Source organism: Xenopus tropicalis, chromosome 2, assembly GCF_000004195.4.
Source record: "Xenopus tropicalis strain Nigerian chromosome 2, UCB_Xtro_10.0, whole genome shotgun sequence".
NCBI classification, from domain to species: Eukaryota; Metazoa; Chordata; class Amphibia; order Anura; family Pipidae; genus Xenopus; species Xenopus tropicalis.
In genome coordinates, this window is record NC_030678.2 from 54,443,777 (window position 1) to 54,510,542 (window position 66,766).

At 38.6% G+C, this 66,766-nt stretch overlaps 1 protein-coding gene across 5 annotated transcripts; it reads right to left on the minus strand.

Moving 5' to 3' along the window:
* Positions 1–5,440: 5,440 nt before the first annotated feature.
* hipk1 (homeodomain interacting protein kinase 1) lies at positions 5,441–57,168 on the minus strand. Of its 5 annotated transcripts, none has more exons than XM_012964479.3 (16): positions 56,570–57,168; positions 42,959–44,036; positions 40,072–40,195; positions 37,704–37,823; positions 35,730–35,816; positions 35,310–35,494; positions 34,450–34,612; positions 33,883–34,105; positions 33,334–33,458; positions 28,110–28,244; positions 20,482–20,624; positions 18,260–18,445; positions 17,785–17,997; positions 16,136–16,380; positions 15,585–15,718; positions 5,441–13,504 (listed from the first exon to the last, which is right to left on the minus strand). In XM_012964479.3, the coding sequence occupies exons 2-16, from the start codon at positions 44,032–44,034 to the stop codon at positions 13,007–13,009; spliced, it is 3,657 nt and encodes a 1,218-aa protein (XP_012819933.1). In that variant the 5' UTR covers positions 44,035–44,036; positions 56,570–57,168; the 3' UTR covers positions 5,441–13,006.
* Between the last annotated feature and the right edge of the window lie 9,598 nt (positions 57,169–66,766).

Genomic DNA, 66,766 nt, shown 5'->3' on the forward strand with positions numbered 1-66,766 from the left:
TTTGTCACATTACAGCCACAAACATGAATCAATGTTATTGGAATTCCACGTGAAAGACCAATACAAAGTGGTGTACACATGAGAAGTGGAACGAAAATCATACATGATTCCATAGGCGGATTTTCCATAAGGCTAGGGTAGGCTAAGCCTCCCCAAACAAAAAAACCCACCTTACTCCGTTTCTGCACTGTCCTGGAAATGAGTTCCTCAAGCCTGTTTTGCTGTGCTCCGATTGGATCTTTCTTCTTCTGGATTCTCCAATCAGAGCACAGCTTCCTTGACAGACAGTAAAATTGACCAATCAGAGCACAGATGCACACAGGGATCGGGAAACAGTGCAGAAATGAAGACTGAAAAGAAGAATCTGCAGCTGTAACTTTACCTAAGAACCAACTCGCAACTTTTGCTGCAGTTTTCATCCCACAGGTACTATACACAGGCACTATACACAGGTACTATACCCAGGTACTATACACAGGCATTATACACAGGTACTATACAGTTCTAAAGAATCACTAGCTGACATTAAATTGTTTTTTGCCTGACCTGACATCTATAATAATTTATAATCTATCCCCTACCCTAACAGATGGAGGGTAAGTTAACTCTTTCCCTCTGAAAAAGCTCATTGTGTGTTTATATATTTGTTGTTGGTTTTTGCACTTACTATTTTTTTTTTATTTTTGTCATTGTTTTGTTCATTTATAGTAAGTTACAGTGGGGCCAATGCTGTGTATCAGTGCCAGTGTTATAGTGCCAGGGCCTGAATATCTGCCATCAGTACCCACTGTGTTTCACTGTATATAATGTGCTGGGTTTGTAAATACGGACTGCGTCTCACTGTATATAATGGGGAGTCAGTACCCACTGCCTTTCTTGCTATAAAACTAACATTAACACATCTAAAGGGGTGGTTCACTTTTATGTTAACCTTTAGTATGTTATAAAATGGCCTATTCCTAGCAACTTTGCAAGTGGTCCTCCTAATTAATTTTTTTTGAATAATTTGCCTCTGTTCTGCCTCTTTCCAGATTTCAAATGGGGGCCAAAAATATTGCTCTGTGAGGCTACAATTTTATTATTATTATAATTTTGTATTACTTATTTTTCCAAGTAGGCCCCTTAACTATTCATATTCCCATCTCTTGTTTAAACCACTACCTGGTTGCTAGGGTAAATAAGACCCTAGCAACCAGATAGCTGCTGAAATACCAAATGGAGAGCTGCTGAACAAAAAGCTAAATAACTGAAAAACCATTAAAAATAAAAGTGAATTTGAATGCGAACTACCCCTTTAAGCTAACTGATCACAAACACAAATGTTTGCAGATCCCCTAACAGAAGTGCACGTATGAATACTTTTACATCCTAAGCATTTTAGGGTAAAAAAAAAAAAAAGCACCCCCACCCGCACTTTTGTACAGTATCCCTGGGAGTCAGTGGGAACGGCAAGAGGTAGTTGGGAGGTTAATTTTTTACACCAGCAGCGAATCCACTAAGTGTCACATTAGCTATAGGTCAGTCTGTGTATGGGCCATCTTTAGCCTCCCCAAACAAAAAAGTCACCCTCCGCCTATGCATGATTCCAAACATTTTTTACAAATAAATAACTGCAAAGTGGGCGTAATTATTCAGCCCCCTTTGGTCTGAGTGCAGTCAGTTGCCCATAGACATTGCCTGATGAGTGCAAATGACTAAATAGAGTGCACCTGTGTGTAATCTAATGTCAGTACAAATACAGCTGCTCTGTGACGGCCTCAGAGGTTGTCTAAGAGAATATTGGGAGCAACAACACCATGAAGTCCAAAGAACACACCAGACAGGTCAGGGATAAACTTATTGAGAAATTTAAAGCAGGCTTAGGCTACAAAAAGATTTCCAAAGCCTTGAACCTCCCACAGAGCACTGTTCAAGCGATCATTTAGAAATGGAAGGAGTATGGCACAACTGTAAACCTACCAAGACAAGGCCGTCCACCTAAACTCACAGGCCGAACAAGGAGAGCGCTGATCAGAAATGCAGCCAAGAGGCCCATGGTGACTCTGGACGAGCTGCAGAGATCTACAGCTCAGGTGGGGGAATCTGTCCATAGGACAACTATTAGTCGTGCACTGCACAAAGTTGGCCTTTATGGAAGAGTGGCAAGAAGAAAGCCATTGTTAAAAGAAAACCATAAGAAGTCCCGTTTGCAGTTTGCCACAAGCCATGTGGGGGACACAGCAAACATGTGGAAGAAGGTGCTCTGGTCAGATGAGACCAAAATGGAACTTTTTGGCCAAAATGCAAAACGCTATGTGTGGCGGAAAACTAACACTGCACATCACTCTGAACACACCATCCCCACTGTCAAATATGGTGGTGGCAGCATCATGCTCTGGGGGTGCTTCTCTTCAGCAGGGACAGGGAAGCTGGTCAGAGTTGATGGGAAGATGGATGGAGCCAAATACAGGGCAATCTTGGAAGAAAACCTCTTGGAGTCTGCAAAAGACTTGAGACTGGGGCGGAGGTTTACCTTCCAGCAGGACAACGACCCTAAACATAAAGCCAGGGCAACAATGGAATGGTTTAAAACAAAACATATCCATGTGTTAGAATGGCCCAGTCAAAGTCCGGATCTAAATCCAATCGAGAATCTGTGGCAAGATCTGAAAACTGCTGTTCACAAATGCTGTCCATCTAATCTGACTGAGCTGGAGCTGTTTTGCAAAGAAGAATGGGCAAGGATTTCAGTCTGTAGATGTGCAAAGCTGGTAGAGACATACCCTAAAAGACTGGCAGCTGTAATTGCAGTAAAAGGTGGTTCTACAAAGTATTGACTCAGGGGGCTGAATAATTACGCACACCCCACTTTGCAGTTATTTATTTGTAAAAAATGTTTGGAATCATGTATGATTTTCATTCCACTTCTCACGTGTACACCACTTTGTATTGGTCTTTCACGTGGAATTCCAATAAAATTGATTCATGTTTGTGGCTGTAATGTGACAAAATGTGGAAAAGTTCAAGGGGGCCGAATACTTTAGCAAGCCACTGTAAATATAGTGTTCTGGGTGAAACTAATGTGGCAAATCTATTGGCAGTAAAATGCCAAAATGACTTTCCTTCTCTTTTAAAGTCTCTGGAGATAGACTTGTAATCTTCAGATTGGCCATGCTTTCTTACAAGTTTCTGTCTCACCTCCTCAGACAGTTCTGTGCCTTTCTTTCCTCTCCATGTTCAGTGTGGCACACAGACAGTTGGAGCTGGGTGTATGTGTGCTTCTTATATTAAAGGCACCTGCTTCTCATCACGTGAGCTCACTTTTAACTTATAAGGAGAATCACCTGCTTGAAATTGATTTCTGTATTACATAATTATAAGAAATATGTATATGCACACCATAGCATTGTTATTTTCAGCTGCAAGAAATTGCAGGCAAACGTGCCAATTTTTTTTGCACCTTACCTGTTTTGTACTGGCAGGCATAGGCTCCTACTGCTGGTACAGAAAATCAATGACAACCCCCTCTGATTCAAGCAAAGGAGACTTTTATGTCTGTTCACATATAGATATGTGTCAACCATGTCTGCATAATGAGTATATGAATTGTAATTTTTATTCTTGCCAAGTTTTTGGCACAATTATATCTGTTTTGTGCTGAAACACGTAGGTTTCTACTGCTAGCAGAGAGAGTTGTAATCAATGACAACCCCCTTATATCAGTTCTGCAACCCCATATAGACATAGGTAAACCATGACCATTTAATGATTATTTGAATTGTAATTTTTATTCTTGCATTCTCGTTCACTATAGCTTCACAGTTTGGAAATACAAAGACATATCTTGCCAATTTTGAATGTCAGATGGTTTACTTTCAGAAAATATCTAATTTTGTGGGTTCATCTCACCATTATTATGGGACTTACAACACAAAAACAAGCAGGGTGTTTGCTGGCAATGTACTGAAATGCCAGGGTGCACGCACCATAACTTGCTCACTTTTTTTCCCCTGACTTTTAAGTCTGTGCCTGTACCATAGCAGGGTGGGCCTATGGGAAGCCTCTACCCCTCATTGGGGGTTGGCCTATGGGAAGCCGTACCCCCCTACTAACACTGTAGTTACCAGTTTTTTTCTGAGTTGGAAGCATTGTAGCATTTGTGCCGAGTTTGTAGTAGTTAGTAGGTTAGAGTTTGCAGTAGCTGAAGGGACAGCTTTGGCAATAACTATGCACTATTTTCATTCTGAGGTTTCTACATGTAACATTTTGTAATGCAATGCATATTAGCCATCACGCTATTCATAAGATTCCTCAACATTTATATTTAGGATGTTTTACATTAGTAATTAATAGAATGTAGAAAATAAAATGCAAGCCTCTGCAATTTTCTGAAAAATCCACCAAAACAATTCTGGATTCATAAGAATGTGTGTTCCTAATATGTACAGATCAAAAGGCAAAAATTAGGGGAAAGGGTGCACTAAACTGATTCAGAGTTGTCCAGTGTGGAGCTACATGGAGAGGCATTTTGCCATAAAAAAAAAAGCAAATGTCTGCATCTTCATGCCGACATCCGGTCCATGTAGCGCCACACAGGCTGATGCCGGGCCAGTCAATAATCAATTTCGCATCTAGGAAAAGGGTGTGCCCTTGCCCTAAGCTGCAGCTTTTGTTAAGCTTTTAGATAAGGAGCAGCTCATTATACAGAGGGGCTCATCTGTGGACTAGTAATTTGTTTTACTGACTCTGCACAGCCAGAATGTGCTAAACTGGCTTTCTTGTTAAAGGATCAGTATCGATTTTGCTTAAAAAGAAATACAATAAATAGCTATTGAGTTAAAAATGCATGTTGCAAACTTTTAATTAAAAAAAAAAAAAAATCCAACTTTTCCTATGTTTTAGCAATTATAAATCACTGTTTGGAAATTGTGGTTGTTTCACTGAACTTCCTTCCTCCACTCCTATATAAACAGGGCAATTTGTTCAAAGTTCCTTATCGGGCTTTGAACAAACCCCTCCTTTCCCTAAGCTCCATTCTTTAAACTGCTACTTCTCAGTGCACTGGCAATTAGTTTTATCAGCTTCTCCACTGCTCGTCAGAACCAGGAAGTGACAAGAAGTGCTTAAGTAAAACTGGTTATATTTTCTTCTTTAGTAGCAGAAATAACAGAAACCATAGATATTTCTTAATAAAATAGGCATTATGTATGTTCAGCACAAGCCCTGTTCACTGAGCTCATTTTGAAAAGTGGTATACACGGCCCCATCAAGTGCAACAAATACAAACTATTATTTAATCAAATGTAATCAAATTATTTAATCAAAACAATAGGGATAATGTTCAGCAAGTCATTTTCATTGAACTCCTGTTGAAAAAGCAAGATTTTAGTAAGCAAGTAAGGTCAACAAGTTTTTATTTAAAGATGAAATAAAAATGAAGGCATACTGAAGACAACCGGAAAAGTAAAGAAAATTACCCCTCTTTATTGATGCATTTCAATTAATCTACATTTTGCCATATGATGTAGAAAATACATAAAATACAAGCTACTTTGTAAAACCAAAGACAAACATTGAATTCAAAGATATTCTAGGTTTTCACAATGGACCCTTTTCCATATAGTTAGTCATTTTAAAGTCTACCTTTTTTTTGTTGTTTTGTTTGATTTTGTGTCATCCCCTCCCTCCCCCATAACACCAGCAATACAAACACAGATCAGTTATTCCCAGAAACGTTATATAGCTGCTTGGAGGAGGGAAAAAAGGAAATAAAAGCACAGCTAGAAAAATGGGCATTGGTAAAAATTTCACACAGCAACTAGCATATCAAATATATTAAAACAAAAAATCATTGCAGTTATCAATGGAACATAACACTAACATTACATACTAACGCACTGCTACATGTAGTGATAAACATTAAGCCAAAATTAATATGGAGAAAGGTGGTCACCTGCTGTATAAAGGTAAGCAACAATGGACACATGCAGTGCAAGGTTACCGTGGGATTAAGACAATATTTTTTATTATTAATATAAACAACAATTACAAACCAGGGGGAATTTTTTTTGTTTTATTTATTTATTTTTTTTACAAATCCACCTGTATTTGCGCCTTCAAACGTACTAGCAAGATTGTTACACTGCTTAAATCATGCTGGTTTCAAGAGAGATTAAACAAGAGTATTCCACAGTAGGCTTGGAGTTACATAGTGCCAACTCATCTAAGAAGATATTACTGGTACAAGGTTTTTTGTTTTGACGGAGTAATTATTGCTTGCATTATGACACTGATTTGAGCACATTTAACGGGACAGCAAAAACGATTACCAGTAAGCAAGCGAAAGGCCATTAAGTTAATATGGATCATAATACTTTACCTTCAGTTAAAACCAAATAAACAAATATATAAATCATAGAGTAACATAGGCACGTACTTGTCTTCTGAACAGTTAGATCAGGAAGAAAGGCTCACAAATACAGTCTACATATTGACGGAGAATAATCTATGTATAGGTATGTACACTGCAAAGAATAAAATAGGGGAAATACGTAAAATGAAAAAAAAAAAAAAAAAAGATATGAAAATAAAAGTATGTACAGCTTGTCCTCTCTCAGACATGCCAAGACAGGCCACACAACCCGGCTGTCTCAGCTCCCCAACATTTTCCATATGGAGTTCATGTCATCTGCCTTCTAATGATTAAAGTTACCACAATTATATGTTGCCGAGTCCCAGAGAAGGAGGCTTAGATCCAAGATATAGGATAATTAATTAGCTCACACACTACAGCAGCAAAAACTCCCGCCCCCCCCCCCCCCCAAAAAAAAAATATATATTATACATTTTCCCTCATAGTGGGAACTATAAGTTTACTTATCATATTACTTATTTTTAGCAATGAAATAGCAACATTGAAATGGTGATAACTTCAATTATGGCCAGTTAGCCATCCTTAAAATGTAACAAAACATTATCACATCTAAGCAAATAAAAACTGGCTGATATAGGACAAGCATCCCTGTTATCCCCAAATAGCCAAAACATCAAAAAATTGAACCCCTGCCGTTTCACTTCAAGCCTCTTCTTATAGCTTTCACTATGAATGCTACTTCATGCCTGGAACAATGGGAATAGCCGTCTAGTATAAGAATTCATTCGGACATCTGCACTCAAGGTAAAGCCTAAAGATGGCCATAGCCAACAAATCAAATGACAAATATTTGTCCAATTTTTGTCGTCCAATTTTGTCATTCAAGTGGTAAGCCAAATCAAGCTGTTTCTGCTGTGGCTTACCAATTCAGGAACAGCCTGACCACCATTCAGCTTTCAGACAATAAATTGAACCATGGGGGGAGGATATATATACAACATCCATGGCTCAATGCTGTTCTAGGCTAAGGGCAAGGGCACTCTGGTTGGATAGTCAGCTTCCTGATAAGCACAGACAGACAATTTGCTCCTACACTTCTAGTTGTGCCTGCTTCTAGAAGCATTGAATCTGCCCTGGTGAAGGCACACACAGCCGATATCCACCACAAATGCAAGGTACAGCTAGAAGGTTTATTTATTTTTAAGAGCGCAGGGGCCGATCGTCAGCCTGCGCTTATAAACAGGTTGACAACCCACCCCATGTGCCCTTGCCCCAAAGAGGTTTTTTAGCTTGCCCAACCAATATCTGAGCTAGCTGACTGCTGAGGTAGGGCATTGTTTTAGGCCCTGGTATCCATTATTACAGGTTACTCTGGCCATGGGCATTTTGTTTTGTTTTGTTTTTTTAAAACAATGTAACTATAGATGAAACTCCATTCCAAAAATAGAAGTTCTGCTCTTGTGCGTCTTAGAAAGGTATATTTTACCCTTACTCTCTGTGACACACAAACCCTGGCTTGCACCATGGGGTTATATCATGACCCCCTTGAGGGCAATTTGAGGGCTGTACACTTGCGTAGCTTCCATTACTAGACCAGCATTCCACCTACTCCACAATTACAGTACCTCTTAAAAAAAAGTTTCTTGGATATTTATATTTTATCTAATCTTAGGTCTGAATATTTAATGCAATGTGGTCCAAGATTCTGTGGGAGACCAATGACCTGCTATTTCACTTCTTTGGGGGCAAGATTACTGTTATGAGGCAGTTCTGTCAATGCTTGGGGCCAGCCATAGAAATCCGTGGGGTTCACATTACACAGCCCTGCTCCAATGTTATAGAAAAAAACAAAATACATTATTATAGCTTGTGTAAAAGTGAAACTACATTTAAAAGGGTTAATTATGTAATTATCCAAGAATTCCTTCAACAAAAGTATCTTACGATTGTTTCACAATTATAACACCATCTTAAATAAAATGCAGCTGAAGGCTTTTATCACATTGGGTAGTAGCTACTACTTCTTATCACTTAAAATGTGTTTCAAGTAGTAGTTAACATTGTCCTTAAAGCTTGGGGATCAGGACACCTTACAATAAAAACAGATACAGGATGAGAAGCATATTGAAATATCACTACAAACTGAAAAAAACATACAGTAGGCATTCTCTAATATAGGGAAACCGTTTTAAAAAGCTTGTTTTTGATGGACACCAACATTCTTCTATCATGGTGTCCAGTGCACATGAAGCAGGGTGAACCTGGTTCATGACAGTTAAAGCACTATGCCTTGGGGTGTAAGATTTTACATGACACTTTTAAAAAGGCACAGAAAAAATGAATTAGTTTCCCTTAAAACACAGCTTAAAGGCAAACAAGCTTAATGAGGCAACAACTTGATATGGTATTACAGCAGAAATGTACTATGTATGGAATTCCTTACTTTTTCCTTCTATAACGTACAAGCTTTAGTACATGTAACTGGGTGGGGACCTAACCAAGGTGGCAGTTTAGGACTGAAGCGGTTAAACAAACAGCAAAGGGAAACAAGTGACTTGCAAAGTATCATGCACTGACTTGTATTAGACAGCTGATAAGGAGAATTACAAAAGCCCTGTTGGACAATTTACATAAAGTTGACAGACAGCTAAGCAGACTCAGAGGAAATATTCCATAGTTCTGCGTGACACTGGATCATTATCCTGTGATGGAACCCACCATGCTGCTTCCCTGTACAACAAAGCTAAACTCTCTTTGGTATAAACATCCTAAGACATTACAAATACTCACAGGGAATGTTTAGATTTCAACAAATAAAGACAGGCAAGGGGAATTGCACATTTATGAAGCCTGTAGATATTCAATATGTGTTTAACAAAACATTTTATGGAAAAAGGATAGAAGCAAAAAAACACATTAAAAGGAATAAAGATTTCTATATATTTTTATATATATATATAAAAAAAAAAGCAATATGGCAACTCCATAATAGCCCAACAGCATTGTTATTTACGTTTTCTTTTACATCTAGGTTTTAGGGAATTGCTTATATTAAAGGGGCTTGCTAGCCCTATTATAAGGCAAGCGTACTGTAAACTAATCACTACATTAGCATTTAAGGCACTACATTAAGTGAAACATACATGAACAATCACCATACATACCTGTGCAAAACAAATCAGAAATATTCAGTTTACTCACATTAAAAAATGTGAGTACATATCAGACTCTTTATATTTATATTCATATATATTTATATTTATCAGTGCTACAGTGATAAGTCCTAAAAACTTATTTTGACAAACATTCCCACAATTCGTTTTGGTTTAAAAACAAATCAAAAGGGGAAATAAAACCTAAGAACACACACTAATAATCATCCACCTTTTTAAAATAATAATAAAAAAAAAAAGCTGACAGCACATACAAAGATTCAAGTATCAACACTAACAGTTTGATTACAAAGATGCATTTCAGTATGGTCCTTCTGATGCTATTTGGAGTGGCCAGCAAAGCATTATGGGCCACTGTGGATCTGAAAGCATTGTTTTCATGTACACTCATTCAAACCTTGTGTAAAATATTAAAACACCACAATTACAAAACCTATAGAATAACTTGAAATTCTATAAGAAAATTTAAAATTCTGTTTTTTTTTTTGCATGTTCTCTGTAAATGGATAAAATGTGACAAGCTTTTCCATGCAGATGTGAGTGCTCAATGTTATATATACACATAGCAGATGTGACTCCACCAACAGAGAAAGGTGTGTGCTCTAGAGAAGACTTTATTCCATGTGGGTCTCCTTACCAGGTGCCAAGGTATTTGTACCCTAAATAGCCTATATAATGTATATTAAGGTTTTGTGCTAGGGAAATATGCAAATGAATAGCTGTAATAACTAGTATTATTTATAGTGATGTGTTTGTTTACAACAAAGTCAAAGCTAAGGTTACAGTTTCCAGAGGCGATGGGAACTGTGGTACAGAAATAAAAAGATTGGGTAGGTAAGTCATTCATGGTTTACCGTTCCTTTTCTAGAAAACCTGTCCTTATTAAAGGACCATTACCTGCAAGAGCTGGGACTTTAACGTTAATATGGATTTCTTGCATATTAAGTACCCCACCCAATTAGCTTGCAAGAATTGCAAGGGACATGAGGCAGAAGCACTACCCTCAGACTTATGGTGGGCTGACCATACACGGGCTAATAAAAGCTGGCAACAGGCCAAGTAAGCAACTTATCTGCTTGTGTGGGGCCCTTAGACTGCCTACCCAACCTCGCCCCTTCAGCCTACATCCCATCAATGTGATTTGATCACATGACCCTCCAGCCAAACGATCGGATCAACCTGATAGCACCCACATCAAGCGGTCAAGGGGCAAGTCCCCAAACGAGCAGATTTTTCAGTGTATGGCCACCTTAAGACTTACTAACAATTACTAAGCCACACCGCATGCAAAAATGCAACATAAGGAAGGAAACAATAGGTGCACTGTTTAGATCTTAAGCAGAGCCAAGGTGCACCACAAACAGTTGTACTGACTGTTTGAGTGGGGAGATTTGCCTGTATTGTCTCCAGAACAGTGGCAACAAGATCAAAGACTGCCACATGAAAGCATTTATTTGTCATTCTAAACACACTGCATCTGACATGGTTTTCTTATCCTCAAATTAAATGTGTTCCACTGCTCTTCGCTGCAGAAACACATGGAAAATACAGCTGCAGGAGCAACTCTGTATGCCCAACAGCAATTAAGGGGGTAGGTTAGCTTCCAAACACTTGTTTACCGTTCTGGATGTTGAAAGCAACTGAAATAATGTATTTTTTCAACTATTTACTATTTAACTCAGAAAGCTGAAAGTTGTGGACATTCTTCAAATGCTGTTGAGAACTGTATCATCTAATGTTTTCAAAGAACGGTAAACTTTAATTAAACTCAGGGAGCGTGGTAAGAACAGTATCACCTAGGGTTGGAGACCAACATCGCCAGTGATGTTGCGCATATCAACCATATCAGCAATTACGTTTGAACGGTCACCTACAAACTGTAAAACAAAAGCAAAGAGCTGAATGGTTGCCAAGGGCAACATCACCTCTGATGTCTGTTTCCAGTGTTATTAAATATGCCAGCATCCCCATCCCCTTACTGAGTTGCTCCTGAGAAAGGGTGGAAAATAAAACACTTTTTAGGCTACAGGCACACGATGCAGATTATCTTATTTTCTTTGCCTGCGGTTTGGGCATCAGCTTGTTTTCAGCTATACTTAGTGGATTTTGGAGAAAAAAATGCATAAGAACAAGTAAGAAAACGCTGTATACTGCCCTAAACAAAGTATAAATGCACCACATTTAAATAGTGTAATATTAAGCAGGCTAAATATGGAGAAAATGTCTCACAATTAACCCTAGTCTATTTGTATATGATAAGAGATCACATAAAAAGGATGATGAGAGACTCTCAAGAAGTCAAATCAGTAGTTAGTAAATATAAAAATTCCTTTATGAGGACATGAAAGGATGGCCTAACATGTTTTGTGCCTGTTGGGACTCAGCAGGGATGAAACGCTTAAGGACATCTTTTTTTGTCTTAATAAGTGAACTGTTATTTTTACTAACTACTGCATTCAATTTTAAGCAAAAATGTGGAGTGGAGCTACATGAAGGAGTGGAGAGCAAATTCACTTTTCTCCACCTTAATACAAAACACATCAGAATTGTGTGCCCTTAGCCTAACTGGACAAGCCGGTATTTCTGGGGTACTGTTTGAGAACAACTGATATTAAAAACTTCAGTAGCAGCGGGTTAATTGTATGACTGTACTAATGCACAGATCTGCACCATTTCATCATATAGAGAACTGAAATAAGCAACCCTTACAAAGGATCTGTTTAAATTTAGCATATCTCATACCCTGTTAAGATTTTTTTTCCAAATGATCCACAATACTAGACTTGTTTGGTTCTATATATGTAAAGAGAAACAAATATGATAAAGAAAATGTCCAAAGAAGGGATATAAATCTGATATATTTGCCAACACAAAACACAGCTAAGGAATCACTGAAAAAGTAAAAGCCAGTATCTTGCTTGTGTTGATAATGCAATGCAGATATGTCAAAAATGATAAATCCTTTAAACTGGGAAAACAAGGAATGTAGTTCAAAAGCTTAAAAATTGGGAAAATGTTAAAAAAAATGATTAAAATTGTTAAACATTTTTAAAATTACCAGATATAAGTGAGTGAAAGAAACTGTTAATGACTCAAACCAATAAATGAAAATACCTGAAATACTATTAAACTAGAGGACTGACTTTCCCACTACTAAGCAGAAATGTGTTAAAATACTACATACAATTAAAAAAAAAAGAAAAAAAGAAAAGACAAAATAGTTCTTACAGGGTACAGCTAATCATCTGCAGGAAAACAGGACCCTAAATCAATCCAGTCCCAAACTATGATTTAGCAATGAAAGAGAATGCTCTAAAGTCCAAGATACATGAAACCACAGAAAATTTTTAACACTGAACAAAGCTTATGTGACTACTACAATGCAGTCAATAGAAATTGAGAGAAGCCCCTTAAATCAGGCTTGCTCCATAGGAATTCTGCCAGGTAACAGTCAATCCTGGAAAAGCCTGCAGATCATGGACTATAGATAGGAGTACTGGTTGATGTTGGTTGGACTAAGAGGATATCCAGTGTATATTGCAGAACCCCTGGAGGCACCAATATAAGACTGAGCCGCAAATTGGTGAGGGTATTGTGCAGAAGCCACGTTGGCAGAGGTCAGCAGGCTGGGCCCAACACTGACAGGGACTTGGTGGACCAGAGTGCTAGGGTGAGTAGCAAACGTTGTATGCCTTGAGGAACCCTGAGGGGAGAACAGATGAGCTATTGATGTAGTTGACCCCAGAGATGCAGCAGTGGTAGGGGCATAGGTGTACATGTGAGGCTGGCTTGTCAGATGGCTGGTGGCTGTTGCAGCTGCTGCAAGATGAGGGTGCACAGTGGAATGTAAGGGGCTGCTGTGCTGGAAGGTGAATGGTGCCTGAGATATTGAAGGGAGAGGAGCCACATAAGCCTGTTGTCTTCGAGAACCTGGGTTCATGCTTCTCTCCTGGGTTCCCATCATGGCTGACTGCTGGTTCTGAAATAAAGTATGCTCATGTAATTTTTATAATTTTAAAATAATATACAAGCAGAGTATTCATATTTTCACAAACTCAAAAGACTGGATCACCCTTGTTTTAGCTCAACATGGAGGTTGATCAGGTAAATATCCAGTAACTGGGAACTTTTAAGTAACCTGGACAAGGGACTGAATATTTAAGAGGCCAGTATCTAATATAGCTTCTATTTATAAAGATGTGTACACCAGTGGTTTTAGAATACACCTCACCACCAAACTAAGTGCTGCACTGCATAAAATCATATATGTATAAAGCAGTGTAATGAGTGTGTAGCTGAATGCAAAATTCAGGTGTAAAAAGCTGTATAAAGAGTGTAAATTTGCACTGTTTTTTAGACAAAAATGTTCCCTCTACCTGAACTTGCGACAGTTACATTAACGGGTTATAGAGGGTTGAGGTGGTGTGAAAAATTATTAGCAATTTCTGCCTGCTAATACAGGGCTAAGGCCCTATATGTATATTAATAATTGTAATTCCTCCGTCTATCCTTTGCAAACATTTCTTGGTAACAATGGTCTTTATAGAAAAGAATAAATAAAGCCTTAAAAAGAATGTCTAGAAATGCTGTGTTTTTAGGGATGCACTGAATCCACTTATTTGGGGATCCAGCTGAACCCCAATCCTTTGTGAAAGATCTGGCCAAATACCAAACCAATCTGAATTTAATTTGCATATGCAAATTAGCCCACTGAAGGGCTAAAGAACCACGTGGCGAAAATGTTCGACTTCTGTGTTTATGGGACAAAAAGTCGCGCTAAAAAAAGGCCAAATCTTGGCCGAATCCTTGATTCTGTGCATCCCTATTTTAAACACTTAGGGGCTGATTTACTAATCCACAAACGGTCCGAAGGCGTGCGAATGCGTTTTTTTCGTAATGATCGGTATTTTGCGATTTTTTGCGGAAATTGTTGCAACTTTTTTGTAGCCATTACGAATGTTTCGCAAAATTTTGCGACTTTTTCGTAGCGCTACGACTTGCGAGAAAAGTTGCGACTTTTTCGCAGCTTTTGCGCAGAGTACGAAAGTTTCGAATTCATTCAAGCTTCAGTATGGTGACTTTTCTTGGGCCAGGTTGGAGCTGCAGAGTGCCATTGAGTCCTATGGGAGACTTTCCTTGGGGCAGGTTGGAGCTGCAGAGTGCCATTGAGTCCTATGGGAGACTTCCAAAATCATGCTATGTCTGAAAGTTTCACCTGCCGCTTACGAGCGCTCAATACGAAAAAGTCGTACGAACAAGATACGAGCAAATCGTAACGGCCACAAAAAAGTCGTGACAATTTACGAAAAGTCGGAACGGCGACGAAAAAATCGCAAAAAATAAGAAAAAGTCGCAAAATCTTTGTTTTCCAATCGGAATTTTTCGGATTCGTGGGTTAGTAAATGTGCCCCTAAGCCTATAGGTTCAGCAGTGTACTGTAACGACCAATGCCTTTTAAGTAGTTGGGGTTGTTATTTTCAAAACTAAACACCCGTTTCCAAGGCTCTCCAATAAAAAAAACCAAAAAAAAAAAACCAACAAAACTCTTGCCTGCACTTTCTCCCAGCTTTAAAGTTGTCCAAAGCAGATGCCTGATCTTATTTTTTAGTATTAATTGCCAGTGAAACTGCAGAATTTCAGAGTAATTGGGTTACGTTTTCAAAAAACAATACACTTTAGCACAAAGTGAGGTTACATCTGTCATAAAAGCTGCTGATACAGCGCTGATTACCACCACTGGTGCAGAATACACAGCTTTTTATGCTGCCATGCAACAGAAATCTAAATGACAAACCTGAATGTAATGTAAATAGTGGCCATGTATGGGCTCTGAATGTGAAGCTATTAGGGGAATCCTGCAGAGGTACCGATCTCTTCACCATTAATGTGCTGTTGTGACCTTGGGATGCTAAAGATGCCAAAATTTAGAGCTTTATTTTTTGTTGAGGCTATCACATCAAGAAGGTGAGGTAGGAGTTAAATGACTACCAGCCTAAGGGTGGTGTTTTTTTGGTATTTTTGATATTTAAAAAAAAGCACAAGTATTTGAACATAATTACCTGGCTGAGGTTGAGCGGCTGTACTCCATTCAGCATGCGATGTGAGCGACACCCCGTTTGTGTGATGCAGCTGCTTGATTGTCCGTTTGTAGCAGTACAACTTTTAGTTATCTTGGCAGCACCGCTTAGAACACCTGTAAGGGAGCAGGGGAAAAAAATTCAAGCACATCTCATTGGTAACAAGAGACACAGCATTCTAAGAATAAAATTAGTTTCCTGAAAATAGATTTTATTTGTGCTTCTACATACAATAAGTTGCATTTTGCAAAAAGCAAATAAAACAGCACATATAAGTAACAGGGAAAGTTAAAGACTATTTTGTGCTTACTTTTTATATGCAGTGAAAATGTAATAAATATAAAGCACTAAAACATTAGTTGAATGTGAATAGCAATGGCCAAATTAAGAATTTAAATATGTTCCATGGACGAGGAGAGGTTTGGTAAAAGCAACTGTAAACTGAATAGGGGGAAAAATCATTAAAAAGAAGCTCCTTAAAACATAATATATTTGACTGAAATTTCTAATCAAACTGGATTAGAAAGAATTACCTGTTAGCTGGGTATCCAATGGGCAGTCATTCATTTGACTTTTCAGTGGTGGGACAATGATTGTACGCGAGTTCAAACTCTGGCTGTGAGCTGTTCGGCTATTTGACATATCAAAAACCCCAGTCACTCCATTAACTGAAGTGTGGCGATCTGCCAGGTAAGGGCTGCTCACAGACGAATCAGAATCAGGAGAGTCATTTACTGTGACATAGCTGATAACATTGGATCGCAGCTTCATTCCAGAGCTGAAAAAATAAAATTACCGTATTTACTTTATATATGTACATTGCCAAGATCCACAATAATCCACCTAGGCTAAAGCTCATATTAGTATGTTTTCTTCCACAGCAGAAGATCTATTTTTTTTTTTTTTTTTTTTTTAATCGGACAATTGGAGGCGGTTTTGTAGGCATTTCAGCATAATGTTACACTGCACTGCCAGAAATTCTGAACCTCTTCTATTGCTGCTGTGTAGCCATATTAGCAGGAATTTCAGCTGAAACTGGGCTAAAGGGCAGACATTCGCTAATCAGAAAGCTGTGTAGGATACAATGGTTTTAGTTCTTCCAGTCAATCGCAAGTCCAGGCTCTGTACAAAACTAAACTGAAAAACCTCTAAATTTTAAGGGTACAACAGGTGCTTTCAAACACTTTGACTAACATGTTAAAGTAGCCAAAAAAAGTGGTGGCAAAACATTCGAAAAGACTTGCATCTGACTTGCATGTAAAAGTTGACTAAATTAGAGTACTGCTTCATTTTTAAAACAAACCCTCTTCAACAGATGTATCCTTAGGGCAGGGACACAGGGGTGGATGATCCACTTTGCTTCTCTTGTGCTTTGTATGCAGGCTGAGAAAAGCAGCTTCTAAGTATAGCATTAACTCCAAAGACAAGTATAAGTGTTAGCCTGTGTTCAGCAGATTCTGGGCTAAAAAACACAAATGTATGAATTTTCGGGCCAGAATTAGCTCCGTTTAGCTGAACACAGGCTGACGCTGTGCCAGTCTGTGAAGCTACATGGAGGAGTGGATAGGAGCAGATCAGCTTTTCTCAGCCAGCATATAGAACACAGGGTGGAAAAAAGCTGATCATATGTACCATGTGCCCCTAGCCTTAACCTAGTTGATTTTTAGGTTATACTGATAATTCCGCATAACAAAGGTTGAGGAAAAAAAATAAAAAGTAAAGTAAAGTACAGTTTTTGAAATAAAAGCCCATTCTTACATTTAAAACTCTAATTGCAGAAAATGCAAATCACAGCAATTTCTTGCTCTGACTTTACCCACAAAAAATTGTGGCTTCAAAAGCCATGAATGACTTTACCCATGTCATGTTCCTTATCTGCACATCTGCATTGATATACATGTAAACACTTATTTCTATATTCTCATTTATGTACTTGATATGATTTTAAACATTAGAATGAATGATGAATAAATACAGGAAAATTATAGAAAGCAACTAAAATATGCTTACAGATAAGAGCATTATTTTTTAAATTCATTTTTTATGTACAATCCCTACATATGAAAATACATATGCAATTCTGTGTAAAAGTTTCAGCAGTGGCAAGGAACAAGTGTTGTTGCAAAACACTTCTGAAGAAAATTTCAAGCTGCCATTAAGTTATTCTTATAGGAATACTTACTTTGTTGGTTTATACTTGCTATCTTCCTCTTCATCGGTATCGCTTCGGATGGTTATAACACTCACTGGAGGGCTGGGTGTATCTGGAATAACAATAGGCTGACGTTGTTCTTGGAGTGGGAGAAGTGGGTTGTATGACGAAGACGCCTGAAGTGGGCTGCTTCCAACCAGTGAATAAACTTGTGATGGAATAACATCCAAGGACGAGAGAGCCCTACAATAATAAAACCAAACAAGTACTATCACAACCTACTCCCAAACCAAAAGAATGAACCCTGTACACATACACTGAATGAACACTGCAAGTAATTACTGCCTGAACCATAAGTGCAATAGCACACTTCAGATGCCTACCATTCAAGGCAATGTCAAGGCTTTTACTGCCCATATGCTGAGCTTAAAAATATCAGTGGGCCTAGAAAAAAAGTACAAAATATAGAAACAGCCAGAAAGGCAAATTTATACTAAACCCTTACTTTGAACTGCTTTGGGATGCCTGTTGCTTGTTTTTCTTTGTTGATGTGTTGCTATTCTGTTGCTGACGAACTACATGAGCCACTCCAACATTCAAAGGCTGGGCTGCTGCCAAAGTCACATGGTTGGCCAATAAAGAAGGTTGCTGCATCAGTGTGCTATACTGGTTCCCATGGGAATGTGCATTTCTGCTTGAAATAAGTGGAGGGAAAAACGCTCAGGATTGAACAAGCAATTCACTGTACATACAGTTGTTATCAGGTTTATCAGGTTTTTTCCCCCCTTTCCTCATTATATTATTTCTGGTTCTCCCCCGGAAATGATGCAAGGATGTGGGAAAATGTGGGATTGCTGTTTGGTGATTTCTATTGCACACCTTTAAGTTTGTCACCTCAAAATGCAGGCAGTTATACATATTTAGATGACAATGGTACAGGAACACTATACAGGTATGGGGTCTGTTATCCAGAATGCTTGTGACCTGGGAGTACAAGGTTCTGTTTAATTTTTACTAAGAAAAAGGAAATCATTTTTAAAAATCTGAATTATTAGATTAAAATGGAGTCCATGGGAGATGGCCTTTCCGTGGGTTTCTGGATAAGGGATCCAATACCTGTACTTTAGACAGTTACAGTTTTCCACAATAGAAACTTACAGGAGTCAGTTCCACTCATTTTGTTGACACAAACCATAAATTTACACTATTAGCAATTAAAGACAACACATTGAATTTTAAAACATTGAAAAATGTTTGTTTTCTGAAAAATATATGCTCATTTTGAATTTGATGGCAGCAATACATTTCAAGGAAGGAAGGAAAGGGGTCAAAAAAGACTTGTATAATTTGTGTAATGCTATAAAGGGCATCTTGGTCCCTCTAAAGTAAAGATGGGGAGGGGTACACTACTGTGTGAAACACTTTATGAGTAAATATATTGCAAAGAATTAGGGGATTTTAAAATCTACAGTAAACTATCTTTAAAAGATTCAGATAATCCAGAGAAGGGACAAAGCCATAAGCAAAGATTGCATGGCCACAAGCATAAGGCCTTCAGATAGCACTACATTAAAAACACACAATTCTGTAGTGGAAAACACTGTATGGGTTCAGGAATTCTTCCAAAAACACATTTTATCACTGAATAAACAAATGCAAGTTAAAACTCAACCATGTAAAAAAGAAACTATATATAAACATGATCCAGGAACACTGTCTCATCTTGGCCCAAGCTCATTTAAGATGGACTGAGGCAAAGTTTAAGATTGAGGTGAAGTGTCCTGTGGTCTGGGCCTGAGGTTAAATAAAAAATGTGAAAATTATTTTTGGAAATCATGGTCACCACGTCCAAGGGCAGCTTGCACATCTGGGAAGGCACCATTTACCATTTATGCTTATTTTGGAGTAACATGCTATCATCCATTACGCTTTTTCAGGGAAGGCCCTGCTTATTTTAGCAAAGCAACATCAAACAGCATTCTGCTCGTATTACAACAGTTCATTATTAAGAGTATGTATGCTAAACTGGCCTGCCTACAGCCTGGACCTATTGAAAATATTTGATGCATTACAAAAGGAAAAATAGGACAAAGGAGACCCAGACCCAGACTGTTAAGCAGCTAAAATTCAGGCAAGAATGGGGCAACATTTAAATTTCAAAACTACAGCAATCTGTCTCCTCGGTTACCAAATAGCTATAGAATGTTGTTAAATAAGAGGTGACACTGTCAACTCTGCACTGCTGGCATCAAATTTTTTTTAGAAAACAAAATTTCTCAGTTTCAATATTTGAAATGGTGTCTTTGTACCCTTTGCAATTAAATATGGAGTTTAAACAATTAGCAAATCATCCCATGTTCTTTACATTTTCTACATTATCCCTGCTTTTTTTTGAAAATTAGGTTGTGTAAGACTATGGGAATGTAAAGCATGCATTAATGAGGTCTGAGGTCTTTACATATTAATTCCATTAAGAAAACACTAACAAAGTACAACAAAAAGGCAGCACTAAGTCAAACTAAGCAGATAATCTATACATTTTCAAAAAACAAACATCAATGAAAATCTTAAAAATATAGATGGGAATATTCCAATTATCTTCTTGTGTTTTATTAAACTAATCAATCTATAGGTTAATTTTGCAAACTCTGCATTAGCTTCTAGACTTCAAATTAAGAACTTCCCTGTGTAAAAATAAAAATAAAATTTATGTCAGCAACACTGTACCTCCAATCAGTAAGCTGCTGGTTATTCCCAATAGTCTCTGGAATCATGGCGGTTGGCTGAACAGAATTGTGGAGCGCTACACCAGGAAGCTGCTGCCAAGTAGATGGCAGCAATATCTGCTGCGTTCCGCCAGGCCATGCCTGCTGAAAGATAATTGGGAGGGGAAGACACAAAGAGACTTTTTCTTAACCAAGATTAGGGAAAAAAATATTTTTGCCAGAAAGCATCTGTGGACCGTTGTCTTGCAGAGATAACTTTATAATATATAGAATGAATGTAATAAAAAAACAAAAAACAAAACTATACTTAAAAAAAAAAAAAGTTACATTTTGCTACTGTTTAGGAATAGGATGTATAGCGCTGCAGATAGGTCTATTTTTTTCGTAAATCAAGCTTAAAACACTTGTTTATGTTTTAGGATTTGCACAGTTCTGTTAGCAACAGAAACATGCACAAAGAAAGACAAAGGATTATAAAGCATTTATATATATATATATATATATATATATATATATATATATATATAAATAATAATAATAATCATAATAATAATCATAATAAAACCTCTGAACATTTTTGCATCTCTGCGACTCTTGTTTGGAAATCCTGTGTGTGCCGTCACTTCACGCCTGTATGATTATTTCCTGCACAGGCACCCAGGTATAAATAAGATTTTGCATTTGTAACATTTTGGGGATGTTAAGTGCAGAATAAAGCTCTGAAATTCAAGATTCAAATTTCAGAATTTAGGATTCTTGCAAGAGGCGAGAATGCTCATCATGCTCACTGGGAGGTAAAAAGTGAATCAAATGCATGCAATGTTTAATTACAGATTAAGGCAGTGCTTGCTCAGTAGACCTGAATGACATACTTACAGAGAAGCGTGTTTCCTAATTAGGTGACTGGATTCTAGTTTTCCTCAGAGCCCATTTAGAAGGGCTACAGTAATAGTACAAAAAGATCTAAATATAAAATGCATGCTTGTTTATTTATTTATTCAGTAAATGACCAGGGGCTGGCAATTACGTGAGAAGTGAAATATTGCCAAGTGAGCTATTTCTAGATGAACTGGACACATTTATACAAGTCAGATACATTTCTGCCAAACGTAAATATTTCTTGCTTGCAATAGGGCTACTTATGATGTACACTGGGATTTGTGCAAGGGTTTTTTTTTGTATGTGATGTCCATTGGAATAAAAGTACTGTTGTTAATATCAAACTATGCAAATATGCAACATGCCTCAAAGTAACATTGCCATGAACCAGAGCTTTTGATATATTTCAGACATTTTGCATTAAAGGGGTTGTATAAAAGTTGCTTAAAAGCAATTAAAGATGCAAGAAAATGTACCAGTGAGTTCATTATATTGGAATCAAACATGGGAATAAATGGCAGACCTGTTCAGTGATAGGAAACCGTGGTTAATGCTTTCAGCTCCAGTAACAAAGAGGGAGCCAGATTTACACAGATCAGCTGGGATTCTCATTGGAGGATTTTTTTTGCATTTTAAAGCAGTCGCTGGCAATGGAGATTTGGGGAAAAATTCTGTGCAATATTGCTTTAGGGCTCTGGCACACGAAGGAGTTTAGTCGCCTGCAACAAATCTTCCTTGTTGCGGGCGACTAAACTCCCTGATATGACATCCCACCGGAGAAAATGTCAATCACCGGTGGGATGGCATACGTGGCGGCACGATCGTCGAAGTTGCCTCTCGAGGCAAAAAAGTAGCTGCTACTAGTAGCTCTGTGTGTCTTTAACCTTAAGAATATAACCATGATGTTCCTGGACTACAGCTCCAAGCATGCCTCACCCTCCGTTATATGTTACATCATTCTGGGATCTGTAGTCCAGCAACAACTGAATGAAGTTTGGTTGATCAGTAGAGTGCAGTAGCATTTATAACCCCTTTAAAACAAATGATGACTGGCTTATACCAGTATCACTAGAGGCAAAAAAAAGCCATGACAACAGCCACTCGAAATTGGGCTACTGGGCACATTTACATAGCAAACATGTATAACACATTGGCTTTGTTTCTTACAATCAAAAGATAAAATGGGGTTTACATAAAATTAGTGTTACCAGTCCTTTAAGGTGCCTGAACATAGGCAATGGCTGTCTAGAGGCATGTGCATAGGCCCAAATTAATTAATATTTTAAGTGCTGCTCCATGCATGTGACCTGTGGTTAATGGCCCTCTTTGGGCCTCCATGTGATCCCATCACTGAGCTTAAAAGTTAGATCTAATTTGATCTAATAGGTACTCATTTGGTATCTATGTCAACATAGCAGGCCTTATGTATGATTAGCTTTAGCCCTTAAAAATATATAAAGTCCAATTCTGCCATCAAAATTACCCTAATTATGTACAGGTATGGGACCCGATATCCAGAATGCTTGGGACCAGGGGTTTTCCGGATAACAGGTCTTTCTGTAATTTGGACCTACTTCTAATAAAATTATTTATTTAAACAGTAATTAAACCAAATAGGATTGTTTTGGCTCCAATAAGGATAAATTACATCTTACTTGGGATCAAGTACAAGGCACTGTTTGATACCTACAGAGAAAAAGGAAATCATTTTTTAAAAATGTGAATTATTTGATTAAAATGAAGTCTATGGGATATGGCCTTTCCGTAATTCTGAACTTTCTGGATAATGGATTTCCGGATAAGGGGTCAGACACGTATAAAATGATTGCTTAGAAACAGTCTAAAGACCAGTTTAAAAATATAGAGCATACCAAGCTATTTTATTACCAAAGCAAAAATTGCTTTACTTGTGTATGCAAAAAGTAAAAGAAAATTGGATAGCATAATTATGCCAAAATAAACCTTCTGCAGCACAACACTTCCACTTCCATACAGCAAACAAAAAATTATGTATTTCTGCAAGTCACAGATCCACATTCGATAAACAGTCCTGGCAAAATGCCTTTAGACACAAAATTTGCAGTGTAAAATGAAAAACAAATGTAAAGTTGCATGTTAAAAATTCACACCATGCGCCTTTTCCATAAAGCCAACACCTGCACAAGACAAAGCATATAGTTTAATATAGAGCAAGAACTGACATCCCAAATGCGATGCAGAGATCTGGCGTTCCAAGCGACGAACTGTTTGACAAAGGAAGGACAAAATATGCAAAGCTCAGCAATGGATCAATGCAAACTTAGGCAAAGCAGTAAAGGTGGTCTAATCCATGGCACGCTGATTTTTAAACTAAAGGTGAGCCAGTTAGATTACTTGAAAAGGAAAAAAAATCTTTGGTTTGTGCATGAGCCTGTCCTGAGAATTTGACTGGTACATATCAGACTATCGTGTTTCTTTGCCCATGCCCCCAAAGAAGGAAACTTTTTATGTGATAAAGCCCTGCTTGTGTATCTGGCAAGAACAGAACAGACAAAAACAATGTACATAACACCACAAGGAAATGATTCAGTAGAGAAGGTTTCCCCAGTTTTGAATAAATAAAAACACACTAGTTTGCATGTTTTTAGGAGTAAACTTCCCTCTACCAAGTGCACTAAATTATCTTTAATACTTTCAGCGCGATAAGCAATGTAGAAACATAAATTTTGTAGCCAGTGGTGTCTTCCTGAATTTTGATGGTTAAAATTTATAGCACATGGGAAAGAAGGTATAAACAGTATATGTCCATTAACAACTTCTCTTCAACCCTCTACTTTAGGCCCTTGGCTAAAGGCATTATTCTCTGTTCGGGCATCCAGTTCATTAGCAATAAATAAACAGACTTTAACTGGGGAGGTACCTAACTTTTTTTTCGGAAACATTACATACGAGGGATGTATGTGACACTACTGCAGTTGTTAAGAAAGACCTGAAAACATTCTGCATACACACACAGCTAGCCCATGGTCTTAAAGGAAAAAATGCCCCTTTTTGCACAAGCTCATTGAGAAGGGCTTATGTTAAAAAAAAGTGCAAGAACATGATCTAAACCACAAAACAAACAAATATTTTCACCGTGCCCCCCTTAGGCTGGTCATTCAGCACCTCCATCATCACCCTGCATGCAGAATTGATTACTCTAAAGCAGGGATCCCCAACCTTATTTACTTGTGAGCCACAGTCAACTGTAAAAAGACTTGGAGAGCAACACAAGCATCATAAAAGTTCATGGTGGTGCCAAATAAGGGCTAAGATTGGCTATTGGGTAGAGTCTATGCACCCTATCAGCTTACAGGGGCTTTATTTGGTAGGAAATCTTGTTTTTATTCAACCAAAACTTGCCCCCAAGTCAGGAATTCAAAAATAACTACCTGGTTTGGGGGCACTGGGAGCAACATCCAAGGGGTTGGGGAGCAACATGTTGCTCACGAGCCACTGGTTGGGGATCACTGCTCTAAAGGGTATATTTATCATGCTTTGTAAAAAGTGGAATGAAGCATTACCTGCGATGTTGCCCAGGGCAACCAATCAGCAATTAGATAGATTTCAACAGCTGGCTGCTATGAGCAACATCACTGGTAATGTTTCACTCAACTTTTTACACAGCATGAAAAATATACCCCTAGTTAAAATCTCTCTGCTTTGAGGAGAATCTGTACATTCACCAACCATGGAAAACAGAGCGAAAGGGTTTAATGACGCCCAACCTAATCAGGGATGGCGAAAATTGCCTGGGGTATTTTATTCCTTTAAGTTCCAAATTTAAAAACCTGAAATTTGTACTCCTCCATACCCATATCAAGTTAAGCAACATGGCAGCATATTATTTTCATAGGCTGGAAGTTCTAAATGGCTGTATTGAACTATAATCACAAGCCCTACACATGTTTACCTTGATGTGGATATGGTGGTCTAGCAAATGAACAAATTTGTGATATTTTTATTTTAAATGTATGCACATACAGAAGAGTATTAACACATACACAAATTGTATCTTGTGTGTATGCCATCATTTTGGTCAGTAGCACTTTCACTATACTTTATTTGGCCTTGGGGTTCTACTACAACCCTATGTATTAAGAGTGAGCTACCAGTACCAAGTTTTAATTCAGTTCTGTGCTTGATATTTACAAGTTCAGCCAATTACCTAGGTGGGCAGCAGCATACATAGCCAAAGCAACATTTAAGCTAAACTTGCCAAAATCTTAAATCTATATAAATAACACTTTTTTTTCTTTTTCCAAAGTTCAAAAAAGTAAAATATCGTAGAACCTAAGATAGCTCACCTTTAATTTTAACAGAAAAAAATGATTTTAGCACCTCGGGGAAGCAGTATCATTAAGGCGACAGAGAAAGCTGCTTTATTGCTTTTGCTAGAGACTGGGGAAAGTTCTGCCATTTTTTATTCAAAACAAAACAAAACACTTATTGAAGACAGATTAGAAAGCAGGACTGAAGATAAACATAAAATACTGCTGAAGATGCCAGCGATGCACTCTCTCAAGCAATGGATAGATACTGTATAAGCAACATTATTTAATAACAGCAAGATATATAGGGCAGAAAGCAAGAACTGTTCAGAGCACTGTAATTTGAAGACCTAAAGAAAGAACTAGGCTAGAAATGTTGTATCATGTGCACTGGAAATATTGTTCCAGGCTTATGCCAACAATCCATGCCTTCAAAGCTTTGCCCAACAGCACACAATTCTTCTAATCTCAGGCCACTATTCTATTATCAGTAATAGCAATACATGCTCAGTGTTTGCTAGCTGCTAATAATAAGAGGATGAACTAAAGCCTGTTATATCACACACACCAAAGCAGCCACTCAAGCACTTACTGGCTTAAACTCAAGGCTAAAATGATGGCCCATCTGACCAATATATGGTCATGGGACCAGCCAGTCATCTATCAAGCAGGTTAAAAAAAAATGTAATCAGGCACTGAATGGCATGGGGCTGTTGATGTGGTCCTCTCCCAATAAGTCTGACCCAAATGATTGGATTAGTCATATTTGGCACCTGGGTGCCAGCTTAAGGGATCATTGCATTGCAAGTGATTTTGGAAATGGAGTAGCTTCAGTTTTCCTGTGTGCCCTGTTTAGCACAAGAAACCATAGATGGTTGGGATTAAAATTTATGTTGAACGAGTTTTCATGCATAGCATGGTGTCTTGCAATACAACATTAATCGCTTTATAATGAAGGGTTTAGTAACAACCCTTTTCATCTCAAATAAAAGTTCAATTTGCAAACTGATGCTTCACTTTTTGCTTAGTATACTGAAAGTCAGTTCCTAGGGTCAGTTTATTGACAAATGATAGCAGTCCAAGAACAGAATGAGCATGTGCCTAAATCTTCACAGCTGTAGGGCTGTGGTGCTTTTGGGTAGAGAAGCAGAAAACACATGGGTCAGCATCTCTAAATTTTCTTTAAGCTAGTAAGGTTTAAACTTTTAGCAGCCATGTGGTACACAGTCCATTACAAAGTGGCAAACAATTGGGGCTCTGAAAGCTGCCCTGCTTTCCAGGTTGCCAACTGCTAGTAAAGCCCCTTATTGGTAATAAGTCCCCTAAAAAGGCTTGGCTTTCAGGTATTTCACGTGACTGCTGAACACTAGATGGTTATTTATTCGCAATATAACTGCATTAAGCAAGACACTGGCCCATCTGGATCACATGGGCTCACATTCACGGAGATTATCCCGTGATCATAAATACATTGATACATTCACTAGTTTAGCAAATTTTTGATTTGGCTATATCAAAGTCTGTTCTTTATCTGTCATTCTGATCCCACAAAATCTGTCTGTACACTAATTAGCATAAAAAAAGCTGGCTAATGAAACTGTTAGGGGGACGCTAAAAATTGTAAGAAACATTTCTAATAGTCTTGTGCCAAACAACATCATGCAGTATACAAACAGAGAAATGTACAAGACCCAATAAAGTATGGCCTTCAACAAAACAGAACACATATGCTTTGCATACGCAAGCTGCTTCACAGGGCATTTTGTTCTCAGTGTAAAATCTGACCCAAATCCTGGGCAAAAATCCAGGAAACTATCATGCAAAACGGCAGAATGTGTGCATGTTAAAAGCCTGAACAGGTTCTCGACCAGAGAGCATTGTCCTCAAGCAAGGTTTCTATATAATGGAGGCAGGGAAGGTTATAAAACAGGTGGAAAATTTAATTGTGTGTAAACTAATAAAGTTTAAAACATAGGTTGACTAAGCAAGTTGAAAGGAATTAGAAACAGTAAATTTCAGAACACAGCACAACTACAGACTCATTGTGTAACCCAAACAACTTGCTCCAAATAAACGCTTTGCAGTAAATTTTTGCAGACTGGCAAATATTATTGTGAGAAACCTTGAAAAGATACAAGCTCATTGGTTGAAAAGAAAAAAAGCTGCACTGTAGAAAGCAAAACCAACATTTATTCCCTGATTAACCCTGCTGCTTTAAAGAAAGCCAGGCTGAAATGTAAGAGGCAGACAGCACTGCAGCAATCATTTGGGAGGAAAAATAATAAAGGAAACAAGTAAACATTAAGAATGCGCTGCTTAAAATGTTGCAAGAACACAGCCACAAGATGGAGCACATGCTTCCATGCTCTTCTGAAAAGTTGTCTATCAGGAAGAAAGGAATATATAATAGTATGTATAAGAAGGAGACTGTTAGTGTACACATTCAAGTGAAACAAATTACCAGTACGGCAGCAGTCTGTTCAACTAACGCCGGCCGCCCGGCTGCGCAGTTCAGGGTAAATGGCACCGCATACTGCGGAGTGATGGTGGCTACGTGTGGATGAAGAGTTGCTACCATTAGGGGGGTGCAGCTTCCCTGAAACGTAGATTAGGAAGTGAATGAAACAGTGGTTTTACAATACCATTAGAGTTTATATTGTGTGAAACTCCTTCAATAAGGTAATCCCAGTTCTTCAAACTTAAGAGGGTGGACTTCTTAATGGTGTGTAAAAAAAAAAAAAAATCCAGGTCAAGATGAAATAATGAGAGGAAATTGCAACATTGTAATCAAATCAGTAAAATGTCATAAAAGTATTTCTAAAGGTGATGAAATAAAATGTTTCTGAAATTGAAAAATAAACAAGCAAGTAATGTGTTAAAGGATTCAAGACTATTTCTGCACATCTAATAATAGGTCATATGGCAATTAAAAAAAAAAATCCCTTTTTTGTTTCAGTAAATCAGCTTTTGCTACCTGCGCAAAAAACGTCAAGTTTAGGAGTAAGCAGAAAGGAAGAAGGTTATACACTAGGATGCTTAGCTACTTTTTTAAATTACTTGACTCCTACAGTACTCTGAAGGAAAGTCCTCTCCATTTGAGCCACCGAATCCACCAGGACTACACACTTTCTAGCCAAACATCCCCATGACTGCCCATAACTACAGCCATTTCCACATGAGCATTACCAAAAAATGTTGTTAATTTTAAACCAGCATTAAATCCCATTTAAAATGCAACCTATATAAAAAATGCAGTTAGTGTTTCAGTGGAGTTTACTAAAGAACAGTTCTGGATAATAAGATATTTTAAGAAACAAAATAAAAATTAACCAACCCTTACTGAAAAGTTTTAGGCTAGTCTATAGCAGTCATTTACTAAGGACATTGCAAGTGTTGTTGCTCTAAAATGGACAAGTTGTTGCACATACTGACACCATTCATTAAAGCTACTTGTTTCCCCACATGCTTCTTGCTCTTTCATTTAGTTGTGCCCACACTAGTATGTTCATCCTGTCCCCCCCACTGTTAAATTGTGCCAGTGTGCATATTGAGGCTTGGGAACCCTGGAGCTAGCGCTACCATGAATGTATCAGTAATTTCATGGCTCCCTTAGCATAGTGCTAGTGCCATTTTAATGCCATGCTTTGAAAGGATGAACACTTCAGCCGAACCTTCTGAGGAGGGGTGATTTCTACATTGTTGTCAAAAAACACGGCAATTTGTGTTGAAACCACTTTGTATACTGTACTTGTGGTTGTAAATGACCCCATATGAATGAAGGCCACATGGTTGGCATTATATATTTAAACACACAAAATGGAAAATAACGTTATTATATGATACATAAATACAATCTGAAAGGGTTGTTCAACTTTGATGAGACTTTGCAAAACATGCACTTTTCCCAATACAGTTGTTTTTAAAAAAAAAAAATGCATTCTTGTTATAAAAATGTTTGTGTGCCTAACAATACAATGGTCATTGACCCCCTTCTCCCTATACGCAGAAAATTGGCAGCAAAAAAAAAAAGAAAAAAAATTGAGTTCCAGGGCTTCTGACCATGCCTGGCCTATTCCTTGTCATTTGCACACCATTATGTCTATTGAAAGCCAACTGACTGATTAATGTTATGCAAATAAATGAATGGTGTGTGCATGGACAATAGCAGTTATTGCTGGTCTCTCCACTCTGGGTTCTCTCATTGCTGCTGTTCTCAGCTTTAAGTGATGTGGTATCCTAAATATGAAGCCCAGGGGCCTCTGTTTTGTCATTTCTTTCTAAGTAGCATTATAGAACAGAGGGCTCTATGATCTTACAGTGGCTGCGCACACCAAGGACACCAAGTTCACATGTAATGCAATTAGTGCATCAAAAAGGGTGATTGGTATATAATGGTTTCAACTACTCTATTCCTTTAATTAAATTGCACATTTAGCCATAAAGTCTACAGCAATAAGTACTATGGGTATCTAAGGATGGGTAAGCAAGAGTCATCAAAATATTAGCCAGAAAATCCAGCTTTTTCTAAATGTGTGCTTGCAAAACAAATCACAAGCACTTAAATATATATTTGAAGCACAGATGAGAAACCTAAGCTCTCACAAGAAAAAAAAAAAATCTTGTTTTTTAAAGTAATAGGTAACTGCAACCAAAACAAAAACTATGTGTTACTTTTTTTTTCCTTTATCTTTCTATTCAGCTTCTCTATTTATATTACATTCTCTCATTTAAACCTCTGCTTGATGATTGCTAAGGTAAGACCCTTGCAACCAGACAGCTATTGAAATTCCAGTCTGGAGAGCTGCTAAACAAAATGCCATGTATCCGGAAAAAAAACAAGTAAAAAATGAAAACTAATTGCAAATTGCCCAAGAATATCAATGTCTATGTCATAATAACAGTTAATGTAAAGGTAAACAATGTCTTTAAAAGAACCAGTGGTAGTTAGCCACTGCACCTTAAAAAGAGAAGGAAAGGCTAAGTCACTTGGGGGTGCCAAAATGTTAGGCACCCCGTAGTGACTTTAGACGCTTGCCTTGTACCCCGGGCTGGTGCCCCTGTTCAGAGAAAACCACCCAGCCCGGGGTAGCTGCAGCATACATTACACAAATAGGTTTTTATGGCAGCAGACAAACCATGCTAACGGCTTTGCGGTCTTCTAAGCAGCTACAAACGTCACTACCCAATTCAAGCAACAGCAAGTCTATGGCATAAATAGCCAGACACATTCAAATCATTTTTACTGGTAACTTACTAGTATAATGCCCTACATCTGTTACAGCTATAAGTTCTTAAAAAACAGAACAGGATATAATCATTTAGAGCAATGAGTAGCTAATCAAACGGATATCCGTTTCTTCTTCCAATAATTACTACAAAACAGGTAAGGTGGAAATCAACTGTAAAATGAAATAAAATCCTACAGTTCTGCATAAACATAAAAACGCATGCTAATTTTATAAGTCGCTATTACTGCCATTTAACTCATTAAAATGTGTTTCATCTTCATGCATGATGTTTCAGCGGTCATGTTTCAACTGAAAAGCTTATTAATAATGGCATTTAATCAAAACAAAAGCAGGCTGATGTATTTTTAGACAACTGCTTTCGGAAATCAATGGAAGTGCATCAGCTGTGATGCATTTTAAGAGCAAGGCTATTAACCTAGGATTAAAAAAAATGTAGCCATAAAAAATGACTCCTTTTACAGTGTGTCAGGATAAAATTATGTGAGGAATGCTTGTAAATGTATTTAAAATGGTTCCCCTACCCAAAAACTGATTATTTTATTTTTTTGCATAATGAAAGAAAATGTAATTGTAAGCAACTTTCTAATATGCATTACACATTTTTACCAATGTTCATGTACCTGTAAATGCTAATCAAATTATTTGAAGTTATTTGTTTGGCTGTCTTGTTCTGTTTTCTGGTCCCTGGTTCTTAAAACAATGTTAACAGGAGTCAAGCCTCCTCCAGGTCTTCTAATCAGTTATAATCAGCTGACTTTCAGCAAGTCAATGTTTTAGGAGTCAGCAAATATAAACAGTAAGAAATACATAGGTTTTAAAAACAATTACAAATAGATTTTATACTACATGTGTTGCCATTAGATAAATTAAAATTAGCCCTGGAAAGTTTTTTTTTTTTTTTTTTTTTTAAATCAAAGTTGTCCTATTTGACACAGCTCGTTTTGAGGTAAGCATTGTTGCAAAAGTAAAACATTAAAAATTGATGACAGCCTCCTCCCACTATAATAGATAAAAATTGTGCGGTTTATGGCATGCACAAGGGACTGTCACATGTAATATGCTTCTCTTACGATACTTATTGCAGTATGTCATTGTCAGCTGAATCATATAAATATGTACGTAGATGTCATCGATTAGCAAAAATCACAAAACAAGGAACTGATTGATTTGCGTGCTAAGACCAAACTCACCAGTTGAGAGTGTGGGCCCATTAAAAAAAAAACAACTTGTTACAGTGGAAAATGTTAGTGGAATTCTTTCCCTTTAGTTTATACAGTAGACAAGGCTGTGTTACAGGACTCTATACTGTAATACAGAATGATTAGTTTAAAACATTTGTGACTTTGTGACACAGGATATAGTATATCCAAAGCCAATGACTAGGGCTGCAATCCTGGAATTCAGGAGTTGGCTTTTTTCAGCAGGATTCTTATTCAGCTGAATCAATGCCAAATCCGAATCCTTAAATAATGTTATTTTTTGTCACGTAAAAATATTCACAGTGTGCAAAACGTGTAGCTGTCTTTAACCCTTCGTTTGGGAATTCAGGCAAATCTTTCCAAAGGATTCGGGGTTCACCCAGATCCTAAAATAGTGCTTCGTTTTCGTATTTAGCCAAATCTTTCCATGGGATTCGGCTGGATCCTAAAATTGTGGATTAGGCGCCTCCCTACTAATGACACATGGGACGTTTAGACAGCAGATGCATAACAGTGGTGGTCAAAATATCAGTTACCTTTAGAGTACCAACCAGGCAATAAAAGGCCTGTAAGTTTGGCATCTGTTATGGAGTTATTTGAAGATTTGCCAAGAGGTCCTTTTGATGGTTATATAATGGAGAAAGCCATTTAACTAGTAATCAGAAAGGTTTTGTAATGCAAAGAGAGTATGGAAGAAAGCTAGACAATTGTGTTTTAGAAGTTGCAGTCTACTTAGATTTTGGCAAGGCAAATCTAATCCAAAGCGTTAGTCTCAGACTGTGGTGGCATTCTGTTAGTTGTAACTGTATGTATGTATGTATATATGCATTGTGCCACAGGGTCTTGTAATGGACCAATTTTTATTAAATCTGCTTATGAACGATTTTTTAAAGGATACCACTGTAAGCAATTTATGAACTAAAATCCTTGCAAGCACAGGGACCATTACAAACTAGACATCTGGGCCACTAAGGAGCAAATTATTTACAATTTTGCAAATGTATGGTTTAAATGTTAGGTTATGATTTAACATGGATAGAGACACAGTCTGATTTCATCAGCTGCCAAAGTCAGCTTTAATAAATACCCATTAACAAAGCTATTTTCGGCTGCTCAATTTGTCGACAGACTTGCGTGGCAAAAAGTAACAAATTATTAGCACTTTTATAGATTTAAACCCCTTTTTTTTCTTAAAAATAACTTACAGTATACAACTTAGACTAACCAGATAGATTACCTGTGTTAGAACTCCAGATTGGATCTGGAGGGGCTGAGCAGCTGGAGCTTGTGGAACAATGGGAACACTATTGTCCATTCGAACTGGAAACCCGGAATGCTTGGTTGTTGCTTGAAGTCCAGCAGCTTGAAGAACACACAAATAATACATACAGACACAGCAAAGGCTACTGGAGGGATAATCCAATGCTTGTAAATATTTATATACTACATATTTCCCTCTTTGAAAGGGTCAAATGAATGCTGTATATTGATATTTATATCAATATGCAGAGGTACTTTCTTCACATATCTGCTTAATTTCTAAGAATCTGTAAGCTACAAAGAACTACAATTTTCTGAAAGAACTATACCAGGAAGCTTCAATAATTTAAATTGTATTAAAATAATATTGCAAAATCCTCAGTTTTTATATAGCTGTCTTGATTTTGATGCAGATGTTGAAGCCAAAAGTTTTTATTGTTTCTGCCAATTGAAATTAAAGATGCAACAGGAAAAACACTACAAACTACTTTCCTACCCATGCAAAAGCAAAGCTTCATAGGCATACCTTGAAATGCTGGGGGGCAGACAATGAACGTCTGCTGGAATGGATCAGTTTGAGTGCAGAGCTGAGTTGTTCCAGGCTGCAGAGAGACACTTTGCTGTGTAACTCCTGTAACTGGACCAGCAGCTGGTGGGTACAATGCCGACTGATAGTTAAGCAGCGAAACATCAGAGTTGGCAAGGGAAAGAGTAGCTGCAGCCGTCGAGCTTGAAGCCAGAACACTAGCCTGCAAACAACAAGAACACGCTGAGGTTACACCATTTGCGATTCCCCTAGCTCTAAAAGTGAAATGGAAATTTGTTTGGACGTTTGATAGTCCTATTTAAGTGGCTACTTGCTGCAGATTAATGCAAATATAAAAAAGAACAAACAATGGAATCTCTCTTTGCTGTCTATTTAATAACAAATGGCAGATACACAATACAAAAAAAAGTTTAGAAGATTTTTTTCTTTAAACTAATTGTAAGCAAAAGGGTTGGAATGGATATAATGCCATTACAAAGTATTAGACTTTTTTTATATTCAACATCATTTGCGTTGAAAATGTATGATTAACATCATACCCCATACCTGATTGTGCACACTGTTAAGCTGGTTGTTGAAGCTCATAGTCAAGTTTGTGCTTGTGTTAGGAGCAACATGTGTGGTAAATGGACTCTTGATCTGATTCACGGTATCATACATATTACTTCTTCTCTTACAAATCTCCATATTCTGAAAACAAGACTTCACACTAGAAAAAAAAGCAGTTCTTTGTTAAGTACATTTCAAAATATTTAATAAATGCCTATACACACTATTGGTGGTTATACAGTGCTCCCTCATTACAGCTTTAACTTTGTTTAGTTATAGCTAATTGTAGTTATATATACATACACATCAAGAGCAACCTTTTTACAACTTCACTCTTAATGATAAAGTCTCAGTATGAGGCAGTAACATTATGAAGCTCAATACTTTTAAGATTTTCCATACAATACATTTGTTTTATATAATTATTAAAACTTTCATACATGCAGTTAATTCTTTAATCTGCAAACCATTATGTTTTAAAGATATTTTTGTCTTGTTCTTTTTCTATCATATCTTTCTGTATTTTACACATTTAGCAACAGATTATAAATCTAAATATGTACAAACACACACAAAAATCAGGATATAAATTGATTTAAACAATACCTACCTTTATTGTGATATAGAAAAAAACCATGAGATCTATCATCTATACACTGTGCAAAAGATAAATACTACATTTGTATTCATACTATGAATAATCGGTAACATTATGCTTATTCTTTTACATAGAATAAGTGCCTTAATCCCTTCACTGGAAGATCTGCAATGCTACAAGAAAATATTACTGGTTGCACAGAGTAAGTACATGAGAATTTGCTTATAATAAACATCCATTTAGTCATATAAATACTCACTGGTTGCTATGTGGGAAATCCAGTAGGTGTGTCATAGTGACAAATGGATGGTTTAATGTTTTCAGTGGAGTTATCCTTTTATCAGCATCAATGGTTAACATTTTCTTCAACAAGTCAATATATTCCCTCCTATCTGCTTTCTCTGCCAACATATCTGTGCCCTCTAAATCTGTAGACATATTCACCTTAAAGAGAAGGAAAAAAAACATATTAACAGACAGGCAGATTTACCAGATTGGTTCTCTTGGCTTTATATTGTCTCAATTAATACATTTTATATTGGTACACATGGCTATGTATTTTAATTGGTTGCATGATTTTAGTATGCTTTTAGGGACCTGCTTTATTGTAGACCCACAATTGGAGAGAGGAGGATGTTGCAGCTCCTTTATCACCCTTTTCTTTTTTATAAATATTCACCTGAGCCATGTCATCCAAGCAATTAAAGATATACTTTCGCGCCTCTTTCGATTTTATTCCTGTTTCCATTTCATGTTCATCTGGTGCCTGAAAAATATTAAAATGTATCAGAGACCTAAGAGCAAAGTATATATAACTTTTAATCTAAGCATTCTGTCCTCAGAATGGTCTAGTGCAGGGGGCTCAAACTCAATTTACCTGGGGGCCGCAGGAGGCAAAGTCAGGATGAGGCTGGGCCGCATAAGGGATTTCACAAAAAATTGGCTTTCAAAGGATAATGCAAGGCACGGCAGGCGGGAGCTGCTGATTGCGGAAATGACGTTATGCCATCATAACAGTTATTATGGGAAGACGTTCTGTGTGCACAATTAGCTGCTAAGGAGCTAATTGTGCACACAGAACATCTTCCCATAATAACTGTTATGATGGCATAACGTCATTTCCGCAATCAGCAGCTCCCGCCCGCTGTGCCTTGCATTATCCCTTGAATCGCAATGAAAATCGTGATCCATTCATTGCTTTTGAGAAGGCGTTGGTGCGGGCCACAAAATATTGTACCGAGGGCCGCAAATGGCCCCCGGGCCGCGAGTTTGAGACCCCTGGTCTAGTGCCTTGACACTAATAGAAAGAAGCCTAGTGGTATAGGTAGTGGCCTACAAACATCCCATAGAATACCTTAAAACACTATCAACATTGGATGCTAACCGATGACATCCCAAAGGGAAGTTTTAGCATTGACAAGACTGTACAAATTAAGAAAGCCCAAAAGATACAAAGCAAATATCTAACTAACTAACCCTGAACAAATAGTTTTTTTTGTACTTCTTCATATTTATGCTCAAACCAGCTTGGAGGTAACTGAAGAAAGACCACACAAGCATGCTATGAATCTGAGCTTCCTATTTCTTTATACATGAGTAAATTGGTTCTGGTTTTAAAAGAATAATCAGTTCTTATTTTGCTACATCAGATAAATTCTAGAAGACACTAAGCTTCACTCTATGCCTACATAGTTAAGTTCGGTTGAAAAAAAAGAGTTAAGTCCAGCAAGTTTAACCCTTTCAAGCAAATCTCAATGCACACACATAGGTTAGTATGGGTCTATCTATACACTCGCTGATATAAACTATATCAGTTTACCAACATCAATACTAATTGCATATTTTAGTATCACAATAGCTTTGGATATTATGCTTGTCCAAGAAATCATGCAAGGCATTCATAAAGGCATTAAAAGAATCTGCCATTACAACATCATTTGGAAGGGCATCCCACAACCTCACTGCCCTCATCGTGAAAAATGAAAGTTACATTCCTCTAATCTAAAGGGGTGGCCTCTGGTGCACTGATTATTTTTATGGGAAAAAAGCCCACCGCCCATCTGTCTATAATGCCCTCTAATGTACTTGTACAGTAATCATTTCCCTTTTTTTCCAAGAGAAAATACCCCCAATCTTGAAGGTCTATCCTCAGTTTAAATCTTCCATTCCTTTTACCAGTTTACTTGCACATCTTTGCACTCTATCCAACTCATTAATATCCTTTTTTATTATTTTATATTATTTCTACCAATGTGCATCCTGCATGCAACTTAGTTTTGCAGTATTTAGTATCATCTGCAAAAATAGAAACAGTACTTTTAATGCCCACCTCCAGGTTATTAATAAGCAAGTGAAAAATCAAAATATGATGAAAAATAAGAGTTCAGAATTTCTACTTTTTCCCTGTTCTCATCAACCAACTGACCCCCCTGTGATAATAAGGGACCCATAACCAACTGACCCCCCTGCGATAATAAGGGACCCATCCCTTCTTGCTTCTATGCAAGGCCAGTTACAATAAAAACAATGCATAGGTGCACATCTGCACCCTAAATAAAGGTAAACGGTAAATATACCTATAACAGCCGCATCACTTATTTCTGATATTTTCAAAAGTGTTTTAAGGAAAGATTCAAACAAGTTCAAATCTAACCTTTAGCCTCCATAGAGGGTAGCCCAGGTCTGGATCTCTGTTGAAAAATCTGGAGGTCTTTGTTCCCGCACTCAGAAGGTATTCAGCAGGAAGGCCCTGAGTCTGGGATATGTATCGAATCTGAAAAATAGATGACAGCAATTTAACATCCGCAATTTACAGGCATCCATAACCGGCAAAGACAATATTTTAAAAGCTACAGTACATGGTTTTGTGCATAAAAAGGAGAGCAGCTGTTAAAACAAAATACTAAGGAAAAGTAACACTAAAAATTTTTCAGTAAAAAATTATTCTACCCTGCCCCAATAATTGCCCTATCCAGCAAACCATTTAGTATTTTGAATGCTTTATTACAAAATACCTGTTAAAACTTGGCTTCCGGTCATTTGAAAAAAGGCGATACGGTTATGCAGGGGAAGCATCCACTATGCGGCGATCGATTGATAGATCCTAGCCTGACTCCTTCCTATACAGAAGGAAGGCTAGGATCGATCAATCGATGGCCACATAGTGTATGTTTCCCCTGCATCGCCGTATCGCCTTTTTTCAAATGACCGGAAGCCAAGTTTTAACAGGTATTTTATGATAAAGCATTCAAAATACTAAATGGTTTGCAGGATAGGGCAATTATTGGGGCAGCGTAGAATAGATTTTTTACTTTAAAATTTTTAGTGTTAATTTTCCTTTAATTCATTAAGAGCTTTGTCTAGTGAGTTGAGCAGAGTTGAGAGCGTTAAAGGTCTCAATTAAAAACTTGATAAACAGTCCTAGATGCTGCAGAAAACAAGAAACATATTTGAAGAAATGTAGCATCTTTCTTTTTTTAAGTACAATGCAGAACATAACATTTTCGATGTAATAATTTATACAGATGAAATAATGTAAACAATGTTGGAATTATTTAAATAACTTCTTGGCTGCTTCAATGAAATGCTGTTATTTGTCCCGAATTGGCTGGGCACCTACTCCTATTTTTTAAAGGCACTCCACCTTTAAAAGCAGGCAATATTTAGCAACTTCGGAAAACCAAAGCATGTGTAGCTGTGTAGGTCTTTCCACTAGCGATTCGCCTGCTCTGTGAGACTCCAGTTTTATTATTTTTGTTTTTACTGTCACTTATCTTTCAAGTTAGGCCCTCTCCTATTTAATATTCTAGCCTCTCATTCAAACCACTGCCTGGTTGCTAGGGTATTTGGACCATGAAAACCAGACAGTTGCTTAAATTACAGTGGAGAGCTTCTGAATTAAAAGCTAAATAATTTAAAAACTAAAAGTGAAGATTAACTGCAGATTCTCAGAATATCACTCTCTACATCATACTAATTTTAAGGTGAACAACCCATTTAACAGAATTAAATATACCATAGAGAAGAATTAAAATAAAAGAAACATAATTAAAGAGTTGCAGCAGAGAACACAATAGGGTTTGTGAATGCTGGTCTAGAAAAGTAACTTTACACAGTAAACTAAATGCATTAAAATACAAGAAGAGCAAGGACTTTGGAAACATCCTGCTGTATCCAGAAAGTATATACTGCTTATACAGGTTTTTTTTTTTTTTTTTTTTTTTTTTTTAACAGAACTACAACAAAGAATGTACCACACGAGAAGGCCTGCTGCCATTTTTTTTATTTATTTTTTTTTAAAGAAACTGCTTTCCAAGAAAGAAAAGCACAAAGGAAAAAAAGGGTTCTTAGAACTGTGCTAGAAAGAATGCTGAAGTGAAACACTGCAATTTTGATAGGTATTATAACTTGAAACAAAATTATCACTTGATGTCACTGTCAAGGGAAAACACATTTTGGATCTGACTTATCGTAGTTAAGGAAAAACATCAACCCACCCCACCCACATTACAGATAGGATTCTCAGAACACATGTAGCTTCTCAGTCAAAGGAAACCACCCAATATGTGAGCTATTTATTGTTAACCACTGAAAGTTGATAAAAAAAAATAGTTCAAGAGTGCAAGAAATGCTACACACCATCTTAAAGGGGCAGTATATCCTCTTGTTCAACATGAGTTCAGTGAAAAAGGCTAATGTTGAATATTAATTTTGCCTATTGGGAAACTAAAGCTACTCCATGTCTGGCCCTTCTGAGGTAGATAATTATATTACCCTGTATAATGGACTCCTATGAAGAAAACAGCCGATTATCATTTATCAGTATACAAAACCTGCATTCCTTGACCCTCTGGGGCATATTTGCTAAATGGTGACATTTTTGCTGGAACAGCAGATGGGCTTTTAAAGCCCTAATTTTACATTCAGGTAAAAGGTTTTGTTTTTTTTTTCAGAAAGCTTGGTGTAATGTCCAAAATCACACTTAATGTTTTACCAGCTGTCCATCACTGGCACTGACTTACCTGATCATATTCTGATGCTCCTGGGTACAGGGGCCATCCAAGAAACAATTCTGCTATGACACAGCCCAACGACCACATATCAATCGCTTCACAGAATGGTAAACCAAGTATGATTTCAGGAGCTCTGTACAAAAAATTTAAATAAATATAAAAAAAACAAAACAAAAATGCAGATAAGTGATCTGTGAACTGGAATGCTTGGGGCCTAGAGATGGCCTTTACATACAAATGCATCCCTGGTTCTCAATATGTTAGGCTGTGAGGTTAAGTTAATCGGCTACGGGTGAAATTGTGTTTGCATGCAAGTTATAGGAAAAAAGGCAAGGTGGCATTACATGGCTATAGAGATGATAAACATTTATACATTACATTCCACTGATAACGATAAAGACAGTTTACTGATATAGTGAACTCTTTTGAATTTTCAATACTTTAGCATAAACAGGAACACAATCTGTCCTAAACTAGTCCTAAAACTAGGTAACATCTAAGGAACTAAATGCCTCTCTTGCATTGGCAACTGTCAGTGTTCATGAGTGTACCATCAAAAGAACACTGAACGACAATGTTGTGCTTGGCAGGTTTTTAGGGAGAAAGCTACTACTATACAAAATGAACATTGCTGCCTGTCTACAGTTTACTAAAGAACATGAGGATAAGTCAGAAGGATACCAGAAGGAAACATGGTAGTACAGGTATGGGCCCGGTTTTCCAGAATGCTCGGGACCTGGTGTTTTCCAGATAAGGGGTCTTTTTGTAATTTTCTGTAATAAACATTAAATAAATTCAATAGGATTGTTTTGCCTCCAATAAGCATCATAGTCGGGATCAAGTACAAGGTACTGTCTTATTATTAGGGAGAAAAAGGAAATAATTTGAATTATTTGATTAAAATGGAGTCTACGGGAGATGACTTTCCCATGATTCAGAACCACCTGGATAATGGGTTTCTGGATAATGGGTCCTATACCCAAAAATTGCATGGCTGAGAAAAGCTGATATATGCACCTAGTGCCCTCGCCCTAAGATTGAATGGACTATAATTCCTCCAGGTCAATGTGCAGGAGTGATCAACAGTTACTGAAAATATTAAGTTGCAGTTATTGCTGAAAGCAAAGGTTCACATATTTTTTTCCACATGCAAAGGTGTTAGGATGCTGTGAATAACAGTTTTAGGTCATATCTATACAGATATTAAAAATTCCAAAAGGGTTCACAGACTTTGAAGCACGGCTGTATATGCATGACTTTCAATAAGTGTCTTTCATATAAGAAGAGAGAAGTGAAACTGCAGAGATTAAATACAACTGGTAAATTATCTCTTAACAGCCATCTGTTATTGTACTGTTTTTGCCAGCACCAGAGCAATGGTAAACACATTAACTTTTTTATTGCTCTATGATAGTTGCTACAGCAACTCTTAATTACCTAAAATTCACGAGAAGAGCATGTTCCAAGGATTTTGTGGGTGTTGATGTACAATGGGAAAAAGAAACAAGGATTAAAATGTTTAAAATTAAAGTGAATCAAAATATCATTATGGCATTAAAAGATGTCACTTGACCCATAAAAAGACCCTTAATTCAATTGACAGCTCTTGATATTCAGAGGATAGCATGGCAAAGGAGTGTTGCACTTATTTCATAAGACTATTCCTTTATTGTTAATGATACCTTTTGGGTTAGTATACATGGTATTCCATATGGAATGGAACAGGGGATGGAAGAATCTAGGACACAAAATGCATACAAATACATGTGAATTAAAGACCAAAGCTAAATTATGTCAGTTGTTCAAAAGTGCTTTCCAAACATGCCTCTAAGCTTAGCTATGAAAGCTTGCTGTGCTACTGGCAATGTAACTGCTAAATTCAGGTCAGCCAGGGTAAGGAGGATTATGTAAACTAAGAGTCATCATCCAAAGACAGAATTAAAATTGCAGACTTTAGAAGGTGGAGGGAGTATAGAAGGAAATTACTTGTTATCTGCAAAGATTAACATTTTATTTTGGTACACAAGCTATAATAAAAAATGTGCAACAGCTTAAATATAGAGAAAATATCATTAATAAAATAGATTTCTCAAAAATTTTCTTTACTCCAAGTTCTGTATATGCTTTAGGCTAGTGCCACACAGGGCAAATTCTCAGTCTGTGGATGTGAGCAGGCTGATAATCTGTACCACCTATGCTTTAAAAATCTGAAAGTTGTGCTTGCACCCGATAGGCACATGCAGTGTAATTCAACCTGAAACTGCAGTTTCTAAGCTGAAATGATTCTTAAAGCACGGGGCATTCTTGGACCAGCATGACTCTAGCCTTAGGGGCACATTTACCAAAGCACGAACGCTCCGAGCGTATTTTCGCCGATTTTTTCAGGCGTCCATACGATTTTTTCACACGGCGCACGACTTTTCGTACACTGCACGAACGCTTCCATGAAAAAATCAGAAAGGTTTTACTGGTTTACAATTGTACGGTACGAAAATTTAGTGACTTTCGGATCGCCAATACGATATTATCGTGACTAATAGGATTTTTTCGTAAGCATTTTCGTGATATTTGTGATCTTCAGAAATTTTTGTTTCGGGATTCGAACTCGTGATTTGATAAATCTGCCCCTTAGTGTTTCTATATATACTGCCACTTATTCCATTCACTCTCAGTGTTGAAAGGCCACAAAAACCAGAAAAATATTTTATTTAAATATTAAGGGGTTATGTAATAAAAGTCACTAATCAGCAGGCAGAATTTACTGGTCACCTGTTTAAAAGCAAACATATTAAGTGGAAACACTGACTATCAGATGCTGGCAGGTATCACTCAGGAATGTTTTTACAGGTACATATATATATTTGGACCAGTCTTTCAGAAGAATAGAAAATCTTACCTGTAGTAACGAGACTGCAAGTAAGTGGAACACACTGCTTTAGATACATGGCTTGCAGATCCAAAGTCTATAACCTTCACCCTGTATGGTTGACGCACTGGGTCCACAAGCATAATGTTTTCAGGTTTCAAATCAGCATGAATTAGGCCCAAGCTCTTAAGCTTCATTAAAGCAGTGGCTACCTGCTGAAGGATGGGTCGGATATATTTCAGTGGTAGCGGACTGAACTTGTTCTGCTTCAGAAAGTCATAAAGATTCTGCTCCAGCATCTCAAAAACAAGGCAAGTGTGATTCTTGTGCTGGAAGCACTCATATGAACGCACAAAATTGTACTCATCAGCATTTTCACTGCTCAAGCGAGACAGGATGCTCACTTCAATCTGTCCTTGCCTGGCGTAGGAAGGGTGATTTTTTAAGATCTTAATGGCTACAATCTCCTTGGTACTCCGCTTCCAGCATTTTGCCACCTGCCCAAACGTACCTCTTCCCAGAAATTCTAAAACCTCATAGCTGTTTGTCATGGAACAAAGAATTTCATGTTGGACAAGCTGATAGTCTCCTTCACCATTGGAACTGCTACTTTTAGTGGTTACAGTGGTGGTCGTGGCAGCAGCACCCACCACAGTTCTGTTTTGCAGCATCAGAGGTGGCCGTTCATCAATGATCTGTACACTACCGTTGCTGTCTACCTCCTCACTTTTTCTTTTCAGTCCACATTTTTGGTAAGGGTCCAGTAAAGGAACGTTGCTTCTGTGGGTAAGGATTTGGCTGTTCTGGAAGGAAGTGGTGGGCCCACTGTCTGTGCTGTCTGCAGCTGTTACCACAATGTGCTCTGCAGCTGCTGCAGGGATTAGGAGATTGGGTTCGTAGGCAGGTAGACTGAAACCAGCTACCTGGTGAGATGAACTTGCGTGTCCTTGAGCAACTGGGAGGTTTTTGGTGTGTGTGTAATACTTGTTGCTGCTACCCTGTCCCGTAACATCCCAGCCAGAAGGCTCAACTTTGAGTTTCTTTGCACTGCAAAAGGCACTGGACGATACTGAAGAAGGGGAGAACACCTGCAGCTGTGATGCCATACCTATAAGAAAAATAATTTTTAAATATCACGGCTAAAATTAGAATTTTCTAACCAAATTAACTGACTTGTCTAACAGGAGTTGTTTTTCAATTAGCAAGATACATTCAGCAGATCATTTCTGAGTGAAAAGTCAATACTTTTAACATTTAAAAAGTTTTAAGGCATAATAGTTATATTAAAAAATATATATTGTGCAAAGGGTGTATGTAATAAAAGGCATTATGCTTGCCCAGGATCAGTAACCCATAACAACTAATCAGCAGGTTACATAGTTACATGGGGTTGAAAAAAGACCAGAGTCCATCAAGTTCAACCCTTCCAAGTAAACCCAGCACACACAACCTATACACTCACATACATAAACGATTTACAAACATTAATACTGACTGTAGATATTAGTATCACAATAGCCTTGGATACTATGCTTGTTCAGGTAACATTTACCAGTTTAAAAGCGAAGAATACCTTATTGATTGCTATAAGTTTCTGCACCTGGGCAAACAGTGCCTTTTATTAGATATTGGGGAAAGAAATTATTTTAACAAAGATAACTATCAAATCCAGTGCGTTACTGCCTTTTAGCGTTCACTGACACATACAGGCTGAAACCCCTACAATGCAATCACTAGACCCGCATATTCAATGCAATCCACCTACTCATAAAATGCAAAAAGTGTTGAGAGGTGTGGAGGCAGTGCAAGTCTTCTCAAAATTGGTGTTTCAATTTTGAGCACACACATTTGACCTTAAATGCGATGGAGTGATTGTTAGCTAAGAAAACCTAATACCAACCTATGGAAAACCAGATTAAAACAGATGGATCTTTCAAACAAATTATGTCTGTGGGCAAGGACCCATTAAGAAATTACAACCAAATGATTTGTGATGCAACATGAACCAGAGTGAACTGGATCAAACTCCGCACTTCTGCATTAAGAACAGGGTCTTCACATAAATGGACTAAGTTTGACTTGACCAACACATTAATGAACCTGTGGCAAATTGAGTCAAACAAGGCAAGATAACAGAAAGCCCTTGATGACAAAAAAAAAAAAAATAAAAGAAACAGGAATCAGACAATCAAGTATAACAATTTGAAATTCAAAATGTTGTACTCATCAAGTATTTCATCTAGTCTGATGACTGGGGGGCCAGGGAAAGATTTGGTCAATATAGAGAACTGTCATAAAAACAAATATTCAGAAAAAAAAACAGAGCAAAAAGCTGCCATTCTCCCAACTAATACAATGAGGAAAGAAGTGGTTTCTAGCGTATACAAACAAATGCATTTCAGGCATCAAAAAGAAAGCATGGGGGGGGGTGATCTGGAAAATTTAGCAAACCATCTGATACCACAAAACAAAATCTCTCAGCATGGAAGAGCTGGTGTTTATTTTTCCAAAACGGAAGCTCCCCAGGGGCATGAAAGAATTTATGCAGCTCTGACCTCCCAGGGAATGACATTTTGCCTTCGCCTGAAATGTATAATGTTAGCTAACGCACATAAGCCAATTTCAGCTCTCCAGAGGCACCCAGCTTCTAAAAACGGAAATGTGAATGAGCACCACATACAAAGGAATCTTTGGAACAGAACCACGCTAGATAAGATCAATGTGAAAAGCAGTACTTGGTCATGAATTATTTAGTGTAATTGCTGTTCATCCAGTTAAATATAACTCCTGCCACAAAAAAGGCAAAGTTCATAAATTCAGCCTTGTGACTTGTACTGTAATAACGCCAGCAAGCCTTTTGGTATTTGGAAAGTTAATATTCTCAATGGACATAAAACAAAGCTTGTTGTATGGTGGGGGAACCCTACAACACCATTCCATTGTTATACACTGATGTTACAGGGAAATATGCAGTTCTTTAATTAGATTATATTCCTAATTTAGATTTCTTTCATACAAAAGTTCAGCATTAAATTAGTATTGGCAATATAACTACAATAATGACTTAACATTAAGTCTGATATCTAAGACACATTATACAACGGTGTCCCAAGTAAGAATGCTACTAATGATGCCATCACGTACATTCCTATAAATTCAAACACATTTCAGAACATTTCAGCATCACTTTAGGACGCCACACCTTTAGATTAAGGAATGTTTGTTTAATAAGGGTTTTCATTTTACAAATGAAGGAAGGCAGAAGAGTGCTCTGGGCTAGTAACACCAAAAGATGAATAGGCTTTTGTATGCTGTAATTTAGTTGTATGTAGATAAGCTATTATGTAGATGTTGGTTTTGTCATTAAAGTGTCTGGGCCTATATTTTCCTAGCACATTAGCACATACCAGATATGCTATTTGAACATAATGGATTTGTATTTCAGTTTTAAGGGCTCTGGCACACAGGGAGATTAGTCGCCCGCGACAAATCTCCCTGTTCGCGGGCGACTAATCTCCCTGAGTTGCCATCAGAGAGCCATCAGTTGCCATCCCACCGGCGAACATGTAAGTCGCCGGTGGGATGGCACACGCGGCGGCGCGATTTCTGCAAATCGCCGGAAATGCCTCGCGAGGCAACTTCGGTGATTTGCCGAAATCGCCTGCGCAGCGTGTACCATCCCACCGGCGACTTACATGTTCGCTGGTGGGATGGTAGTTCGGGGAGATTAGTCGCCCGTGACAAGGGAGATTTGTCGCGGGCAACTAATCTCCCCGTTTGCCAGAGCCCTAAGTCTTGCTGGTCATCTTATCTCTAAATGAGAACATAAAATTCAAACATCCTTTGTATGGTGGTTAAACAATGGCCGAAGAGCAAGCATTCTTTTTAGTAAAATGTTCTGATGTTTTGCAAAACCAATTAGCTTTAAAGGACAAGTCAACCCAAAATATTTTGTCTAATAAAAGAAAACATAAAATTCTAAGCATTTTTCAATATACATTCATCGCAAATTTGCAAATTGTTTTTGACTTATTTGTAAATATATGTAGTGTTTGCCAGTCCTTTGCTATTCTCTGCCCTGGTGACTGGCATTTAAAACTATGTCTAATCTCTCTGCAATGCCATCCCATCGGCTAGAATGTAAATCGCCAGCGACTAATCTCCCCGTGTGTCACAGCCCTTAAGGTTTACTTCAAACAAAAAAATGCAGGTCAAGAATATGCTTAAATCAGCGCCCTTCTGCGTCTGCACCAAAAGCCACCAAGTTGGCCAAAGTACAGGCACACAAAGCGGATTTCAGCACAAAAATGAATATTCAAGTGTTTTGGGATGCGGACACAAAAAAGCACGGATTCAAGAGAATTGGGGGATAAATGCTGGCCAAAAATCCACCATGTGTGGCATAAGCTTTACAGTCACAGCTGCTCTTTTTCATGTCAGGTAATCTCTGATGGAGCACACAGACCATCACATAATGGTGGCTTAAGGTAAAAGAGCAATATTTACCAATACGTATATGTATATTCCCGTTTGGCAAGATACTTTTATAGGTAATTTTTACAATATAAATTATCTATAGGTTAAGTATTAATTCTAAAGGCATAGTTTTCCTTTAATCAAAAGGTTACAAATGTACAAGACTGTTGTATCAGTCAATCAGTTGTGGTTCCAAGAATATCTAGAACAGTAAATATGTTTTCCCACAAGGTCAACAAATAAGCTTTTGCTTAAAGCTTAACCTAACTGACCTTCAGGCTTTCCACCCACAAAATAGTCTAAAATCATACACTGCTATCTAGTTGTCATTACTGAATCAAGTAACTAGAAAGCAGAAAAAAATCCAAGTACGAAATTTACTGTTATTTATTTGTATTACCGATCAAACTACTCTGTCAGGTCTGTTAAAGGACAAGGAAAGCCCACAAAACATGCAGTCTTATATGAAAGGCCTAACTACATAACCTTCTGAAGTGCTCTTGATTTATCTCAAGTCATTTCTATTTAAGCTGGCCATACAAGCACCGATAATATCGTACGAAACCTCGTTTCGTACGATATTCGGTGCGTGTATGGCAAGTCGGCGAGTTGACCGGTATCGCAGGAGGCTGCTGATATCGGTTGACTCGCCGATCGGCCAGGTCAAAAGATTTTGATCGGGCGCCATAGAAGGCGCCTGAGCAAAATCTGCCGTCAAGGCTGAATCGGCAGAAGGAGGTAGATCGCCAAATGTGGCCACCTTTACATGCAATACTAGCATCCTTGGCAAAATAGTGCTGACTAGCCCCACTGCAGTTTCCCGTTATGCTTTGGTGTAAGACTCAGACCAAGCCTGATTCTGCACATTGGAATCTGCCAGGTAACTGGACTATGCACATAACACAGCGGGTAGAACAAGTATTCCCCTGTCAATGTCACTAGTGACCTCCCAAATGCCCACCTTCTAGAACACTTCAGGCAATAGCAAACCGAGAGTTCCATTGCCATAGTAAGAACTTGGCAACTCAGTACATCAAAGGGGGGGGTTTATCAGATGGGCAAACATGCTAATCCAGGGTTGTGTTGTCCTTTAAACCAATGGCCAGCTGCTAAGATGAGAGAGAACAAAGAAACAAATGTCTACACTGCACTGAAATATCTCCTTTTATTATGTATGAAATATTACAAAATACTGGATATAAATGGCAATATTTGGACTCCTTTTTCAGATGGCATCCATTTGATATTTTAGTGTTTTTTTTTTATAAAATGTTTAAAACATTTACATTATACTTAGAATTATATAAATAAGCTAGATTTACTTAGTATTATGTACCTGGTTTTCTAACCAGAGACAGATTAATAATGAAAATGGAAAGCACAGAATTAGCACAGTGTAGCTCCAGTGTTTATGTGCAAAGAGTCAACTCAAAGTAGAGGATCTCTTGGAGTGATTAACCTGACCCTTGGAAATTAGTAACCGATGTCCTGTGGGGGTTATTTATTTATCACAAACGGCATGCAAAAAAAAACAGCGGTGTAGTGAAATTCAAAGGGGTTGGAAGTTGTTTTTATTGCGCACACTACCATCCCATATTCAGATGCACAAAATAAAGCTATGCTTCCTAAGGGCTCTGGCACATGGGGAGATTAGTCGCCCGCGAAAAATCTCCCTGTTCGCGGGCGACTAATCTCCCCGAAATACCATCCCACCAGCGAAAATGTAAATCGCCATTGGGATGGCATACGCTGCAGCGTGACTTCCCTGAAATCGCGGAAGTTTCCTCTCAAGGCAGTTCCATATTTATTAAATCAAGTAAGATATCCAGAAAATGTCATGTCTGGTCATCCTGCATAGCCACCATAAATGAACTACAGTAACCAAATACTATTACCAATTCTGGCCCATGTTTGTGCACTATAGACAACTGTTTATGCAAAACAAGGATGTAGAGTTTTGGTGTATGAGGGGAAACAAACCTTGAAAGAATGTAGTGTTCGCTAGGTAGTAATTAATACAGGAATCCAGAAGTAGGGTACGGCTAATGTAGGGCACAGCAAATAGAACCCCTCTGCATTATCTGCAAAGAGTTTGCATGTTTTGCCTTTGGGTTTCCTCCAGGCACTCTGATATCCTACCAAAAACATACAGAAAGGATAACTGGCTCTGGATGAAAATGATCCTTTGTGTTTGCCAAACAGGAGCAACACATTGCAACCAATAAAATATTTGCTTTTACAACAGGTAACCAGTAAATTCTACCTGTTGATTGGTTGCTATAGGTTACCGCTTCCAGGCAAACTTAGTGCCTTTAGTAAGCTCCACTCAAGCAGGGGCTGCTCCAATGATGAACAATCTCTAGAACAAAAGTTTTGGATAAAACATATCAGCACTATCTAAGGGCTGTGACACACGGGGAGATTAGTCACCGCGTAACAAATCTTCCTCGTCGTGGGCGACTAATATCCCCGAAATGCCATCCCAATGGCTAGAATATAAATCACCGGTGGGATGGCATACCCGGCGCCGCGATTTGCCGAAGTCGCCAAAGTTTCCTCCCAAGGCAACTTGGTCAAATCACGGCGCCGCATATGCCATCCCACCAGCGATTTACATTCTAGCCGGTGGGATGGCATTGCGTAGAGATTAGTCGCCCACGACAAGGAAGATTTGTCGCATGGTAACTAATCTCCTCGTGTGTCACAGCCCTAAGGGTTAACAGTAAAAACATACCAACTATGAAAGTAGAATTTCCTCCACATTTATCTTATTGTAGCTGCTGATATCAAGATGTGCTAAATATATGTAACTTTCAAGTTTGATCTACAAAATAAATTTATAAAAATGGTTATGCCACTTCAGTAAAAGGGCACAGACATTTTTTGGGTGTTATGTACGTACAGGTTGAGGTTGAGACACAGGTTGAGTGCACCTAAACACATCAACAAGTTATTTTATTATATTGTGGCTACCTGTGCTCACATGTCCAGAATTGTATTTTATTGCAATCAAATTTAGCTGTGGTTTTCTAACAGAGGAATTTCCTTAAATACAATAATTCATAAAATGATATAACCTTAACATATCTACACAAACACACACTGCATCACTATCTAACTGATCGCTTAAGACAGTGATCCCTAACCAGTGGTTCATGAGCAACATGATGCTCTCCAACCTTTTGGATGTTGCTCCCCATGACCTTAAAGCAGCTGCTTATTTTTGAATTCCTGGCTTGGAAGTTTTGGTTGCATAAAAACCATATGTACTGCCAAACAGAGCCTCCTGTAGGCCATATAGAGGCTACCAAATAGCCAATCTTAGCTCATAGGAACATGTTTTATGCTTGTGTTGCTCCCCAACTTTTTACATTTGAATGTGGCTCACAGGTGAAAAAGTTGGGGATCCCTGGCTTAGGCTAATGCCACAGGGGGGCTGATCTCGGCCTGCACAAAAGTGCAGACCAAGAATTAGTCCCAACACTGACATTAGCTTTCATCTTTGTCTGCACCTGGCACCATTGTGTTGGCCTGGGTACAGGCACACGTGGAGGATACTGGCACTTAAATCAGAGATTGCATTTCGGAGCAGATAGCCGCCATGTGTGCCTGCACTAGGGCCAACACAATGGTGCCAGGTGCAGACAAAGAAGAAAGCTAATGTCAGCATTGGGGCTGACTCTTAGCCTGCGCACTCAGCACCCATGTGGCATTATCCTTAGGTAACTGTTCCCGATTGTCTCTAAATTATTTATTTAGTTTATTGCAACTGCAATTCTAAACATTGGTTACAGTATCTTTGTTTAAAGGTGTGGCTCACCTCGATAAAATTTGTATGTGGCTTTCTCTCCACTTAATCATTTTATCAATATACATTTATTACAAAAAATAAAATGGCTTTGGAGTTATGAACTCAAAGTCTGCAAAAATAGTTTTCTTTCTGTTGCAGGGAATCACCCCTTCTCAGTCATCCTAAGCATGTCTTTCATCACAAATAGTTTGGGAGCTGCCTGCTTTAAGCACTAATGCGCATGACCCCGTGCCTCTTCAGTCATAATTATTTTTATTCACTGGACTGAGTCAGAGCTTGAAGCAGGCAGAGTCCAAACTACGTGTGATGAAAGACGCACTTAGGAGAACTGAGAAATGTATCAGTGATCCCCTGCCTCGGAAAGCTCTTTAAAAAGGCTTATTGCTGCTCATGGACATTTGCGAGCAGATCTGCTAAGCTATTTTTTTGTGTTTAATATTACATATATACATATACACAAGCTAAAAGTACTGCAAGAGGTCATCCATCAAATAATAAAAAACATGAAGCAGTGGAAGGGGCATTTTCCAAAAGAAACAGAAACAGTACTGCACAAGGTATCAAGAGGAATTAATTTAAAAGCAAAAAAGCAAATGTTTAAATTAAAAAAACTTGAGGAAAAGGCTTCAAACAGTTGAACACAATCATTGCAAGAACATTAAATTGAACATTAAATTGTCCCACAGCTTCGTTTGTTAAAAAGATTAGAAAAGAACTGGAAACATTCAAGTTACAGGGAACCTTGCAAAACAAGACTGTACCTGAATGGAAAAACATACTGCATTGAAAATCTTATATATTAGCCACCCTGTTTTTATTAAATGGGGTGGAGAGGAATTTTTGTCCTATCTACAGAAATGTATTATCTACTACCAACAGGCAACGCTGGTCTATGCAAGGCTGAGGAGAAGGTGATTGTAGAGATAAGCAGTACAGCAACTCCAACTCATATGCCTAAATGAAAACAAGCGAGTATTTGTAGAACCCGGATATGCTACTAAATCAAATCTGAAGCTAGATAATAGCTGCTGGTTCAGCCAACTAGAGACCTAGTCAGTACCGAACAGTACCGCATTTTCAATGGACAAGTCACTGTAGTCAACAGAGAGAGAGAGAGAGAGAGAGAGAGAGGTTGCCAATCGTCCAAATTACCCTAGCAACCAGGTAGTGGTTTGAATGTGAAACTGGAATATGAACAGGAGAGGGCCAGAACAGAAATATAAGTAATAAAAAGTGATAAATAAATAATAATAAAATTGTAGCCTCAAAGAATAAAAGTTTTTGTCTGCTGGGGCCAGTGACCTCCTTTTTAACCCTGGAAAGAGTCAGAAAAGGAAAGCAAGTCAAAAACTATAAAAGCAAGTCAAAAACTGCGCTGCCCTGTGTGCCTGCACTAAAAACTACAGTAAACACCTGATTGTGGGCACACAGAGTGGAGTGGATCGGAGGTCAGCCTGAAAAATGCTAAAGCAGACTGCACTCAGGCAGTTACTGTACTCAGGCACACGGTGTAGCATAGGCAAGCAGATCCACTTCTGACTGAAAAACACAGGGCTGAGAGAAGTGGATATATGCACCGTGTGCCCTTGCCCAAAGTGTTTAGTACGAAGGGCTAAGGAAGTTCAGCCATGGCCATACACTTTAAGATCCGCTCGCTTGGTGAGGTTGCCAAGCGATTGGATCTTCTCCCAATATCCCCACCTACGGGTGGGCGATATCGGGCAAATGTAGGCTAATTCGGTCGTTTGGCCCTGGGTCAAACAATCTAATTATAGCGGCACTAAAGGGAGCAGTCAGTTCGGTGACTGCATCATCCCCGATCCGACAATTTTTTAACCTTTTTAACCTGCCCCATCGATATCTGCCCGATTTCAGGCGAGATATCAGTCGGGCATGCACCTTGTTGCTGCTCCTACACAGGTCAATAAGCTGCCGAATCGGTCTAAGGGTCCGATATCGGCAGCTACAATCAGCCCGTGTATTAAGGTAAATCAAAGAATGCATACAGCTAACTTTTAGGAAAATGTGACTATTATACTCACCTAAGTATATTTTTTACTATAATCACTATAGATACAGACAAATTTATGCTCTCTGTGCATTACAGAATATAAAGTTTAAAAAGAAAAACTAGTTCAAAGAAAAGTAAGATTTTCCTTTTAGGCACATGATTCATTGCAATGAGATTTTGTTCTTTTCTGGAATTTCCACATCACGAACAATGAGAAAAATATCAGCTTTCATTCCCTATGGCCCAAAACACACAGGTGAAGGTAGGCTCCTACAACTCCTGCAGCGTCAAGCAATTTTAAATATAATAGTTATATTTAATTTACTTAGCACTGCAGGAGTTGTAGGAGCCTGCCTTTACCTGTTTGGGCCATAGGAAACGAAGCTAACAAAAAATGAACTGGAATTCACCTGAAACCACTGCAGGAGGTACTTTCAAGTGTGTTATGAATAAAGATACTTAAGTTTCAGAAGTGAATTCCTGTTAACAGTGAATTTATCCAGCCTCTGCACAGAGCCTTTTATCAGCCCTTTACTGCATCTATAAATGCATGAATACATACACATTTATATATATGCACACAACTGGCACACCCTGATCCTCTTTCAGTAACAAAGGAAGTCCCCCAAGTGTTTTCACAGACCTGATTAATGCGCTCTTTGCCACCTAATCTGCTTAGGACTTTGCTACCATTGGACTTGCTGCCACAAAAACAGCAACACATGACTTCTTTGCATTTACCATCAAGTTGCTAAATGAATGAATATGGCTTTGAACTACAAAAACAAATAGCTCTATGCAATAAACTTGCTTTGAATGCCAGAAACTGACAAATGTAGAACCTGCTACAAAAGCAACCTGAAGACAGTAATGCTTGGCCTTGCCATAAGGAAATGTAACCATTTGCCAGGGAATTATAAAAGCCTCATGGACACAAACATAGGGTGGCTACTGTAATTGGAAGGTTAAGGAAAAATTGATGTGGAACACAGTTGGATTCTACACAAAAGGAATTTTGTTGCCAGTGCAGCTCACTGCACATTATGTTGAAGCTTATTAGCATGAAAACAGTATTGCATGCAGAAAAATTTAACTTAAATATTTTCTCTTTTCTCGCATAGGAGTTTATTTACCGACAAGAATCTACTTTCCTCCAGCCTAGTCATTCTACTTGTGGTTTTCCAAAAAGAAGTCAGGTCACTGTATGTGCCAAAGGCATAATGTGTTACTGGGAGTCCCATTCGGGACCAGTATAGCTAAGGTATAAAAGTTCAGTATGAAGTGGGCAATAGTAAGTATATGTTACCATCTAGCAGTAACTGATAAGACTATGTGCAAAGAAATAACCTAGAATTTATTACAGCTGCTAGTGGGACACTATCACCCAAAATTAAAGCATCATTTCCAGAAAGAATAAACTGAGGGAGTTTGGGTTGGTTCTATTGCCACATTTTAGCACAGCAAATACCTTGCCAGACAACTCTCAAAGCTATTCGCATTTACCTAAAAGACAAACACTTGAATACATCTGGTATATTCATTTTCTTGATATGCGATTATCACATGAATAGACTTCAGTTTCCAAATGACAACTGTATACCAAAAAGTGCACTAGGTGCTCTTAGGCCATTTGCTATTGAAAGAAATCCCTTGCTGTTCTTTCCTGTTTGCTCTGACTGCTCTCTACATTGTAACACTAGTCAGGTCTCTTCCAGGCAAGACCTTTTTTTTTTTTTTTAATTGAAAGCTGAGGTTGTGCTTTTGAGTTGCAATTACTGCAATACCTTCCATGTTCTGTGATTAACAAACCTGATAAACAGGACTGTATCTGAAGCATGCATGGCATTGTGGGAACCAAGAGACTTGGCTAAAAGAGTGGATTTTTGCTACACTGTTTCTATTATCAGGTGAGCAATGAAGAATACAGCAAAGGACAGCTAATGCTTTGGGTGCAAAATATCCACAACCTCTAAACTGCAAGTAATTCTACTGATTCTGTAAATGAACCATTAGCCAATGGGATCTTGCTTGTGTGTGTCAATTCTGCACAGAACATTAGATGCACCCCCTTTCAAAAGTCATTAGCTACAAAATATCCTACAGCCCTGTTTCTTAACATTGGATCCCCAGATGTTGGTGGACTACAGCTTACAGCACCCTTCAACATATAATGGTAAACAATGGCTGGGAATTGTAGTTCAGTAACATCTGAGGACCCAAGGTTGTGAAATGCAACATCAGAGGACATATTTACATGTGTCCAGATATCTCTGTGATCCTCAACATGGGCATTTTGAAGAAAGATCTGCTCGTGTGGTGGCCTCGCCAAACAAGCAGATCTTTCAATGTATATCTAGTTTACACTACACCTTGTAGACCATTATCTGGCTACAGTTCACAGAAGCGGCTCCAGCTCTACTGAGCACAAAGTCAGTCGCATTTAAAAAAAAAAAAAAAAAAAAACAATTTGGCTTTATTTTTCTGATTCAGGCCTTCAGCCTGCAGGCCTAAAATTTAAACATCAAGTTAGTAAAAAGAGTTCTAATCAGCTTTAAAGTACCTTGCTGTGAATCCTTGATCTTGATTTAATGGTTAGCTTGTAGATTGCTAGAGCACAAACTGGTAGCAAAATGCCAAGTCACTTACTAACCAAGACTCATGACATCTCAGGATTAAACCAGCAAATGAACATGACGTGCAATGCTAGGAATTACAGATCAACAGCTGGAATTCCCTGGTTCAAATGGAATAACCCCTAAAAACTTATTTTTTTTTTATTTTTCCATAATGGAAAAGTGTATAATTCTAAGCAAATTTCTATGCCTTTAAAGCTATTTTCAGATTCATTTTACTGAATGAGCTTTAGTTAATCCCTTTCTTTTGGTCTCTGGGTCTGACTCTAAACACCACAGCAGAGAAGTCAGTTCTCCCCCAGGCCTGTTAATCAGCTGGCTTCTCCTGCAGTTTCGGGTGGGAGAACATTTGCAAATAACTTTTTAGGCAACTCATGTTTTAATAGATGGATATTGGTAAGGATTAGACCAATATTTTCTTTCATTAGGTAAAAAAAAAATAAAAAAAATCAGCTTTTGGCTAAGGATGCACTTTGACAATTCAAGACCTTAATTCAAAGACTCCAAGAACACATTCAAATAAAATCCCAAATACAAGGGTCTCGGCCGAGCAGTAGACGATCTCACAGAAAGCAATTTTCATGTCTCCGTGCAGGGTAGAAGTTTAGGTAGGAACACAGCCCGCCGGCAGTCTCACAGCAGCAGCAGCGCATATATGTGTAAATATTCTATATATATATGCACAAAGCCAAGCCGCCGGCCCTACTCACCCAGGTACTCACCGCTGGTGTGTTGGGAAGATTAGCCGCTGGTGAGAGGAGCTGTTTGGGACGTGCCGGATCCCCACCGCGGGTTCATCATCAAACCCCGGGGAGGAAACCTGCTTTTTCTGCTCCCCACCTTCAGGCAGCACCGTCCCCAGTCTGGGGCAGACAAATACTTCCGTCTTGTTGCCGTCGAGTCTCCCCTCGAACAAGGGCACTCCTCTTCCGCGCTGTGGTTCCTTCCCCGACTCCTCACAGGCCCAGTCTGTATGTCTGGCTTTGTAGGGAACGTGACGCCCGCTCCCTCTCCTCCCCCGGTCTCCGTCACCAGGGCCCGGCGATTTCAGCTTTCTTGGGTAGAAACGGAGAGACACAACGCCGGACCAGTTGGAGCGGTAACCGGGGGTGAAGAGGGGGTAGAAAAGGTTTAAGGGTTTAGTCTAGGAGTAACAGAGGAGCCCTAAACCTTACACGGCCGACAGCCACTCAGACCCAACAAATGGAAGCGTGAATAGCCCACGCAGGCGTAACCAATCGATTCGGCCGCGACTTCATTTAGCAATGGAACTTTCCTTTAGACGTCATTTAGGGAAAGAGCTTGAAAAGGGCGGAGTTTAAGCGTGACGCACATAGTTTAGGGGGCGTGTTTAAACGCGTTAGTTATCCTCATGCGTACTTTAATTTCTTTTACTTATTTAAATATCACATGTACACGTGATGCGGCCTTACCAAATATAGTGTAATTAGTTTCCTTGAAAAGACGCATTTACATGGAAATAAACCTGGCCAAAGGCGTTAGTGAGGAAGGGGGTGTCTGTCAATAAAGGGCTATAAACATTCATAGTGCTGGTCTACTAAACTGCTGTTATTACTTTTTTACTGTTGCGAATTGGCGAACAAGAAATGGGGCAGGGAATGGGCAGCAATTGAAATGTTTTTTTAATGCTGAGGCCCCACAGAATGGAGCAACTAGGGTTGCCACCTTTCCTGTAATAAAATAACTGGCTTTTCTATAGTTTTCTCTTTTTTTTATTTTTTGGCTGTTGTTAAGGTTGGTATTGAGCCTAGATTTTACCAGCCAGTGAGGTAAGATTCCAGTCTGTTGGCAATTCTGGCTTTGACCCTGCCAGTGTAGTTGCATTATTGCTTGAAAAAGCTCAGCAGCGCATATGCTAGCTACTCAAATTCTAGTAGGGTGACTACTTGGTTAACCTATGAAGGAGTGAGTATTTGTGGGCCTTTGTCACCCGTCTGTGTAGGGCAAATCATTCAGGTTATAAAGCATTGCCCACAGGAAAGAGTAGATTTTAGCAAGACAGGAAATGTAGAACTCTTACACATCTTGTTGGGTGTAAACACAGCGTGCAGTGTTTCTTTCCAATAGATGTGTCCGCAAATCTTCCATGTTGTGTACACTTCCGATTTGACCCACACAAATATTTCTAACTGGGAGGATGTGATCTGTTGATCCTGCACCACCCTACAAAATCTCTTATGTAGATTATCTCTAAGGGTAAGAACCCACTGAGAAGTTACTTGCCAGAGAGAGATCTCTGCTATTGTGGGTGAGTAACCACTCTGAAAAGGCTTTCCACCGGCAACAATTAAAGTCACTGGTGGAAATCCCTTCACAAACCTGTCTGCTTTAATTCAGAACCTTCTTTCTTTCAGGCTTAAAAATGTGTCCTTTAGTGTTTTTCAGAGCTTTTGTCTTTTTTTTTATCCAATGTCCTAAAATTGGTAATTATGTTGGATTGAAAACCCCACAGACTGTTCTTCGACTTTAGCTTATTCTTCCACTTCTTCTTAAGGTGGCCATACACGTGGCGATCTGACGATGTTTCGTACGACCATCGGTCTCACAAAACATCGTAAGATCTGCCACACACCATTCAGGGCTGAATCGGCAGGTAAGGAGGTAGAAACAATAGGATTTCTACCTCCTTCTGCCGATTCAGCTCTGAAGGGAGAATTTTGGTCAGGCGCCTTCTTTGGCACCCGATCAAAATTTTCAAACTGGTCCGATCGGCGAGTCGTCCGATATCAGCAGCTTCCTGCGATATCGGTCGACTCGCCGACATGCCATACACGCACCGATTATCGTACGAAACGAGGTTTCGTACGTTAATATCGGTGCGTGTATGGCCACCTTTATTCTTATTCTTAGCGCCCCCCATTTTCTAAACGCTACTCCTACTACAGTTTTAGGGGTACAACACCCCAACTCCCCACACATCTTCACCCTATAGCGGAGCAGGTTGCTTGTGCTTTTCTAAGCGATCCCGCCCCCTGTCTTTTTGTGGCGCCGCTCCGAACCCCCAATTTTTCCATTGACTTTACATAGTTACATAGTTACATAGGGTTGAAAAAAGACCTGTGTCCATCAAGTTCAACCCATCCAAGTAAACCCAGCAAACCTAACCCACACCTACCAATCTATACACTCACATACATAAACTATAAATACAACCACTAGTACTAACTGTAGATATTAGTATCACAATAGCCTTGGATATTCTGATTGATCAAGAACTCATCCAGGCCCCTCTTGACAGGGAAGATTTTCAAACTGCTGCCACACTTACAGCTTTGAAGCTACACCCCCCAAACTTGAATTACATAATCATGGGGTCACCCCGAATGAAGCAGCAACATTTGTTGGATGATCCCAAACTGGGAGGGGCCAACAACAGCCAATCAAATTTTAATGATTTACTTTAATGGGGAAATTGAAACTAATACCAATCTTACAGCTTTGAGGCTACACTCCCCAAACTTGAATCACACAGTCATGGGGTCAGCCTGAATGAAAATAGGATGATTATTGGATGCCCAAAAGTGGGCGGAGCTGTGAACCGCCAATCAGATTTTACCTATTGATTTGACGGAAATTCAATCTGCTGCCATTCTCACAGTAATAACGTCGGGGTCCCCAAACTTTTTACACTTGGTCACTAGGGAACTGCAGTTAAAGTTTTAAAAGTGGGTGGAGCCACCAACAGCCAATCAAATTTCACCTATTGATTTTTATTGGTTTGATGCCAGATTTTCCAAACTTTGCACAGTCAGTCACTGGGTGACTATGCATTCAGGTTTTTTTTTTGTTTTTTTTTTTTTAAAAACCCACAACAGCCAATCATATTGTACCCATTGACTTTTATGGGGAAATTGAAACTGATGCCAATCTTACAGCTTTGAGGCTACACTCCCCAAACTTGAATCACATAGTCATGGGCTCAGCCTGAATAAAAATATGATGATTGTTGGATGCCCAAAAGTGGGCGGAGCTGTGAACAGCCAATCAGATTTTACCTATTGACTTGGTGGAAATCCAACCTGCTGCCATTCTCACGGTAATAATGCCAGACTTTGCAGAGTTAGGCACCAGGTAACTGTGGTTCAAGGTAAGAAAAAGTGAGCGGAGCCACCAACAGCCAATCAGAGTTTACCTTTTGACTTTCAATGGGGAAATTCAACCTGCTGCCATTCTCACAGTATTAACACCAGGGTCCCCAAACTTTTCACAGTTGGTCACTAGGGGACTGCAATTTTAGTTTTGAAAAGTGGGCGGAGCCACCAACAACCAATCAGATTTCACCTATTGATTTTTATTGGTTTGTTGCCAGGGTTCCCAAACTTTGCACAGTCAGTCACTGGAAGAATACGCATTTAAGATTTATTTATTTATTTTAAGTGGGCGGGGCCACCAACAGCCAATCAGATTTCACCTATTGAATTTTATTGGTTTGATGCCAGAGTTCGCAAATGTTGCACAGTCAGTCACTGCATGACTTTGTACCCAAGGTTAGAAAAAGTGGGCAGGGCCGCCAAAAGCCAATCACATTTCTTTCATTGTTTTTAGTGGGAAAATTTTAACTGCTGCCATTCTCACATGTTTAATGTCAGGGTCCCCAAACTTTGCACAGTTTGTCACTAGGTGACTATGTTCCAAGTTTAGAAAAGTGGGTGGGGCCAACAACAGCCAATTAGATTTCACCTATTGATTTTTATTGGTTTGATGCCAGATTTTTCAAACTTTGCACAGTCAGTCACTGGGTGACTACGCATTCAAGGTAAGAAAAAGTGGGCGGAGCCACCAACAGCCAATCAGAGTTTACCTATTGACTTTCAATGGGGAAATCCAACCTGCTGCCATTCTCACAGTACTTATACCAGGGTCCCCAAACTTTTCACAGATGGTCACTAGGGGACTGCAATTTTAGTTTTGAAAAGTGGGCGGAGCCACCAACAACCAATCAGATTTCACCTATTGATTTTTATTGCTTTGTTGCCAGGCTTCCCAAAATTTGCATAGTCAGACACTGGGTGACTATGCATTTAAGTTTTTTGTATTTGTGTAAGTGGGTGGAGCCACCAACAGCCAATCAGATTTTACCTATTGACTCTAAATAGGGAAATTCAACCTGCTGCCATTCTCACAGTATTAACACCAGGGTCCCCAAACTTTTCACAGTTGGTCACTAGAGGACTACCGTTTTAGTTTTGAAAAAGTGGGTGGATCCACCAACAGCCAATCAGATTTCACCTATTGAATTTTATTGGTTTGATGCCAGAGTTCACAAACTTTGCACAGTCAGTCACTGCATGACTTTGTTCCCAATTTTAGAAAAAGTGGGCAGGGCCGCTAAAAGCCAATCACATTTCTTTCATTGTTTTCAGTGGGAACATTTTAACTGCTGCCATTCTCACATGTTTAATGTCAGGGTCCCCAAACTTTGCACAGTTTGTCACTAGGTGACTATGTTCCAAGTTTAGAAAAGTGGGTGGGGCCAACAACAACCAATTAGATTTCACCTATAGACTTCAAATGTTTAAATTTAAACTGCGGCCATTCTTTAAATATTAATACTAAGGTCTCCAAACTTTGCAGAGCTAGTCACCTGGTAACTGCAGTTCAGTTAGAAAAAGTGGGTGGAGCCAACAACAGCCAATCAGATTTTACCTATTGATTTTCAATGGGAAATTCAGCCTGCTGCCATTCTCACAGTATTAACACCAGGGTCACTAGGGGACTGCATTTTTAGGTTTTAAAATGTGGGTGGAGCCACCAACAGCCAATCAGACTTCACCTATTGAATTTTTTTGGTTTATATTTAAAATGTTGCTTTGCTCACACTATTTATGTCAGGGTTCCCAAACAAGTGGGAGGAGCCACCAACAGCCAATCCATTTCCACCCATTAGATTTCCTTGGTTTATATTTAAACTGATGCCATTATTTAAATATTAATTCCAGGGTTGTTAAAGTTTCCAGAGTTAGTCACTGGGTATTTGCCATTCAAAGTTAGAAAAAAAAGTGGGCGGAGCCACCAACAGCCAATAACATTTCACCTATTTACTTTCAATGGTGAAGTGTAAAATGCTGTCAGCCTCACAATGAATGCCTGAGTCCCCAAAATTTGCAATGTTGGTCACTGGGGGACTGCAGTTCAAAAATAGGAAAAGTAGGTTGGGCCACTAACAGCCAATCAGATTTCATCCATTGAATTTTATTGGTTTAAATTTAAAATGCTGTCATTCTCACATTATTTATGCCAGGGTGCCCACTGTTTGTCACTGGGTGACTTTGACTCAAGGTTAGAAAAAGTGGGCGGAACCACCAATCACAATTCACCTATTGACTTTTATTGGTGTAATTGCTGCCGTTCTTTAACTATTAATCCTAGGGTCCCTAAACTTCGCAGAGTTAGTCACTGGGTAACTGCAGTTCCAGGTTAGAAAAAGGGGGCGGAGCCGCCAATCAGATGTCGTTGACTTCCAGTGGGGAAATTTAAACCAGGGTCCCCAAACTTTGCACAGTGGTTTTTACTGTATAATTGTGGTCCAAGGTTAGAGAAAGTGGGCAGAGCCCATTCAGTGACTTCATGTTTTTCAACCCAACATGAAGTTTGTTCTCAAACTTCCCTTTCTAGTTTTACAGTTGTTCTTTCACTTTCCATTTAGGGCCATCGGCAACAGGCAGACACGTATGTCTTCCCACTGGCGATTCACTTTATTGCAGATGGGAAGGCATTTCAGGGAGATTATTCACCCATGGAAGCAAACATTAAGCACAATCAAATAATCTCCCCGTGCGCCATTGCCCAAACTACAGTCTTAATTTTCCTGTTAATCAAACTATTGTCCCCCCGAAATTACCTCTCCTGTGTGCTTTTATGTCACTCTCATGTACCTGAGTCGACCCATGCATTGGGATTTATCTTAGATTAACTTCCATTAACCTTGCATTTGGAAAGCTTTTATGATTAGATGTGATGTATAGGAAAACAAAACACTAAAATCCACACCCTTCCCCTTAACAAAGTAAATTGCATTGCCAAAAAGGAGGGGATTGGTAAAAGTTGTGGCTTATGTAGGGTAACGATTTTAAAATTCTTAGTTGCAAACTTCTAACCAGTTCACTAAAATATTTACCACTTAATCTTGAATGTAAATGTATTTTTGTATTTATTTATATTTTATTATTGCAGTCATCCTTGAATTTTCTATTATAATATTGTTTTAATGTGCACTACATACAGTACACAAGTAGCACTATATAAAAACAATATACTTGCATACATCTAATATGGTGTCCAAGACATCAGGTTCTGTGCCTCTGCTGTCAAAAGACAGATGTTCATAAAGCACCTGAAAATGTAATGCTGATACTCATTTAGGCTAGTGGCATACAGGGCTGTGCTGCTCCTTGCAAGTCTAAAGGTGGCCATACACGAGGCGATTTCGCTCGTTGTGCGATGAACGATTATATCGACAAACGATCGTATGGCGATCGAGTTCCCATACGATATGCCATCCACGGGCAACGATAATTCGGGAAAGATTTTGTCGCATCATTATCGTAAAATACCTACGATCGTACATCTACGTACAATCGATGTCGTTGACTTCCGCTGCTGGCAATCGTGACATGCGCAGAGAACAATCGTTGAAAGACAAATGTCTGACACTCACACCAACTGGCAGATTTTATCGTTAAACGACCAAAATTTTTAAACCTGGCCGATCGATTTTGGGGACGATAATGTCGGCTCGTTTAGTGGGCCGACGATCGTTCGTACACCACCAACTATACGATAACTTAACGATAGCATCGGATCGTTCGGGAATCGGTCCTTTGTAAGTAAAAAATCGGTCCGTGTATGGCCACCTTAAGGTAGAGAAAAGCCAATGTGTTGCTCTTGATTAAAAGTGCACTGATTGTACACACAAAGCAATTTTTGCACCAAAAGCATACTTTCACATTTGGCACCAAAATCCATTCTGTGTGTGTGCTTATGGGTTAAAGCTGTGCCTGTCAGTGCACTTGTAAGAAAGAGCTGATTGCAGTGCATTGACTTTTCTCTGCCTGCATAAGATACATATGTGTATTATTATTATTATTGTTATTAACATTTAATTATAAAGCACCAACATATTCCGCAGTGCTGTACAATAAGTGGGTTTCATACATTGGACATACAGAGTGACATATAAAGCAATTAATAACCGATACAAGAGGTGAAGAGGGCCCTGCCCAAAAGAGCTTACAATCTACAAGTAGAAAGGGTTGAGACACAAGGTGTAGGAATGGGCATGACCAGAGTTGTGAGAGGTGTGGCACAGGGTATTGCTTTTAGCAGCACACTAAGGTTATGTTAAACTAGATTAGGGTAAGCTTCTCTAAATAAATGCATTTTTAGAGATCTCTTGAAGGCAGAGAGATTGGGAGAAAGTCTGTTTGTGGGAGCAAAATCCAGAGAATTGGGGCAGCCCTTGCAAAGTCTTCAATGCAAGCGTGTGAAGAGGGAATGAGACAGGAGATGAGGAGCAGGTCAGTTGAGGAGCGTAACAAGCGGGTTGGATGGTACCTAGAGATAAGTTCAGAGATGTGGGGTGGGGCAGAGTTATGAACTGCTTTGAATGTGAGAGAAAAATTTTAGGTGAAAGTGACATCATTTGATAAGTGACTGGATATGAGGAGTGAAGGACAGGGCAGAATCAAGGATAACCCCAAGGCACTGGGCCTGGGAAGATGGGGTGATGGTAGAATTGTCAACCATTATAGATACCTCAGGAACAATGTGGGAGTTGGGTGGGGGAAAGAGAACAAATTCAGTCTTAGAGAGGTTTCATTTCAGGTAGCGTTGGGACATCCAAGTGAAGATAGCGGACAGGCAGGAAGAGACACGAGTTAGAAGCTCTCGGTTGAGATTAGGAGAGGAAAGATAGATCTGAGTATCATCAGCATAGAGGTGGTACTGAAAGCCAAAAGAATTGATTAATTTTCCAAGTGAGGAGGTATACAGAGAAAATTGTAAGGGGCCCAGGAGAGAGCCTTGAGGAACCCCGACAGAAAGAGGCAAGGGAGAAGACGATTCTCCATTGTAAGAGATGCTGAAGGATCGATCTGAGAGATAAGATGAAAACCAGGATAAGGCAGTGTCACAAAGGCCAAGAGAGCGGAGAGACTGGAGGAGAAGAGGGTGATCCACAGTGTCAAAAGCAGCAGAGAGATCGAGAAGTATTAGTAGCGAGTAGTGTTTTTTAGCTTTAGCAGATAGGAGGTCATTTGTTAGTCGGGCTAGAGCAGTTTCAGTGGAGTGTTGTTCTCTAAAACCAGATTGTAGGGGATCCAGGAGGTTATTGTCAGAGAGGAATAGCGTCAGTCTGTTGTAACCTAGGCGCTCAAGTAGTTTGGAGATGAATGGGAGCAGAGAGATAGGTCGGAGGTTACTAGGATTGGAGGGATCAAGGGAGGGTTTTTCAGAACAGGGGTTACAAGTGCATGTTTCAGTTGGGATGGAAAGATTCCAGTAGAGAGTGAGAGATTGAGTAGATGAGTTAAGGCTTTGATAAGATAGGGGTTGGCATTGCGTAGAAGTTTGGTAGGAATGGGATCACGTGGGCAGGTAGTAAGGTGAGAGGAAGCCAAAAGTTTTGAGGCTTCCTCTTCAGTCTTCCTCTTCAGTCTTCCTCTTCAGTGAATGGTTATGGGGATTAAGTTCTCTACCTGCATAAGATACATATGTTTATTATTAGGTATAAAAATAGTATCGTGACATGTATAAAGACACTAAACCTGCACACTCTTGCCTTTATATGGTAGCATCAGTTAATCGACATCCAGCTGAACCTTGCAGTGAAACCCAATTTTTTTATATTTAATTTTAAAATGCACATAGGACTAGCCATATTCTTCATTTACCAGGGTGCCACAACCATGTGACCTGTGCTCTGATAAACTTAATTCGCACTTTACTGATGAGCTGCAACTTAGAGTGATATCACCCCCTCCCAGCAGCCAATCATCAAACAATGGGAAGATAGCAAGATAACAGCTCCCAGTAGATATCAGAATAGCACTCAATAGTAAGAAATCCAAGTCCGGCTTGGGACTCCTCCAGTTACAAGGGAGTAGGAGAAACAATAGGTTACCTGAAACAGTTCTAATGTGTATCGCTGGCTCCTTCTGAAAGCTCAGACACAATGCACTGAAATGGCTGCCTACACATCAATATTACAGCTAAAAAAATATATTTGTTGGTTAAAGAATAAAATTGTAAATGGTAGAGTGAATTATTTGCTATGTTAACAGTGTAATTTAGAGATAAAAAGTACACCAAAAAAATCAGTTTAACATTAAATAAGTTCATTATGATTGTTTAGCTACTATTGTGCATTTATGCAAATAAGTTACCATCAACTACAAGGTACTGTTTTATAATTACAGAGAAACAGAAATTATAAAAAAAAATGGACTCTATGGGGAAAATGGATTTTAAACTTTTCTAGATAACAGGCTTCTAGATAGGGATCCAGTACCTGTACTGTATATAATACAAAAGAAAATGTGCTTTAGAAAGCGCATGTCAGCCTATAAGAAGGGGGAACTTTGATGACAACAAAAATTAATTAAAAAAAAGATATATAAACACAAATCCCTTCTTATTCTTGTGAAGTATAATCTTGGGCCGTCACCCCTAGATATTCACTAATAGAAAAAATCTACTTTAGTGCAGTAAAATTGATGAGTCCAAAGTAACAAATCCCTATGAAATATTGGTATGTATATCCAGCCTGAGGTTTTCACATGCAAGCTTTTATGTAGCACTACATACGAAATATACATACATACTTATTCCCAAGTATCAATAAATAATCACAAATGTACGAATGAGGTTAAAAATGAGGGGGAGGGGAG

Coding starts and splice junctions, on each gene's coding strand:
- hipk1 (XM_012964479.3), bottom strand. CDS start 44,034: ATGGCATCACAGCTGCAGGTGTTCTCCCCTTCTTCAGTATCGTCCAGT. Junction 34,106..34,449: donor TTAACAGTGTGCACAATCAG/GTATGGGGTATG, acceptor TGTTGTTTGCAG/GCTAGTGTTCTGGCTTCAAG. Junction 20,625..28,109: donor AACAGACTGCTGCCGTACTG/GTAATTTGTTTC, acceptor ATTATCTTTCAG/CAGGCATGGCCTGGCGGAAC.